Below are 72,089 nucleotides of genomic sequence, written 5' to 3'. Positions count from 1 at the left end.
ACTACTGAGTGTCACTAGACAAAGCATATCTTAGACGACTATTCACGTCAAGTCAGACTGCCTACAGCATCCATTCATATAACATGATTTTTAAAGCCAAGCTACAGATAATGTCTTAAGTACTTCATTCAAAATAATAAGATGATTTATAGCAATGTGTATACAATAATTACAACACAGGAACCATGTGATACACATTCCTACTTAATTTACAGTGATGGAAGATCACTTCATCCAGTTTGCTCCCATTTTGTAAATTCATATTACCATAGCAACAACAAGCCACAAGGAAATCTGACTAAGCATGTTTGTACTTTTCTGTTTGTTTCGATTACACATTAACTAAAATTTAACTGTCTATTAACTTAAAATGGTCCTGTAATTGGTCATGTTGTTACCTGCCTCAGGTGAACAAGTAACAAAACGAGAGGAGGAGAATGAGACATTTCGTGATCAAGGCGCTTTGGAATGTTCCGGAAGCGCTAATAGCTTAGTGAGAGTCTGACCTTTGACCCTGACGAGCCTGGGGGTTTGAAGATTTCCCTGACATCTGGGACCTGATGCTGTTTGTTTCTTTTTCGCAGGGTCTGTTGTAGGGTCTCCACGCGTCTCTCTACAGCGGCAGCCTGTGTCCGTGTGAGGGTGGACAGTAGGACCATGCTGTCTTCAGGGTCTGATGCTGATTCATCAAACAGTGTGGCCAGCCCCGCCTCTTTCAGCCACTCCTCTTCCTGTTCACCCTCTGTAGACAGGAAATAAGGTTAGAGAAGCACTTAGTTCCAAATAGTAACATTGTCTGTTTGCTATATGCTAAAGGCAGAATGTACTTCTGAGGGGATAACAATTTTGAAAACCGAGCAGGATTGGGGGGGGGGGGGGGTTTCACAGACGGTGGAGGTGATGTCAGAAGCAGCGCTGGTATCAATCAAATTCGTACATGACATGTGTCTCAAGAAATACACACCAGGAATGCCTTACAAACCAGCTTTTAAAATGTTCTGATGCATTATACATGTTTTTGTGTTGGTTTTCACCTGCTTGAAACATTATCCTGGCCTTCAAGCAATGAATTTTGAAAGAAACCTGAGGGTTCAGGTAGTAATTTCCAAAAAAAAATGTGAATAACTCTTCCGCACCTTTTTTTCTCTTCTTTGGTGAAAGAAACATGGTATCTGAGCCTTCTCAACTACTCTTAACACACAGCTATCTTAGCACTGACCAAACTCAACACACTCAGTTTTCACAAGTACGCTCTATATGGTATGATGACAGTGGAAGTGTGATCTGGGGCACGGATGCACGTGTCTACACTTTCATGCAACTTGTTCCTCTAGCTCCTCTCACGTTTCCGTCTCAGAGCTTCTCCTCCCCCAGTTACTCCCCCAGTCTCACTCCGAGGCCTCCTCTAAGGCTAAGAAAGGTAGAGGGGACTATATCAAATACACAAGGCTATACATAGTGACTACAGAACCAAACTGCCCTGTATGAAGAGCTCTACATGTGTGTGTGTGTGTGTGTGCGTGTGTGTGTTAGAGAGAGAAAGAGAGAGAGAGAGAGAGAGAGAGAGAGAGAGAGAGAGAGAGTCTGCATGTATGTGGATGCTTGTATACATGTGATATCTGATTGAAAAAAAAAGAGAGTGTTTGTGTTTATCCCTTTCCGCCAGGCGGACAATATCAGAATATAGAGCTTCACCCCTGACTGGGGAAGTCGCAGCTTTCGGTTCCTGTATGTATAAACAATGCTTGTTTGTATTAAGAGCTGTTTCCCATCTATGTGTCTTTTTATAGGTCTTTCCTGCAGGTGGACAGTATTGTCCTCAGTCACAAAAGACGGTGCAATAACATTGTGTTCATGGTACAGCGCAATGGGCAAAATGCTCTCTGTTAACTGAATTAAAAAGGTGGAGTTATCTGTCTCTTCGTGTCTTTGCACATCCCGTTACCCAGAGCGGTGCGGACAACGCGCGTTTAACCGATATGACACCTTATCTGTCCCTATTCCAAAAGGCCTCGGACCGATTTCAGGACGCCGATTCGACTGGGATGTTCTGATTGACAGCTCCTCTTTGAAAGAAAGCTGTTGGATAAGCGAAGAAGCTAGAGATGAGGAGAGGAGCTAAAGAGATGAGGGAAGGAGCCAGAGGAGAAATGAAACGGAAGTCCAAATAGCCAGGCTAAGGGCTAAAGGCTTTGTTAGTACCTAAAGGAGCGATAGCGCGCAGACAGAGTGAGCTAGAGACTAAACCAGAGGGTTAGCAGCGGAAAGAAGCGCTGACAGTGGGAGAGAGGAGAGCTTAAGGCAGAAAAAGACGTGCTGTGTTTCAGAGTGTGACAGTTGGATTCCAGTCTCTGAACCCAGCGTTCTCTCATTTCCCTCTCAGCCGTCTGAGATCAATCAACACCTGAGCTGTCCATTTAAGGCACCTCTCATTTCACATGTCTCTTATTATTTATGATTCATATACAATATAAATATACTATAACACCGAATAAACCGAATTCTAAACCTTAATTTAAAGGCAAAGTACTTTTTATGTTGTTTACATTTTGAAATCCCATGAAATATGTTTATCAACGTATAATGCATAATGACTAAGCCAAAAAAAAAAAAATACTTCACGTACTGTCTTAAAGGTGACTGGTAAACAACACTCCTTTGTTCAGCCTCTTGTGTGGTGATGAATAAGAACACTATCAGACAGGTTACACATGATTTGGATGCCCTTCTCTGGCTGTATATACATGGCTGTTTTTGTAAAATCTCTGACCTATATGTTTAAATATTAACAGTCATTGACAGCAGACTATCTTCCGTAATGCGGAAGTCTTTGACCATTATGGAAAAAGAATCTCATTGATGAAAAAAAAAACCGCAACATAAAAATCCTAGAGACCGACTGAAAAAACGAGATACAGGCAAAGCCCTAAATATGTGCAGTAATGATCCACCGTGGCAAAAAGAGTAAACTTCCCCTTTAAATGTAAATCTGGCCCTAAACATACAAAAGAAAAGCTCGCCAATCATTCATCTTTACGCCATTGTGTTTTTACTTAAAAACAACTCTACCAATCGATGTCTGATGCATTCCACCGGACATCACAGCTAAATCAAACCATCCAATCACCAGCTTGCATGACAGTGCAAATTGCGGATGAACTGTATGAAGCCAAGAAAAAAGGCCCGAGATTTGATGTGAGGTTGCGGTCTGGCTTGTTCAAATCTTTTCACACACACTCCCTCGTACACTTTTCATACGTGCCTCATACACTCCCAGTGTTTCTAGCGATGAGGAAACTAACACTGGAAACATTGAACATGTTGGTGAACAGAGTTAAATCAATATATATATGGTTAATGGTTAACATTCCATTTAGGATAGCCCCCAAACCTAAATCTTAAAAGAGACTTTAAGTCTAAATCTAATTATGGGAGTGTTCATACCATCAGCCACTTTCAGCTGCACCTCCTCCTGGGGCTCTGCGTCTCCCTCTGCACCTCCGCTGTGTTTGATGTTCTCGACCTCCGTCCAGTAGTCGTCCAGCGCCAGCTCGTCCAGGGAATCCTGGGAGCTGCAGCGGTTGTACGGTGGCACGGTCCCCGATGCATGTTTGGATTGGACCTGCGGGCTGTAGTGGCCCGTTCTGCGACTGCGCAGACAGAAAAAAAAAAACAGGGTCAAAGGTGAAGAGAATGATTCACAGATGTGGTCAGGAAAGAAGAAGATGAACAACAAAAAAGAAAAACTCTGCTGTGAGTCAGTCACCGTCACTTTGAGTCAGAGTCAAAAACCATGACGACGTGACGAATTCTGAACCTCCACGTAAATGAACTAAACAACACCAACACCAACACCATCAGAGGAACAGAAGAAGCTTCCGTCTTGGAAAAGAACCACTTTAGAAACAGCTTTACAGGAGTTAATTGTACATATTATGCGTGAGGAAACAGTACATGCTCACTGTAAAGACACATTCACCAAAACACACGCCACCGACGCACACACACACGCACACACCCACAGAAATAAGAACAACTTCTAATTACATGGGCCTCCGTAGTAGAGGTTTGGAATGTGTTTGAGGGTTTAATGAGTTCCAGTGAGTAAGCATTCCTTTTATTAGCACTGCGGCACAAAAGACTCATAGCATTATGCCTCACGACCCCTGCAGACAACTGACCTCAGAGATCAAGTCATAATATAAAAAAAAAAAAGGAAAAAAAAATTAAGTGGTTGTCTAAAAATAAATATGGCTTTGTTCTTATGGTTCTACGGAGCGGGGTTTAGCCTGCCTGGTTGTCCGGGGAGACGAGAGGTGCTGGTCGGCTTAAGGGAGATGACTTGCCTGCCTCTGCCTTCATTACCCTCCTGTCTGGAGACGATGGTAAATTCTGAGGAGGTAAAAATAAATCTAGAGACCTCAGCTATTTCCAAAGTCCCAAATTACTGTTGCTAATGCACCGCCAGTTACAGTAAACGCCATAACTGGAGGTCAAATCAGGCCAAGTCCACATGTTACAAGACTAACTGCTTCATTTTTAAGAAACTCTATGGTGCTACCCTGTATTTCAATAACAAATACAGCAGTGAACACTCAATGAACTGTTCATGAACTGTAAAATTAACTGTGCAATATAATTGTTTGTACTAATAGAGTAATTAATCTGCAATACTGCATGTAATAGACAGTTACTAAGAAACCGCTATCACAAAGGCTCAGAGACTGGAATGCATGAAAAGCAGAGAACAGAAAAAGACATGGAGTATATAGAGAGTAGTGTAGCTCTGAGCGTTTTTTTTTCTTTCTGTCGGTGCAGGGTTGCACAGCGGAGTTGTGGACAGAAACAAACAAGCTAAAACAAAGAGGTGACCATGGCTCACCTGCCAGGGGCAGAGGTGGGGGGTGGGGGGTCTGGAGAAGGAGAGGGGGGTAAACTGAGTCTGGTCTGAGCTCTGAGCCACAGGAAACACACGGGCAAGGGTATCAGTAACGGATGACATTTCCACCGCTACACACACACACACACACACACCTTTCGCACACTTACTGACTACACTGACTGTTCATTCAAACATCCTCAAACCGGAAAAACACACACACACACACACACACACACACACAAAATCTCACATGGGAATCAGTTCAAAGCAAAAGAAAAAAAATAAAAAATAAAGCAGCAATTGCTGTGGAGCAGATTTAGCAAGAACACCAAGAGGGCATTTTAATGTTCTCTTAGTGGTTTACAACAGCGGTTAACCACAAAGACCTGTCCTGATTTAAAAAAAAAAAAACACCTCACAGTATTTACACAAATCAGGAATCAGAAACTAAACAAAAATGTCTGATTAAACCACTTGTTTTTGGCGCAAGCATTATAAATGCAAACAAGCAAAGCAAAAGAGTTTCTGAGAGTCTGAGAGATGCTTTTTTTATTAACAGTCCACATGTAGCAGGTACACTATCAGCTTTGGCCTCTGTTATTTGCAAAGAGAGCAAAGCTTGAGAGTAGGAAAGTCACAGAAACCCAGGAGTGTACACAAAACCCAGTGTTTTCCCACTACCAGTCCCATTCAAACCTAAAGGTCAGATAGCTCACAGATTCCAAAAAAGACAAACCACTCGTACACAAGAGCGGAGGGAGAGACAAGCACGTACTTGTTTTTCTGTGTAACTTATTTTACATAGACACACAAGGAGGAGGAGAAGAGACAGAGAGGAGACGCATGAAGTTCGCTCGTGTCCGCATTCTTGGCTCTGTTCACGACTCGAGAAGACTCAAGCAAAGCGTAGCCAAGCTCTGACTGTATACCGAACCATAAAAACGACGGTTTCAAGTATTTGCCAGGAGTATTTTGCCTCCCAGCAAACTCCAAACATAAAATCACCTCAAGGAATTCTTTCGCTCCAACAACCAAAACTACAAATTAGGAATGACAATGCCTCACTGCGAACTGTGTCATGAGATGTGTCCAGATGTGAAATCTGTCTTTCAGTGGACGACTATATTGGCTGTGTTTACAGATAACATGTGGAAACAGATGTTCATGTTGTAAGTCAATGGAGATGACTCCAGAGACAGGACTTGTTTTGACCATGTTTGGGTAGATCTGTGACACTGTCAGAATTCTTTAGCTTAACTTTTAATCAGAAGATTCTGGAACAAAGCCGAGCTACTCTCTACAAGTCAGGACAGGCTGGGATGCCGTACATGGGGTACTGCTGGTGAATCTTTTGTAACGTTCAGTGATAATTCGGTGAGCAAACCTGAATTTAATTATCCAAATTCTTCGCCAAATTCAATTAAGACAGAAAAAGATAATAAATGTTTCCTTTGAAGAACTTTCCACAAGTCACTAATAATCTTTTCATAATCCCATCACAACATTACTTCAGCTATGTTTATAATGGAACATCATTTTCCAATACAAATAGCTAAGATCACAGTAAGTGTGTGCTCTGTCAATGGAAAAATGATAAAAACACCAGGTAGAGAGACACCACGATAACCAGTGTTGATTCTGTGTAGTGGGACGGAAGTTTACATTTACATGTGTGTTCTCCTAAAGACATGACAGAATGGTGAACAAGTGCACAATAACATCTGGTTTCAACATCTTCCTTTCACTGTCAAGTGTTGCTGTCAAAAAGATTAGGCTACCAACCAGAATGAAGTCATTTCAGTGGCGAACACAGAAATCCAAAACATTAGAAGCAAACCCCTCATTTTCACTCTAAAACCAATATGCGCTGACTGTGTCATTCTTTTTGTCACTCAGCCTATATGGCCTTTCAGATGTATTTAGTAAATAAAACTGAATGGGATTAAGCTCTCTGGCTTTAAAAAACCGTAAAAATGAGTGCCTGTGGATCTAACAAAATGTTGATAAAGCCGACATATCCATGTTTGTAATGTTCTGAAATCACTACTAAGACATGTAGGGAACTGTGACAACAATTATGACACCAACACAAAAACACACACACACACACATGCAGAAACACATACTCTGGGCATCAGCGTTTAAAGGAAACTCAGTGTTTACCATGTTGGTGGGAGTTAAATGTGCAACCTGTGCATACACTCTTGATGTGAGACCAAACACACCCATCCTCATAACACAGAGAACTTATTTGTTCCTGTGTACACAAGTCATATCATTATTTATGCATTACATGCAGAATACACATACACATAGAGAGAACAGCTAACAAACAGAAATGAGGCTGAGAGATGGGCTAAATTCGAGGCCAAAATATAAGTGAACTAAACTATGTCGCTTTAACACCCTTGTGTCAAACATATCAACTGAGTCAAAAAAAGAAACTGATGCATATCAGTTCACGTTACTTGTTATTTTGTCATGCCCCATTTTAAAAAAAATCTCGACAACCTAACCAGCTGTTAAATCCAGAGACAAACGACAAAAGCAAATGCCAGTCAACTGCAGCCAACTTGCAAACCGTGCAGTCCCTCAACTCACAGACTCGTACACTGGGCATTCAAAGAAACCATGGCGATACTGTTTCGACACTGACCGATCACAGGGGATTTTTAAACGCAGCTGGTACACGCAGCCACCTGCGCTCACACTGGACTCGGAAGACACGGGCGATACGGTGCTGCTACAGATGGTGGACTGTCTGAAGAGCGAAAAAACAGCATCCGATTTCAAAAGTCGGGACAACAGGCGATTCGACACTACTCTTTGTTGAAGGTCAAGCGAACGCTGGGGGAAACTCGATAGTTATTGCCGCGTGTTATTAGTAGGAAAACAACATCTGCATTAACATATTATACTGTCCCGTTTATCTGCTGGATGCAGGTAATTATATTAGAATATATGAAATGTTGACAAAGTAGTTTGCATTTCAAACTCCCTCCCTCTAGATACTTGCTAGTAGACTGACAATCTCTCTGTTTCATATGTGTTTTACTTGGATATATCGGTAAACAGTACAACTAGTAAACAATATGAATTTTTAAACAAAGTGACGATAGGCCAACAGACAAAAAATATGTAACTCGATCGTCTTTTTTTACGCCTGTGTCTTCATAGAGACCTTTGCACTTTAAACTACGACCTGCGTTCATAAACACTTTACAAAACGGTCTGGTAGATTCAAATAGATCGTCTCTCACCTCGGAACTGAGGAGTCAAGTTCGTCTACACTTCCGACTCTCGGACGCGGTGGTAATGCTTCGGGATTACAGTGGTACCCGGTCAAGACTACTCCCTTTGAATCCTGCTGTCGATTCATGCTGAGCGCTGCATAATTGGTGAAGTTCACTCTTAAATTCGGGTCGCTGTGAACAGCGGTTTCAGCTCTTCCCTAACAACGGGGAATAATTACCGCCAAGCAACTCCGCCCCGGGTTCGCTCATCCGCGTAATAAAGGGCGGAGTCAAAATTTCAAGCCACTATTAGGCTATGGTAATATTGGAAGTACGGTTTATCACATCTATTTTTATCTGCAGGCCGTCTCGGAAACACATAAAAAGAACATCACACTTCCCTGATATCTGTTATCTTTTAACCAGTCGCAGAACTTTACTGTTACTAAAGTTGATCAACATTATTTATTTTATTAGCAGATGTTTCGCGTTACCATTTAGTTAGTTAGTACACGCCTTACTTTGTACCAAAACGTGATTAATTAATTTAATTAATCCGATAGCTGACAGAAGCTTGATTCCGACGCGAACCTTTGACTAACCGCATATGTGATATCAGAAGTAACCTACTAGTATAGCCGTTGGAGCAGACCAATTAGGCCACAATTCTACGGTTTTATCCTCCCTATCAAACGAGGTGATAGGCTTGCTGCCCTGAAACTGCAAATAATGGTTTAAAATTCAGAATTTGGTTAGTGTAGCTTGGGTTTAGCTCAGACGAAAAAGACAATCCTTTGCATTTTGGGCTGACAGTGATACTGGGTCAAATAATTGGTTCTGTGATTAGGACGACTCCTAAGCATTTCACCTGAAAACATTTGCCGCTAGTTTGCCACGATATAGAGCCTCACCTAAGACTTAAACATGTTTCATAAAGTGAAAATCATTTTGAGCACTATCTGAAAATTTTATGTGAGTCGTAACCTCATCTGCTTGTTCTTTTCTGAGCTAAAAACAGTGTGTACATGTGAGAATGTAATTACCCCGACGGATCTCTTCCATTACCAAGGCCCCAGAAGGACACCTAATGCCTGCTATTAGCGTCCTGATTTAAAGGATCATTTCACGAAGAGGAGAAAAACATTTTAAAATACGATACATGGATGGAGAGCCGGCAAAACATGAGTTTGATTAGTAATGTGTTCTGTGTTTGACCTAAGCTGACTTGTGTTTAGTGAGACCATAACAAAACAAAAAAACCCATCTGGTTTCCTGTTTCACACAGGCAGTTATGAAGAGAACACTGGATGTTTGTTTTCAGTCAGCATTTTCTTGTTCTGTTTTATGTCTTATACCTTATATGTATAATTTCAAATACCTGGAAGGTCTTTTCAGGGACCGTATGAATAAGGATGATCAAGGAACCGACGGATTTCATAAAGTTATTGAAATTGGGGGCTGGCGTGTATATTTCGCGCATCATTTGGATACGCACTGATGCGAGCTCTCATTTTGAGACAGACATGTAATTTGATCGGTTGCCGCGTCAAGATCTGTGTATTAAATTTGTTTTTTCCATACTGCCACCTAGTGTTTTCAGTTAGGAATGACGACTGTCTGTCAAATGGGCAGGGTTCCTTTGTGTAGTATGAACCGTCATGCTACTGTGGAAAAACTGGGATATATTTTATCAAGACATCAAACCGAACAAGTAGCTGAATGATACTACATTAAAAATAATCAGCACAGCTCTCTGGTACACGGTGTCATCATTCATATGTTTCATTATTGGTACCAGAAGGAATAACATGACATCATTTTTTTTTTGGAAAACAATAACATAATACATTCAGGTGGAACACTGCAACAAGTTAAGGATTTTATTCTATTTCTGCATAAGGTAGCATTACATTAAATGCAATATGGGGCAGTTACTGAGAGAAAAAAAAAGATTTTTACAAAGATGGTTCTTATATTAGTTGTTTATTGTTGTTGAATATTGTTGTTGTTTGTTTTGAATATGCTACAACATGATAAGAATACAGTCTGTGACAATCAGGAAAATGAGCAGATGTGTATAAAATTGAGAATTACTATTAATTACAACCAATTAAGACTCTTAAAACATTTGTTTAACCCCACAAGCAGTACAGCACATCCTCAACACACAGACCTTTGTGAATTACTTTATCATTTGCGTACATTTATAATATTAATCCTGATGGTTAAACGTCAGTTCTGTCCATTCCTCTCTATGGGGCTGGTTCAGAGTTCTAGGATCAGAACAAATCCATTAGCATGCTGAAACACTAACCGCCAAGCAGGAGAATGAGGTGAAATGCAATCTGCACATGGCTAAAGGTGTCACTGTTTGACTTCCTGAGGAAGGCTTTGGAAAACACCCGAGCATGTTGCTTTGTCTGGGTTCATTCTGAGTTCACTAAAATCAATATAGAATTCTTTGGCTGTAGATTTTTTGAGGATGATATTTTTGTTCGTAAGCAGAGACTGTTTATGCCCGTTTTGAACATTTCAAGCGCCTGAGTAAAAACACAACAGCAGTTTGCAGCAAAAATTAAAAAAAAAAAAAAGAGCTTTACAAACATTCACACAGTCTGAGTGTCCTTTTAAAATCATAATTGCTATGCCATATAAATATATATATATATATATATATAAAAAGTAAATAAATAATCTACAGTCAAGGATAATAAACAAAATCCAACAGGAATTCTCCTTAACCATCAGATTATAAAAATCCCAAACCGTGTCCTCACGTGAGAATTTACTCCATTACACTGCTATGTGACGGCGCATCCGTGTTCCTGCTATTCCACACAAAGGTATGAATCACACATTCCATTCCTTACCTCAGCTGAAGACAATCAACCAGTTTGGTGACCATAATGTGATCTCTGAGGGTGGAAAGTGGATTGGACCTTTGTCTCTACCGGTGAAGATGAGAGGAGCTGAACATGTCTTTCTTTACCATGTTCTGGTGCAGCCTTATGGTTCAAACACACACCTCATGCCTTGAGCTGTCTAAACACGGTTCATCCTCACATGACCTGTGCCACCAGCCCCTCCTCTCTTGTCTTGGCCTCCACCCTCACATAATCTCATTTAAAGATTAATTAGATGGCTTCACCTGTGTTAACACTCTGACTGCAGCTTTATGTGCTAAAGAGACCTCCAAGAACACACCTTCACGCTTCTGTTTACATAATATATATATACATATATATATATATATGTGTGTGTGTGTGTGTGTGTGTGTGTATAATTATTTTTTTACACACACATTACTTTTATACATATTAATTTGCCATAGCTGTGTTATTATGTGTTGCATTCCACTATGAAGAATGACTTGTTCGTTGTGGAGTTATGCCATAAACCTCCCTAGTATGGTAGTTAGTCATTATCTTGCAGTTTTCAGTTGGTAATCTGAGAAGGATGATGTGTAATACATGCAACTCTTTTTTAATCCATGGTGACATTTACAAAAATGACAAAAACCTTCACATCACTCTCATAGCGGCAGACTGGATTTGTTACAGTCAACCATCACGACATGTTACAGTCAAAAACTCCAAGGCATGTTGGTGTGATGTAAGCTCACTCACAACATCCTTATGGGACTTTACTGAGGTTTTAATGATAATAATCTCACATTTTGATAAGTCTGAGAATCATATTTTCCTCCATTTTGAAATAGCTTTAGAGAATTTTTTTTTCTAGAAGAAGAATTTGTCATGGCACAAGTGATCTTGCTGGAAGGCCCATGTTTTATGGCCTGGGAACAGTACAGTGACCTTCGAGCAATATTCAGATAATCCAGACTATTAGAGTTAATACACAGCCGCACAGTTCAACAGCCTCCGCCTTCAAGATTCAAGTCATGCCAAATACACAGTTATATACAATATACAACTTGTAATGAAGTGTAAACCTGGTCCAACTCATAACACTGTGCAAAATAGAAGAGATAAGAATAAATTAGATAAAAATAAATCAAAATAAATAAATAAAATAGATAAGGAGGGAAAAAAGAAAAAAAAAGTACAATAAGAATAAAACTAGAAGGTATCGTGTGCAGGTAGTACCGAGTGCAAGAAAGTAACAGCCGCAGGTGTAACTACCATGCGCAGGTAGTAAAAGCAATCTCCATCTCTTGAGATGATGAATATTACATTCTCTAGTGTTAAAGACTTCTGAGCTTTGACCTTACTGAGAGGAAATAAATTGGTGATGTCACAAAAGAATCGGTGGGATCTTGCACGGCAGCCAATAGAATATTCAGCTTCACTGGAATCAGTGGAACTTCACACGGAAGGCAACACAATGCTGCACTTGGAAGCGACAGCTTTCAATGCCACGGTTATTTCTTTGACTCGTGCTCGGGGCCTCTTAGATTATTTGAAAGATTTTAATCCACTGGGGTTTTTTTTTTCTTCCTCTTCTTTTTTTTTATAATTTTTCCATAAGCCTGGAGCTCAACATGATGATTACATTCTGTTCAATCTTTGTCAGGGAAACTGCTGAGTTTTAAAAAGTGATATAGAATCTGTGGTACCTTAGAGTGGACGCGGCTCAATTATTTATTTATTTATTTATTTATTTATTTTTTATTTTTTTTTTTGACCGTGCATGTAACAAAACCAAAATTAAGAGAAGCAATGATGGCCTTCTGCAGTCATGATGGTTCTGAGTGGTCTTAATCCAAAAAGGATTAACCAATAACAGCTGTTTGGGATTAGCTGAAACCGCCACTAGGTCCCATCTGCGGCTCTTGGTCGGTCCTGTATAGTCAGAGCAAACAATGATATTTTTCTCAGGATTATGACTCAAAATAAAAGAACCTGAGTTTAGTGAGAAAAAAAGACAGAATCTAGCCTGGATGTGACCATAATCATAAATGATGATTAGTTAGACTTAAAGGAGATGGTCACACTTTTTTAGGATATTATGGAGTCATTCAATTATTAAATACACTTCACTTACATGTGGAGTCCCCAGTGCCTCAGATTTCTCTGACGTACTAAGACTTTTATTTTTGTAGTGTTTTACATACTCTGTAATGACTTTACACACAATAAAAAGACATTGAGATAGATATAAATGTGTATGTGTGTTTGTGTGTATGTATCTATCCATCTATCCATCTATCTATCTATCCATCTATCTATCTATCTACAGTGAGTATATATATGAATGTGTGTGTGTGTATATATATACACACACACACACACACACACACATATATACACATATATATATGTGTACAGAGAGAGAGAGAGATTTCCATTGGCACACTGATTGGATTTGAAAATGTAAACAATAAAATACCTCTGTAAATATTGGTCAACCTGAGTAACGCATTAGAAACAAAATCTCATCAAATATTTAATTACTAGATATGCATTGTGCTTGGCTTAGATATAGGTTTAGATTGGAGTCCAGCATCATGCTGTATAGATAGATAGATAGATAGATAGATAGATAGATAGATAGATAGATAGATAAAATTCATACATAATTTGATGCACTCTTCTTAAAATGGGTTCATATGTCAGCGAGGATAAGCTTACCCTTTAAGGCTTATTTCAGATTGACTGAGTGCAGCATATTTTAAATGCAATATTTAACAGGCCAGTTCCCTATTTGAACTGTCAGTAACATTTGTTTTGATACTGAATACAGCACCAGGGCCTAAGCCTCTTCTTACAGCATACAGAAACCAGGCTGTTCTCACATACTGGACAAATGCACAAACCATTAAGGAAAAAGCAAATGTATATAATGACAAATAAGTCTGACAGTGATATAAGTTTGAAGACTTCATTTCCTTTTTATTGTTTATCTTAAAAGGGACCTTTAATTTGAATTAAATTGCAACAAGCCAGAGTGAAATACTTGAAATGCTTATATTCTATTTGAAATGTATTTTATATTGCAGGTCTGTTTAGAAGATTGTCAAGCACAGAGACCAAAATGCTCTTGTTTGCAAGATTTTTATTACAATCAACACATATTCTTCAAACAAAGGTGAATTAGCATGTGAGCACCAAAAAAACCTGTGCTAAATTCAACTAAACATGATGTACAAAAAACCCAGAGTACAAAAAAAAATATAACTTTACATAAGGAGACTGTTAGAAGTTTTGAAGATCTGCAGGATGTACAAGGTTACTCCTGAAAAGACGATACGCCAAAAGTTGTCCTCCAAATATCATCATAACCAAGCCAGATCCTTGAAAAAAGTATTTTTTTAATAAAAAAAAAGAAATAATGAGTTGCCCCTCATAATTCATTGCTTTATCTAAATCCTTTTCACAATATTTAATCCTTTGCCGCAGTGATATTGAAATAGACATCATCCTTAAAATGTAGTTACTCACATCATCCAAAAAATGTGATGTAGTTAAGTGTACACAGTGCAAAATATGAATATTCTGCATTCAGCTGAGTACAGTGACTTGTTTATTTTATAGATGAATCATAGACTTCACCTGCTCTACACTGTGCCATTGTGATACATGGCATGTGATACAAAACTGATGACACAATATTTTTATTTACAAGAAAATAAATGGCAAGTGTATGACGTATATCAGTGAACGAGGCATTGCACTTTGACCTTTGCGCGTTAGAGACACAGGTACCTTTATGACTTCAACTGCTACAAGCTGATTCAAGAAAATTCCACAGCCCACATTAACTAGTTTCACCAGCCCCCCAGTCCTACAGTAGACAAGTCTGCGCAAGTCTGTCAGCCCTTTAGTATCTAACTAATCAATGGGGATTTGCATAGATAACATAGCAGCTTTCTGCTCTCTGTGTGCGCAAGGAGAATACAATACAGGAGAGCAATCCAACTGTAAGCAATAAATTGTTCAGCCTCAGAGGATTACCAAATAAAATATCTTATTCTCTAGGTATCATGTTCCAATAGTGTCTAGAAGTCAAGCCAAGAGGAAATATCTGCCTTGGTTCACTGCCTCTTTCCTTCCACACTGTCAGTTACCCCACTTGACTGTCCACACACACATGAATGACATAAGGCTAGCACGGACACAGTCATCATATCACCTGGCTCCAGATGACGAAAACAGAAACACTTTAGGCAAAGAGCATGGGTGTATGGGTGTGGCATGTTGAGTAAGCGTTAAAGTGAGCTTTGGTATATAGTGACTGATGTTTGCAAGGAGTGGTTAAAATTGTTGATATCGAAAATATCATCTGAGGCTCTATTTTTTCAGAGCCTCAGAATTGTAGTCTCATTGAGAAAAAAATCTTTTTTTTTTTTTAATAATAATAGAGACCAGGCCAGATCAAATTTGAAAACAATGATCAGATATTTTAGATTTTACATTTATCTTGACACTTACCTAGAGCGATCCACCAGTGTTCTGTAGATGGGAAATCAGCCATGACTGAAAAGAATCAGAGAAGGGATCAGCTCAAAACGTCTGTGTAAAAGCTCTAGCACCTCATACAAATTCATACATATTTACATATATGAATTTATATATAATCAGCAGATTCAAACATCAGTCAGCTGGTGCTAGTCTGGTAGTGGGGCTTTGTTTATCAACAAACTTTCTTTAAACGCTGCATTAGTCTGCAGGATTACATAACTCCCTTCAAATGATATCTCATCAGTTCTCTGATTGGATTAAAAGGGACGACGGCCTTTGTCCCTCTAATCTCATTCATTATTGGCTGAGAATGCTGCACTCAGTGGAAAAGAATTAATCTTTTCAAAAAAGACAGGAAACTCTTGAATCATCTTCAGTCATTGATACAGACCCAATTTGACTGTAAGCTAGGTCCAGACAACCTATCACCATTGAGAGGGCTTCAGTACAGCAACAATGGCTGTTATCCAACACAGAGGCCCTTTAAGCGTTGTTCTTTAGTCAGATGTGAGGGTTGATGTAACTGCAGCACAAGAAGTTTCCAGCTGACTAAAATTATTGGTCATATAGTCATTCAACTATCAAAGGAAGCAGAGAGAAATAGCAGTGACCTCTTAATGAATGGTTGGCCAAATCAGTTCTTTTTCAGTCGACAGAAATCTTGATACAATGCAGAGTCAAAGAACAAGAGAAAAAGTAGACAGCACTTTGAATTGTGTGAAATTGAGTGACTTTACAGGGGTGTCTTTTGAAACCGAACATGAGAACATTCTGTGATGGAAAAAAGTGTAGGTACAGTTCATTTTTAAATCGCTCAGTAGGAAAAAAATGAAATGGCATTTGTTTCGTGCATGGAAAGGACAATGAAAAGAAAAAAAGTGGAAACTGGTAGGAGAAATAACAACAAATCAGTCTATTTCAAAACCATTCCCTGAACTGAGTTGACAATTTCTTTGTCTTGGGGATTGAATAGAACAGCTTTCTCAACACGAGGTCCACGTCACATACCTATGCAATCACAAATTATTCATTTTAGGGGCCACAATTATTCAGAATGACTTAACAGTTATTCGTATCTATGTCAAAGGTCACAAACCTTTGGAGTAAACAAAAGGACCAAATGCCTTGATCAGGGGTGTGTCAGAACTGATGCATCATACATGGGGTTTAAACCCCAAGATCAGACTCTGGTTTCTAGGCCAATAACCTTCTCTCTACACCATGGTTTTGCTGTATGTTAACATTTACTCTCTGTGGAGTTGACTGTGTATGTAATGAGGAGAGAGGCTGCTGTGTGTTAATGTTGACTCTCTGTAGAGTCGACTGCATATGTGATGACGAGAGAGACTGCTGTATGTTAACGTTTACTCTCTGTGGAGTCAACTGTACAGGCTACAAGGAGAGAGGCTGGTGTGTGTTAATGTTGACTCTCTGTGGAGTTGACTGTGTAGGTAATGAGGAGAGTGGCTGCTGTATGTTAATGTTTACTCTCTGTGGAGTCGACTGTATAAGCTACGAGGAGAGAGGCTAGTGCATGTTAATGTTTACTCTCTGTGGATTTGACTGTGTATGTAATGAGGAGAGAGGCTGCTGTGTGTTAACGTTTACTCTCTGTGGAGTCGACTGTGTAGGTAATGAGGAGAGAGGCTGCTGTATGTTAATGTTTACTCTCTGTGGAGTCGACTGTGTATGTAATGAGGAGAGAGGCTGCTGTGTGTTAATGTTGACTCTCTGTGCAGTCGACTGCATAGGCTATGAGGAGAGAGGCTAGTGTATGTTAACGTTTACTCTCTGTGGAGTCGACTGTGTAGGTAATGAGGAGAAAGGCTGCTGTGTGTTAACGTTTACTCTCTGTGGAGTAAACAGTGTAGGTAATGAGGGGAGAGGCTGGTGTATGTTAATGTTTACTCTCTGTGGAGTCGACAGTGTAGATAATGAGGAGAGAGGCTGCTGTATGTTAACGTTTACTCTCTGTGGAGTAAACAGTGTAGGTAATGAGGGGAGAAGCTGACCTGCTATGGTCAGTCCAATGTGTAGCAGAGTCACAGTGATGGCGTAATCCCAGACCCACTCCTCCACGATCCAGGCAAAGATCAGTCCACCCAGAACGTATGTCACCTCCGTTGATATAACGCTGACTACGCAGGGAACACAGAAAAGACCTAAGTCAGGGTTTCAGTCGAATTTCAGAAGATTTTGGAAGTTGAGTACATGATAGAGATCAATGATACCACATAATCGCTGCGATCATCATCTTTATTATATCAATATGGTATAGAAAGGCGAAAGTGTACAATATGCAACTAAACCATTACAACCTTCATTCATTTGTCCCGAATCAAACTTACCTAGATACTTGGGACTTTGCCATGATGGTTGGGTTGTGTAATCAAAGGGAGCAAGCAAACTATCAACTTCTTCTACCCTAATGTAGGTAAATACATAAAAAAAAGCATGAGATGGAAACAATGCACATATGGTATTGTTTGCATGTTGAATGGTTGATGACTGAATTGAATTTTCCTCTTTAAAGAAGATGTACGTACAACTAGTCAGAGAAGAAGCATGAATAATCTATATATTATTAATACAAAAACACTAAAGGGCCCATTTTGTAAGGGAATTTAGCTTAAATGTTTACGGCAGAGTTCTCTTCTCTGCGGTACTGATCGAAATCTGAGGTGATTTTCTGTGAGTGTGTTTATAGGACGTTTTGTTCACTCGACAGGAAGTCAAAGTCAATTGTGCCCCACAACGTGTGAGGTCATCTCTATCACAGAGGAAGGAAGTTCTACTTCTGAGTAGAGTACCATGGAAAATCGTACCTGAGAATTCCAATGCACAGGCTAACCGCAATGTAATAGAGAGAGTAAAAACACACCATGCACATCAAGAGGTTCTGCAGGACAACCTGTCAATCAGAAATACGGCAGTATAGTTATTTCAGTACATGAAACACCGCAGCTGCTCAGTCTCTAGTTTTTAATGGAGTCATTCTCAGTCCATTAGCATACTATGAGAAAATCATGATACGTAGAAGGCATATTTTGTGTTGCAAAATGAGAGGAAGTGTCATCTGTTCCTTTCATATACAAGATGTCAGTTTCATTATTGGTCAATTTACAGCTCATGTACAGTTCAGACAGCAATAATGCTTGGTTTGTATATCACAATGATTCATGTATACAATCATAATTAATAATTGACTATGCCCTATATTTTTGACATAGGAAAGGGTAAATAATCATGTCATGAAACTAAGGCAAAATGTAGAAATTATGCATAATACAGATAGGCTACACAATTTTAAAGTATATTCTGTCAAATGTAAGTTTATTCTGAAAAGTCGGTGAACTCCACCTTTCCTTTTTACTGCTGTCTATGTTGTTACAAGGACTGCAAGCAATGGTGTCATAGCAAGATGCACTGCCATTAATAATATAAAGACCAGAGAGACCAATATCCTTCACTATTTCCGATTATATTTCAATTACTTCCAACAAATCACTTCATTGGATGTAGCTTTTACTGTTGAATTGGGTTGCAATAGTTGTACCAGACACCACCCTGAACACAGACACAAATACGTAAACAAGCTGAATCCTCGACACAGCTTGGTCAGGACCTGGTCACAAAGCTGCAGAAAACAAACAAGCAAAGCTACAAAAAAAACAAGATGGAAAAGCATAAGAGAAACGTACCCATGTGTCGTTAAGTTTGACATTGACTGGCAGCTGCCCATGTCGTTTAATCAGCGTGGTCCCGCAGCACCTGCAACAGTAGTCCAACAACATGAATGGCCAGAGATTTTTTTTTTTGATCAGCGCCAACCGACGCTACGCTACGCTAGCAGGTAGAGAAAACTCTGCCTTTGCGAGGGCTGGGCCTAATGAGATTAGGCCTACACACACACACACACACACACAATCTGGGCTGGATAAAGCCCTACCCCAAAGGTCTAGCCCACGCTGACTACCCACAGGATCTAAAAATTCCTCATTAAGATGGCTGGCTCATATATGTTTTTAATGGATCCAGAAGACAACATACCTCAATCAACTAGACTGTACCGATTCAGATATTAGATTGGTGCTAAAACATAAGCAGATGGTAAGGCAACTGGGAACTTTGCCAGATTTAAGTTAATTACATGCAAATAGGTTATGTAGTTTCATTGACAGAAGCTTCCTAAAATGTTAGATTGCAGTGGAATAGCCCAAAGCCCTGACCTTACTTCATGAAACCTATTGGCTATTGCTTTTAACAGCATGAATGCTGACAATGGGTAGGCCTTCAATGTACTCAGAAGCACAGGAGGGAGATTTGTGGAAACTTCTCTCTGATTGGTGACGTAATCTCGAGTCTATGCTTTAGGTAGCCAATAGGTGACGAGGGCTGTGAGAGACACAATTGGCTTAAAGTTAGTGCCGCGTCGTAATTAACCTCACTGGTGCAATAAAATGTTGGTCGAGCAAATCTGTGCTATTATGGAAACAGCCACAAAGTCAGAGCGAGCTTGCAACGTTAGCTTTCAAATGAGGATCAGTTTCTTATGGCTTAAAAATTGAGGGCCCCCGTAAGGTGCTGTGCGTTTTTGCCAAGGACCTTTGCCATCTGCCATGACCTGGATTACATCTGTCAATGCAAGTCAGCACAGGGAAGGAGGAAGGCTGGCGAGTCGTCAGGTCTTGGAAGTGTTCGCTGTTGTTACAAACATCATCCACCACACAATGTGATGTCCAATAAGGGGGGAGGTGACTTTAATTTTGCAGTCATGTGGCACAATGTCTATCAAGTATTTATTTATGACTAGTCATAAATTCACATGAATCAACAAGAAAGGATACATCAGAAAAGGGATCCTGATCTAGGCCCCAGGTTAAACATCAATCTTGCAGAAATTAACTTTTTTTTTTTTTTTTAAATAAGATAAATTTGTAAATGTAATAACATGGAATTCCTATCTACCTTTTCGCTCATCAAAAACATAATAGTGTGTGTATGTGTGCTGGACACCATAAAGCTCACAGATACTGATCAGTGGGGTAAATGATATGATGGTCACCAGAGGTATCAGTGTTACAGGGGATGCGCTTTTACAAATACTCCCATGTCATCAGCGTAATCAAATGTTCAGAGGATGGGTAGAAATAAAATAACAGAAGCACTGATCCAATTATAGGTCTAACAATGTATAGGAGATAATAAAGATGCAATGAAGTCATTTTTAGCCACTTTCCCACACTCTGGGGCTGTTGATAATCTGAAAACAAGCAAACATTGCTCCTGTACAACAATGTCTAGATGACTTACTGTAGCTCTGCAGTGGACAGGGAGAAGAAAAAAAAAAAGACCATAATATGACCTGGACAAACCCTTAGGGGTCTTCATTAGTGAAAAGTGGTGAGTGTAACTATCAGACTGCCAACATGAATATTGGGCAATCACAGAATTCTCTATCCATTCACGGATAGTCTGTATTTTTGGTGGGATAGCACATGAATAATGTACATGATTCAAACTGCATTTACTTTTCAGTCTGCTGTTTTGAGTAACTCTTTGGGCCCATCACTCTGTAACTTTTATGGTACTGACTTTTACAATGATAATGTTCCATGTCACAGGACAAGAACTTTTAACTAATGGCGTGGAAAAGACTTCACAGTGGCTAGCACAGATCTTTGACCTTAGCCCAAAAGAACATGTTGTGAATGATCAGGAATGCAAATTTAAGCCAAGGCCTGGGTGACCTTACTCAGTGCTAATCTGAATGGCGTCTCAAAATGTCGAGTGGAGAATAGTGGAGAGTGGAGAACAATTTTCTAGTCGGTTTTAGACACAATACCGAGGACAGTTGTAGATACACGAACATTGCGTATTCGTGTTAACTCATTTAAACATAGAAAATATTGTGACAACTCAGATTAGTGTAGTTGTTTGTGTCCAGGCCTAACGTGTTGGCTTGTTTAAATAGTTTCCTCTGCCAGTAGCATTTTTCATTTGACAACTTGATGAGATACATTCTAACACAAGGGAATACTTAAATCGTCGCTCCTACATGCAGTACGTGAGTTTACTAAACACTTATGAAGCGCGAGGCAACAAATAACCAACTACCGAACGGATTAAAATGCGAAGAGTTTTAACAACGCGAGGGGGGAAATATTTGTTAGCAATCATATGACTTATATGTATTTGTGCTGAACACACGACGAGCAACTATGCCGAGGCACTATGTAAACGTTTGTCAATCTCTCCTCACAACTGCTCTGCTTTATAGCAGACAGCGGATCTGATGAATGATATACCTGATAACCTATTTCCCCTCTTACCAAATTAAAGGGCTTACACGTGAGGCAGCAATACTTTAAGTTCGATGTGCTAACACAGCACACACATCTAATCTGTAAGTAAAAAAAGTGAATACTTCTGATAAATTTCGCGATTCCTTTGATTTCGGTAAGCTCTCGTGCGCATTAAGGATTGTATTTTTAGAAGCAGAATGGTTATCGGATTCTTATACAACCGGATACACAGTTGTGTCCTCGCGAAAAAGAACCTAATGACACGGACGAGTTTTTGGTTGTTTGAACACAAGACCTCTGCGACAACCACAAGTGTGACCCCAAAAAAATATTTTTGGAATTTGCCCAGCCAAAAGTTTCGTTAATGGCATCATGTGTCTAACTGAGGCTAGGGCAGCACTGCAAGCACTCGCTCTGCTTCTGCTCATGCGCACTGGAGGCTTGCCTGGTCAATTTGTCAGTACTCGTGGGAGAATTTGGGTAAGAAACAGACAAATTAAAACAATTGTGCTGTAGAATAATATTGTTTACGTATCAAATTATGGTTTATAGTAAAGCGTTATGTTTTATATTGTACTTTCGATAGAGGTTCATTGCGACTGAATTAGACTGAAACTTAGCAATAAAGTACAAAACGACTGGACGTGTCATCAATAATTTCAGCCAGGAAGAGGTTGAATGTAATAGCGCATGAAATGAATTACTCTCTTAAATTACAATAAAAGTAACGCCGAAAACGACCGCAGTCGATGACAAATATCTTACGTTACAATTATTGTTGCTTGCACGCGCGTTCTGAAAGGTATAATGCACTCTTTCAAGAATAATGCAAGCTTTAGTGCGATTCCTTCTTACGACTGGAAACGGGAGGAACTAGATACTAGTCAAGCGAGCGAGACAAAAAATATTCCAATCACCATTTTCTCCCAGTAAGCTTTCCTGACAGTTGAAATATTATTTTTGTTATAATGCAACGACTCTACGGGCCTGTGGGGGTGAATTATATAGAGTATATTCCACGCTCCGCCATTTTGGGAAACTGCCTTTAAAACATATTAAATAGTATGAGAGCAAAGAAAAGAGTTTATATCTAGCACAATGCATGATAGTATCAAATAAGACAGAATGCCCCTCAACATTTGTAACACCGCCTAGCAGTGCCACCACAAAGAAAAAAGGCACAGAACGCGTCGAACTGCATCATTTCACCTCAGTCGTAATAAAAAGTATCTCACTGATGGATCGTTATTAATATCAATAAAACGTAAAAACAAACCACGGAAAATCAGGTACGGGCAGAAACTGACGCGTTGATACTGTGTGCTAAGTCAAGGCGCTGATTGCCGATTTTTCGTCGCCTTTGACAAATAATAACCTAATTTTTCAATAAAACTATTCAGTCAGAGCGGTAAATTAATTTTGACATGTAATCCTTGTCATGTTCAGTGTTTTTATGCAGTTCCAGTGGGATTTCATTAGTGTATTTATATATTGAACTTACTTTTATATTTCAACCTGATTCACACATTCGCCGACTACCATGACGATATTTACATTAGATGTAACTGGGTGCATACCTCTACTTAATTTTATAGTAAACAAGCTAGATACGGTTAGGGTAGTAACCGTCATAAACATCACCAAGTCATTGAAATATTGATGTATAGGTTGTCTAAATTTGCGAAGTAACCAGTGTTGATTCAAAACGTAGCGATAATTCAAAAAATACGTGTGAATGTTTCGTCTCCATTTTTTTTGCTTAGTGGTTTCATTGTTGAATAGGGTCTTGAAAGTTTCCAGCGCAGTCGTTAATGCGTAGACAACTACGACCTCTAGTGGAATGAGGGCGCAAATGACATATTATATAGTTTAGTAGGCCTCACAAAACAGAATCGCAGCAATATTTAACTTGTTTGAGTTTTTGGGTAATCTGGTATTCGCCAAATGTAATCTACTTCAGTAGCAGTATATTTCTTATGCTCACTAAATGTACTTATCCTTACCATCGCTATTTTTGTTGACAATCATACTTCTGTAAACGTAACAAAGCCTTCCATATTCAAAATTTACAGAGAGTGATGTCATGGTCTTCTCACTAGAAAGCATAATAACCAAATAGCCATTGCTTGACAGGCAGTATTTCTCTTGGACAGGCTTAATAGGCTGCTTCCAATGATTCCTGCTCATCTCCTATTAATTTCTATGGTCATATGAAGTATTTGAGGCTGGTTTATTGTTATATGTCATTTATAAATGCGTGGAATCCGTGTCGCAAATTTCTTCTTTGCGAAAAGAGTTGGAATCACCGTGTGACGGCTTGAGTACAAAATAGGACAATTAAATGATCAGTTACTTATTGTATTTACACATTGTCAATTCTCTGTCTCTTGAATAGAAGCGTTACCGCACAAAGTGGGCCTTTTGTCCTATTTCAGGTTGTCCTATTTATGGTATGGAGGAGTCGGCTCCGAATGCAGTAGCTCCAGATTTTGATGTATACGGAGCCATGGATTGGAAGGATGGTGTTGGAACTCTGCCTGGGAGTGAGCTGAAGGTTTGTTGCACAGACGGTCACCCCACAGTCACATGCTAATTAGCCGCAGAGCTATGAAACTAAACTATTTCAACTATGTGGAAATAAACAAATAAATAAATAAACGAACGTAAGTGTATCAATATTATAATGTTCACCTATTTCAGACTGAGTCTTATCTATTTAAAATGCATCTCCCCCCCTTCCCCTTTTTGAGGCATGATTAGGACGTGAATCTGATAATCTGAATTCCTTGGTGCGATTTTGCTTTTACTGCGGCAATTACATTTTAATTCAGTGTTAAGAAGTGCCTTGTATGGGGAGCGTTGTCTGCTCACGGAGGAATACTTTGAGATACCAAACTATACATTTTAATAAAACGTGTGGTGCAGATGGCTTTGCAGTTCTGCTCAAGTGTTAAGCAGTTGGGAGAGATTGCATGTGCGAGACCGTGTGACCGTTTTTAACATTGTGCATCGGTTTGTGATGCTGTTTCTTTGTGTTGGTCAGTTCCGGGTGAATGAGTTTGGGGTCCTGGAGGTCATAACGGATGCGGCAGATGAGGAGGGTGTGAAGAAGGCTCATGCTACCACCACATGGGCAGTTCCAACTGCACAGGAAGGCAAGTGTTCCTGTTTACATCTATGACCTCAACCCTCGCGGGCTGCACGGCGCTCTTCCGTAGCATTCATTCCGTTAAACGGAGAACGTGCGGGATGCACAGTGACGTTAGCATGGTGTGTGCGTGCCCTTGCCTTTGTTTCGCTATAACGGGTTTAGTCATGCATTTAAATAAAGTCATTAGCTTATGGTGACATTGTAGCTATGTGCAAAAACCAATAACATGACCAATGATGGGTCCAACTGTTACCCTTGGTCTAGGATTTTAGACAGTTTATAAAGTAACCGCTGCTTAAGGCTAGAATACATTGGGAGCTTTATTTGCAGAAGTTTTGCTTTAAGCATGTTTTTTTTTCCTTGGACACAGAGCACAGAGCTAGAGGACAGACTCTGAGATGCTAATTTTGTTATTCTGATGTTTTTAAGTGCCCTTAAAGAAACTTTTTTTGTGTGTGTGTGATGGGTCATATTCTCTCTCTCTCTCTCTCTCTCTCTCCCCCTTGCTGTGTGTATGTGTGCGCGCGTGTGTGTGTGCCTGTGCTTTTGTTATGGTTTTGAAGGGAATGAACATCATCTCTCAGAAAGACAGGTTTTTGTTTGTTTGTTTTTACAGTCATTGTCATTTTCAAAGCTCCTGACTCTCCGGTGTGTTTGTTCATATTGCATATTAGATGAAGATAATGTATGAATTCTTCATTGGAAATGAAATAACTTTATGCCTGGATGGATGCAACTGATATGAAAAATCAAACTTTAGACTAAGCTCTCTCTCTCTCTCTCTCTCACTCTCTCTCTCTCAAACTCTGTGTTGTCCCTCTGTAGCCCAGTCGGAGGGTGTAACGGTGAAAGAGGACAGCTCTTGGGGCCAGCGCGGTTTGGTGTGTGTATGTTGTCAGAGGAAAGGCTCAGTGGTTGACTTTCTGCCAGACGGACAACACTGCAGTCAACGCTGTCTTCAGCAGGAACAGGAGTGAGTGGCACCACTTTAACCAGTGTGGAACGCAGATTCTGGATCAGTTTTGTGGAACCGGTTTTGAGTTCCAAGGATCAGATTTGTGAAAAATATTCATTATACAGCACATCGTTTTGGAGACAGGGGGATCAACATAACTAATATGGGATTACTCGAGCAAACATCAGTTCACATCATACAAATATAACTGGTATGGGGATAGTAGGCCCACTTTGGTTAGCTTGTCAGTCAGCGCAACCAAAGGAATGGTGTGAGTGTAGCAAGCAGTGGTTGTACTGTGACCGATACTGGGTTGGTTTGTTTGCCCACTTTGGTAACCATGACGTTTCTGGAACCAGCACTGGATTAGCAGGAGCAGTATAACCAGGATGGCTTCACAGTCAGCAGCATTCCCAATATAAAATTAGTGACACCAAGTATGAGGTCAGTATACCCAGTAAGGGTATAGTCATAGCAGCATGTTTTAGTAACACCAGTATGACCAGTCTGGACCGCTGTTTCACCAGTATGACTGTTGTAGTATATTTACATGTATTTCAACAGTCACCCCTGAAGTCATTGTTATTGCACAGATGACACATACATTTTTGCTGAATATCATTTGCTGAAAGGTGATGTTTGCAGTAGAGTTTTGATGAATTTTATTTCCTAATGTAATTTCCTCATTGTTATCATAGACAGACCCAGTCTGATCTATTGAGAACACACTTGACCTAATTGACAGGGAAGATGTGCAGATTTCATGCTTTTCACTCAACATCTGAGTGACTTCAGAAGGATTTTTATTCCTTAAAGGGCTCTTTGATGAGGAGATTTAAATGACCTGTGTATTTCTCAAAGAGATTTTTTTCTTTCACTGGGGACTTTGTGACAGATGAAAGACTAAAAATTGACATTACTCTGCAAAGCTGAATGTTTTGAATTCAGACTTTGATTTCTGAACCAAAAATCTTCTTATAGGAGGGCGTATGTCAAAGAATCGTGGCACGCTACTCATATAGAAATGATTCATTTGTTTCCCTAATGTACAGATTAATTTTAGTTCTTTTCAGTGTTTCCAAATGCTGGTCCTTACATAACTTGTCTAACCCGAAACAGTTTCTAAAACAGCATCTTTTTAACCACGGAGCATAATACAGATGCTTCAGAATCCCCACCCCCCACACTCCAGTTATTTCACTCTCTCATTCCCTCACTTTCTCTCTCTCTCTCTCTCAGTCTCTGCTAGCATCTGTGTTTTCATGACCGTTTGCACAGAGAAACATATCAATAATGGATCAGTGTGATAGGCTAAAGATCCAGAGATGCTAATGTGCCGCGCGGTAAGCTGAACCATCTGCAGCGTTGCCGTGGGGTTTTAGCCCTAGCGTGCGGACCGCATTGTCTCTGAGAAACGTCAACTGTCAAACGTTTGTCTAAGAGTGGCATTCCCCACAGAGAGAGAGAGAGAGAGAAAGAGAGAGAGCGAGCCCATACTGCTGTGGCTGTGTGCGGGAGAAAAGAGGAGGAAGTCAGCTGACTCTGGTTTCTGAATAAAGGCATAATAGTGTACAGCTCTGGTTCACTGCCATACCACAGCCCCTGTTGTATCAATTATACAATAACTTCTTCAAACATAGATAAGACATTCACGCAGAATGCAAAAACATGGAGGAGAAAGTAACCGGTTGATTTTTATTACGGTCACTGTTTTTCATTTTGATTAAAAAAAAAAATTATGTATTGTTTTGAATTCATGTTCAGCAAAAGTTATTAACATTTCTGGCGTGATATCTCAAAGTTGCACATTCTGCTGAACGATTACACTGTGGAGAAGGTTATTATTTTATTGTGTTGTAATAAGCCGTCTCTGCACTCAGAGAGATGACCCAGAGCAGGGAAAATTCCAGAAATAATGGAGAGGTTTCAGGGGTCAGCCGGAAAAGGTCACACCACCAGGAGAAAGCTGCTGAAGAGATGATTGACAGAACGGCGGACGCGGCGGAGGAAGACGATGAAGACTATGTGAGCATTGTGGTTTTTTTTCTGTTCGTTTGGGGTTTTTTTCCTCCCCGTCTATGGTTTATCATTACAGCTTGGGTCTCAGAGGTGTTTTGTGCTTATTATAGAAAATGGAGCATGTGCAGTACTGTGTACAACATGGAAAAAAAAAAACCAAAACAGTCAAACTGTGCCACTGTAAAGTATCGAAGTTCAGAGACTTTGTTTGCGCGCCGGTGCAACTCTTAGGAGACTCTAAAATGAGGGAAAGGACGGTGATGTTCAGGGATGTTAGTGTTGTTTTGTCTGAGCATTTAAACAAAGTCATGTTTAGGGAATCTGAATAAATGAAAAACCTCTGAAGACCTAAAGCTTCAGAATAGCCCAGTCATCAGTTAAAGATACAGTTATTCAAACAGAAAACACACGCTCAAGAGGAACAGGCAACAACTTGGATACCTAAGACTAGAACCGTGTCTGATGGCAGTTTTTTTTCAAACAGACATGTAAAAAAAGTAGCATCGTTACCTGTTCTATACGTATTTTTATTCCTTTTATCATAGGACCAAAATTGATTGAAATTGCTACGGGATTTTTTTTTTCTGTTTTCACCTCTCTTGTGTGAAAACATTTAAAACTGCTCCCACTAAATCTACATGAAATGTTTGGAGTTGTAACATCATTAATGACATTAGAAAGGAAGCTGCAGTAGCCAATAGAATGTTCAGTTTAGAATAGTGGAGCCCATCCCTTGCAGTGGTCTTTGGAGTAATAACTGTAACACATTACGCAACAGACTAGTTGATGTCTCACTTGTTGTTACGACCGATTTCCTGAAAGATATGTTGTAACATGTTAAAGTATGTTTCGTCTCATAGTAAAATGAGCAGATATAACTGACTCTCCCTGATAGTATCATAATCATTTTCTCTCCGTAATCCTGCTAATCTGTGATAATCCCCGGCGGTGGTCGACTTTCTGTTTGTGGTAAACAGGAAGAGAAAGACAACAGGAAGATGACGAGAGGAGGTCAGAGAGGACGGAGGAAACGGAGGGGGGATGCTGCGCTGCTGAGACAGAGTGAGTGAGAGATAGGGACTTGTGAGGGACACCTAAAAGATCGCACGCAGAGAGAGCATGCTTTCTGATCATTCCACTGATAACGGCTCTCGAGTTTTTCACTGAGAGACATGACCTCCGGTTGCTGATTCGAAACGCTGCCCTGGCGATAGATTGTCGAGTTCTTTACTTAAATTTTTAACCCCTTTTCATGTCGTTTGGAATCAAAAATTTGCTGCACTTTTGTAAGTGCGGGCGGGACACGAGTACTGCCTCTCCATCTGAGTGGACAAACGCTGGCGCTTTCGTCCTCTAAAATACAGAAATCCACGCGGCCGTTTCATTTCACCTGCGGCAGCCGTCTCCATGAGAATGCAGTGAGTGTGGAGGTTAATGCTGTTTCCATCAGATTCACTCTCCACCGTACATGTGACCCACTGACACTAGGAGTAGCCGAGATTCAATAATGCGAAGAGCAGCATGTTTGGCTGACTCCTACAACACAGCCAGTTTGTGCTCTTTGCAGCACCAGACCCAAGTATATATGGGCCTAGTTCATGCAATCCCAAGCAATGGTATGCAGTCAAATTTACCCAGAGAACTGTATACTTTATATTTTATATATTTATATATTATATTTTTACATTTCTGTCCTCTATTTATTGCACACGTATATATTTCCTTTTTATATATTTCTTTATATTATCTTATCTATTCCTTCTATCATCTACTCATACTTTACATTGTGCAGGTTGACCTGGCTCCGAGCCCAAGAATTTCAATACTGATAGTGATGTCCACATTGTTATCTAGTAAATGACAATAAAACTTGAAACTTGAAACTACTCAGACTAGCTGTGTGGTTTTTGGTTTGGTGAATTGAGTTCGTGAATTGGTCAGTAGCAGTCATATGTCGTGTTGGACCTTCACCAGTTGTCATCAGGTATTAGCCTTAAATTGGATAGGGATAAAATCCAATATGGGCACAGAACAGTACACGAGAGTACAACACCATCTAAAGCAGCACAAAAAGTAGTTCTTACCGTAGCCAGCAGACGCACTTTTAAAAGCAGGCGGTTGAACTGACTCGTTTGCAGTTCAGTTTGAATATGTTTTCATTTTTAAAGCTTGTAAAATGCTTTTTTCTGTTGTGTTGGGAATTTGTCTCTCTAGATGGGATAGAAAGATAAAATAGCACACCATCGCTCTTAAGAGAAAAAAAATTGAGTGTGATGAACAAAAGGAGAAGTGGAGCCTAGCACACAGATTCTCAAAACAACTGGTCACACAACAGTGTGTTGTGTAAGCGCATTACAGTACGCGTTTTCAACTGACCTTGTCGTTAATAGCGCAAAGATTCTCAGCACAGCTGTTCACAGTGGTTTGTGTTCACTTACTTGTATAAGCACACTGAAGACAGGGCACATGATACAGAAGAGGTTTTGATCAGACTAAAGAGCTTATCATGCCATCAGTCCCTGTCATATGATGCACCTGTTATGGAGACCTTGTCGGTCATGCAGGATGGTTTCACACGTTGTGTTCAACACATACACAGGATGACTGAGATGCACTGTGTCCAGGAGAGAAGGGACAGGGCACAGAGAGAGGGAGAGAGAGAGAGAGGTTGAATGTGTGTGTGAAAAGGTGTGAGTGAAAGCATGATATACCTAACCTAGACACGAACAGTCTGTAAGTGCACATATTAAAACAGCACGAAACAAAAACAGTCAATGTGTCGTAGCAAAAGCGCAGAATAATCTAACAGGAGAAACGCTCATCACCACAACAAACATCATCACAAATACAGGAATCCCAGGCCCCACTGAGCCCTTGTCAGTGTGATAGGCAGATTATGTGTGTTTGGTCAGTGTCGTAAATAATGAATTTGTGTGCATGTGTTGTTGTCTTTAAGTAAATGTTTTGTTTTGTTTTTTTCCTGTGCAGCGGTTCCATATGGAGGAAAGAAAAAGTCTTGGTGCTGGGCAACATATCTGGAACAGGAGAAAGCCATCGCTGCTCCCAATAAACTTTTTAAAGAGGTGAGAGAGAGGTGTGTGCGTGCGTGGCCGCCCTTCATGTCTTGTCCTTTTTGATAGTTAGCTTTTTCTGTGGTGATCAGCATCTGTTGAAGGAACATGCTAAATTCAACAAAAATTTTTTACAGTAGGAGACACAGACTTTTCTCTCTGCTTTGGTCTCTAAAGGGTTTTAACTTTTAAATACTCTTGACTCTACAGCCCTAGTTTCATGTCACCTAGAGTAACTCACATTCCACTGTCTGTTTACTTATTTATTTATGTATCTGTCTATGTACCTATCTCGGTAAATGTGAAGATATTCATGAGGCTATGTAAGTATTTCTGTGTGTTAAAATGTCCATAGAACAAAACGTGTTTATTAATGTGACATGCTGAAGGTGAGAAATTAGTTAACAGAAGACAGTGATTCAGACAAAGGAAAAGCATGTTTCAGTGATTTGAATGATGAACAGGCTCTATAACACGTAACACTGTTGGCATTTTGGAAAAGTTTTTTCATTTTACTTGAACAAAAGGTCCCACCAAAATACTTTTGCTCTTTCGGCAAAAATGTTAGCTAGCCGTGTGGCGCTGGTTTGATCAAAACCCTAATAAAACGGTTTACATTTCCTTTCATTCAGCATCAGTCACTCCCACAGAATAAGAATGGATTTCGAGTGGGGATGAAGCTGGAGGGCGTGGATCCTGAACACCCATCAATGTACTGTGTCCTCAGTGTTGCTGAGGTAAAGAAAAAAAAAAAAATAGACAAATCAAGATGTTTCAGTGCTGCAGATTTAATTGCATAGTCCAGCAGGTTTGACCTTTTATGCCTGTTCTGTTTCAAGCCTATGTCATAACTTTTCGATTCCAGTAACCTGGTAAGGAACACCAAATGAGAGATATTTATATAAAAAAAATATCCGATAACAGCATTCAGTGACTTTGCAAAAACTGTGAAGAGACAGGCAGCCAGCAGTGGCTTGTGGTGAATATAGCTTGATTCCTTATCTATTCTCAGGTTTCAGGCCACCGCATTAGACTACACTTTGACAAGTACTCAGATTGCTATGACTTCTGGGTAAATTCAAACTCTCCTGATATTCACCCTGTGGGGTGGTGTGAGAAAACAGGACATAAGCTACATCCTCCCAAAGGTGAGTGGCAATATATGTTGGCAATCAAACACCTAACTTAAATGTATAACTTTTATAAAAAAGTTTTGTTTTTTGTTTTACTTTGATAAAGTGAATGATGAAAATAAGATATTCAGGTGTGTTCACACCAGATTTACCCATCAAAAGCAAACATAGTTTAAGTTGTTTTCTGATTAAATCAATGCTAAACCAAGTAAACACTGTAATTTTAAGATGCAAAGAATTATGATAGATTACATCTTAGTTTCTTGATTATTAGATAGCATTTTGAACTTTTCTTTTGTTGTTTCTGATTCTGTCCTCGTTTTCTCTGCATGCCATTGATTGACATGTGCTTTGGGGCGGTACTGTCACAGTAAAAGCAGGAAATGTGTCACAGTAATAGTCCAGCGTAAACAGAAGAGGAAGTGTGGTTTGACTACTGAATATGATGCTTTGAAAGCACGTTCGGTTGTGTTTCTAAACATGCTCCAAACAGTTAACAAACATGCGTTTGTTTTACGCTTTAAAGGAAAAGGCTGCTTCAAGCATATTTGTGCACGAAGTGATATATGGGTCACTTCACATTAGTTCACATTTAACACACAGTATGTAATCAGCTTATAAAGAATATTTTGAAATATTTTGAAAATGCAATCAGTAAAATTTCTGGATATGGACTTAGAGAGAATGATGATATAATCCAATCACATGTTTGCATGTAATGTTACTTTTTGTGTGAATTTGACATGCTTTAAATACGAGCGCAGTGGATAGATCAAAAAATCTTTTGAACATTTGCCTGTACAGCCTGAAATTTTGTAGTCAATGTATCATAAAAAATATACATTAACTATAACACAACTACTGCTACAACAACAACTACTACTACTACTAATAATAACAATAATGTTTTTTTCTCTGCCCAGGTATGAAGGATGAGGAGTTTAGCTGGCCCTCCTACATAAAGATGAACAAAGCCCAGGCTGCACCCAAAGCCCTGTTTGAGAACCAGAATACAGTAAGTACAAGCCATAGACCTAAAAACCTTAGATGATGAACTGTGAATTTAGACAGGAGGACAGGACCTTCTCCTTGTTATAAACTCTGTGGCACAGGGTTTAAGAAGTAAAAGAGCAGCAGATTGTGAACTGTGAAGATGTGTGTGTGTTTTGTCTTTCTTGTTGCGTATGTCAAAGGGTAAACTTTAAATGTGTGGGGTTTTTTTCCAGCATTTTCTTTCAGTGGCTCCTGTATTTATTCAGTACAGCCCAGCCGGTGTATTGTACTTGTAAGCCACTAGATGGAGCCAGTAAGGCCTGTCAGTGCTCAACCTCTCAACGTGCTGCTCTACATGCTGTGCAGTTGTTTTACTACTGCAGAGAAAGGGATAAAACCTGAATGCTCAGACTGCACAAAGTTTATGTGTACATCTGTCTCTTTTAAGTATTCTGTCTGTAAATTCTCTCTCTCCACACATAGCCTATATTTAAAATTTGTGTCTCACTCTTATCTCCTGTGGGTGGTATTCTCCTCGAACTTGGGCCTCCTACCACAGGCCTGGTGCTGGGGGAGTTTGAGGATGCAGCGTGATATTTTTGCTGTTCCTAGGATTGTGCTCCTCTGGACAGAGACTGTTGTTGTTGATCGATGGAATGTATTGGAGCCACTCTTCCGCCTTAGGGGTCACAGCCCAAAGTGCTCCTATCACCAATGGGATTACCTTGCCCTGTGGGCTTAACTTGCTTTTCATTGTAATCATTCTCTCCTTCACTCTCCTTCCTCAATCCCCAGTATTCATCCAGCTGCTTGTATTCCTTTTTGATGTTACTGTCACTTAGAATTGCCACACTTATCACCTCTGCCGTTGTGTCCTTCTTATCTGTCATCACTGTATCTGGTTGGTTAGACATTACCTTTTTATCTGTCTGGACCTGGAAGTCCCAAAAGGCCTTGGCGGTGTTGTTTTCCACCACTTCCTGCGGTGCCCTGGACTTGGACTTGGGAGTGTCCGTCCTATATTCTCAGAAGGTGTTCCTATGTATTATCCTTGCCACTGGATTGTGTCTCTCAATGTATGCTGTTACTATCTGCATCTTGCAGCCAATTACGTCCTGGATTGTATCGGGGGCTTCTTTGTACAGTCTGCACTTTGGGTCTGCTTGCAATTGGTCTGGTGGTGCTCAGTGGTTGTTCTTGTGCTGCTATGATTAAGTGCCTCTGTGCTATCCTTCAGTCCTGGTTTCCAGCTATCAGTAAGATTTCCCCATGTCAGCCTCCTCTGTTGGTGGTACATTCCATTGGGGAGCTCATCTTGCTGTGGCACCTCCTCTGCATCCACATTATCTACATTCCCTATCGGTGTGAGGCTTTACCTGAGCAACTTACCTGTGAGGGCCATTGCTTGGATACACCTGTTGTTTCAAGCAGGGCTCCCACGCATCCTGGAAAACAGTTGACCAAATTTCTAGTCATGGAAAATACATGGAAAATGAAAGAAAAAGTAAAATGTCCTGGAAAATCTTGTGTTGTCCTGGAAAATTATCTCAACGTTCTCCTGTTTTCCTTTAGAAAGAACCACTAGGCTATCAATCAGAGCCCCCCAAACAATATTAAAACAGTGTTAAAACAAGGGAAGGAAAAAAAAAAAAAAAAAAAAACAGTGAGAGGGGATAGTAGTAATAGTAGTGACATGAAAACATCTAAAGGTTATGCCTGTTTGCTGAAATGTTTCTATAACACTTGTACTCTAATACTCTAATTACAGGAGTGAGTGACAGAATGTCAGGAAGACAGTGCAAGTTCAAGAATGAGTGGAAAGAAGACTGCCAGTTCAGGGACTGGGTAGGGGAAGTATCAGGAGATGTGCATAGGGCATGTTGCAAGTTTTGCAAGAAGTCTTTTGATGTTGGTAATCTGGGCACCTCAGCACTCGAGAGTCATGCATGAGGGCAAGGCCACGTCAGAGTTGCTGGACAATTAAACAGTGAGAGACGGATAACACATTTCATGAGGGTGACACCTTCAAAAGACACAGGAGAGGAAACTAGCTGTCCAACAAACCAAGAGCCACAAACAGCCACTGTAAGTGGCAGTCATGGAAGCACAGCATTACAAGTGTCCAGTACAAGAGAACAGGGAAAAAGCACAGGATTACAAGGCAGCTCAGTATTTTTTTTCAAGCCAAGCCATGCTTGAAGCAGAGATTCGCTGGGTAATCAAGATGGTCATGTCACACTAATCATTCATCTCCAGCTCTGATATAACAGTCATTGTTGGTCAGAAGTGCCCAGACAGTGAGACTGCCAAACGGTTTTCAAGTCGTGCAAAAAAATTGGCTTACCTTGTATATTTAGACTCGTGTCCATATTTCAAAGAGAAGCTGATCAAAGATATAAGAAAAGCGCAGTGCTATGTAGTGTCTTCTGATGAATGCCTAAATAAAGTGACGCAGAAAGAACAGATTGATGTTGTTGTGTGGTACAGGAGTGAACGTAAAGGGAACGTAGCTGTGCAATATTTTGATTCCGAGTTTATGGGACACACTCAAGCAGAGAAGCTTTAGGAGAAAATCAAGAGAACCCTTCTTGGTCCAGGATGTAATGGCTGAGCATGCAGTAGATGAAGCCTTGCCAAAAGACCTCATTCAACACTTCAAAGGAGCAAGGGTGAGGGATGTGCAGTACCTGGAGGATGAAAAGAAGAAAAAAGACCAACCTGTTAGTGAGAAGAAAAGAAAGGCCAAATTCAAAGCAAAACAGCAAAGAATAATGCAAAGCACTGAGTGGGCCTGTTACAATTATTTCATAATTGTTTAACCGCGATTTTTGACGTGATCACGGTTTCTTTGTTGAACTGCGGTAAAAGCATTTTTTTTTATGAGATCGGTCAAAGCATGGTCATATGCACAGCCTAAGATGCCGTGAATTTATATTTAATTTAGATTCCGTCTTCCCGTGATAACGTTTTATTTTTCTTTGTTTTCTCGCGATTTTGACTGTTTTCCCGTGATAACAAAATAATAGTCAACTGGCCTGTGCTTTGCTGTTTGTCGTTCAGTGTAAGCAATTGCAGGAGAAGGAGCAGGTACAAGTCAGCGGTCCAGGGCCGGCGCCCCTTCAGGTAAAATTGTTGCTCCCTCAGTTTTAACTGTAGCCTTAAGCTTGGGAGATAAAACGACAACGATGTGTACCGCTATACACACTTCATCAATACCAACAAGAAATCCGTTCGACTGAATGTTCGATAGTTTCACTTGTATGCATTAAATGCAAACCGCCAGGAAAGCACGTAACGAATACGCAAAGTTCGGCTGCATGGACAAACCCCAAGCGTATCCCGCCTTGATAATGGAGTGTACATAGAGTGACACGCGAACAGCCAATCTTTTAACAGGTGTATTGTTCAGTTGCACCATCGACATTTGTTGCTACCAACAGAAGCCGCGTGGAGATAGGAAATAAGTGCAGACGGTGCGGAAATAGTTGATAAAAGTAAGCTGGTTAAATTAAAATTTACAACGGAGTATAGGGGCCACACTGAGGTGTGATTGTTTTTGTCTGTGTGACATTGTAACTGCAACGGACTGGCGACCTGTCCAGGGTGTCTCCCCGCCTTTTGCCCAATGAGCGCTAGGGTAGGCTCCAGCACTTCAAGTCTAATTAGGATAGGTGATTATGAAAATGAATGAATGAGAATAAACGTATAACATTACGAGAATAAAGTCGTAATTTTACAAGAAAAAGTCATAATATTGAGAGAAGAAATTCGTAATTTAACGAGAAAATGCCGTCACTTTTGGTAACGTGTTACTTTGGAGGGGAAATGTCAGAAGAACAGTTTGCCGCCTGCTTTAAAATGCGGAAAATGAGGAAATCTTGTGAAGTTGTACTTTGGTATAGGTTTCACAAATAACAAAATACTTCATCTTTTGGCACATCAGCACCACATTATCATAAGCATCAGGACTTTGAAAAGATTGTGCAAGAAACGGTCTGTCTGTTCCGAAGAAAGAACCACACGGACTTGGAAGAAACTGCCTCTTTTGTTACGATTTTATTCTCATAAATTTTGATTTTTTGTAAAATTACGACTGTATTCCTGTAATATTACGACCCCTCTCTTGAAATATTATGACTGTTCTCATTAAATTACAACGTTTTTTCTCAATTACGACTACGACCATATTCTGGAAATCTCAGAATTTTTCCCCTCAGTGTGGCCCAATACACAATGCAAAATAAAGCGCTTAAATTCAGTCTCTTTTCTCCTGTAATCAATCAAAGTATGTCATTAAAAATGATCAGTAATTATCGATATGGACTGAAAGGGAACATTTTATCGTGATCATTTTTCCAGCTATATCGCCAAGCCCTAAGCCTAATCATAATGTACACGTTTGCTCCCTTGCAAATTTCAAATGCCCCCTCAGTCATTGCACACTGCAGCACTCTCTCTCTCAAACTTGTAGAAATGGACGAACCGTTCTATGCTGCACTGAGGGATACCCGAGGAGAACCTCGCTAGAGTGGTGCAGGACAAGGTAACAAGTTTTCTTGAGATTTCGAATCAATCATGTCGTTATCAATTATTTCGTGATAATGACACAGATAAGTCGAGATCTGGAGAAAACAAAGAAAAGTAACACGTTATCATGAGAAAATGGAGTCTAAATTACATGTAAATCCATAGCATCTTAGGTATGGATGTCACGATCAAGGTTTTTTTGCCCCCGATCCCGATCCGAGTCATTCAATAGTATTGAGTATCTGCCGATACCAAGTCCCGATCCCATACTTGTATTTTCCTGGGTAATACAGCTGCACAGTGCACATTTCAAGTACATTAAAGTTAGTGTATATGCTTGACAATTGAATGGCAAATTCATAAAGAAAGAAATTGCCTGCGGCCAAGCTGTTCCTTAACTTTTTTTGTTTAAATTATTTTTTTTTTTTATTTTACAAAACCTTCTTGTGAAGCCCCGGTAGAGCAGTGTCTGAAATGTAGTGTCGAGAGGGTAAGGCGGACTGCGGGAGTTATACCAGAACATATACGTAAGTGTTCGATTTTTATTCAATCTTACAATAATTCAAGTGGTTAAGTTGTCTAACTGTCCGTTACGTTGATACTTTTTCTGAAAGCCTTTTTTTCTGTATGCTCTCGTTATCAATCCTTAGCGTCAGTTAAGCGACTGTATTGCTCTCCGTGGTCGTTAGTTTAGGCTAACTCGCATACATCACATGCAGCTAGAGCGTTAGGTGTTTTAATTTTGAAATGATACCTTCGTTGTTTTTTGTAGCCTTGAGGATTAATGTCGTCGGAGTGCTGGCCTAGAAGTTAAAAGAAAACCCGTTCGCCTGGAACGTTCACCTCAATTTGCCGAATTTGAACGCACCTCTGTATTCTCTACCACACGGGCTGGTCATCCAAATCGATTAATTCAGTTACCCTCTCGGTAATCTTTTTTGCTTTGTCGCTGTCTCGAGGAAATTTCTCTCTCTCCTTTTAAAAGTGTATCCTCCAATGTGTGTTGCTTTTTTAGCAGCCTTTGCCTTTGTTACCTGAGTGGTAGTATCGAACATGTTTCCAATGCTCGCGTGCATCACGGAGCTCGACAGAACAGTGGCTATCCTATCAAAGTATGCCCAGCCCGCATTGATTTACAGTTGCGAAGTCAAGTCGGCTTTCGAATGTTAAAAATCCAAACAGAATTGGGCAGTTTCGTGAGACGCAGTGTTGTACCTTTGAGAAATGCCCATATCATTAAACTGGTTTTCACTGGAGTTTTCATTTGGTGACCCTGACCCTGTCCCGTTGGTCCTGTCAAAATGTGGGGAGTCTTGAAGCCAAACAGAGTTTAGCTACTCATAGGCTGTACATTTGTGTTATTACATTATTCGGGTCACATAACGGTGAAATAGCCAAAAGATGTATCCTGGGAATCATTCAAAACTTTAATTTGTTTGAAAGAGACAATTATATTGTTAATCGCAATTATTTCTGAGACAGTTAATTGTACAGCAACATTTGGAATTGTTACAGCTCCAGCATTGAGACGATGCAGAAAGAGGCAGACGAAATGGCAGTCAAGGCAGAGAAAAAACATTACTTCACATTACTATCAAAATCAAATGCCTGGCGCAAAACTCTTACAGAGAAAAGGGCTTACAGAGAAGAGCTGGCACCTCTAGCAAAAACTCTGGAAAACCTGCAAGAGAGTGTCAAGAGACTACACTAAGCTCAATGAGGAACATTTTTATTTGAATTTGACATTTGTTTTATTTTATGCTGACCACTTTTGCGGGATGAATATCCATGATACAGCAGTTATATTTTGAGTTACTTAAAAATGAGCGTTTGTGGCCAAGGACATGTTGATGTTATTCAGTTCTATTTAGGCCAATTTATGTTAGGCTGTACACTGATCTTCCTGATTATCATTTATTTATTTATTTATTTATTTGAGTAAGGCAGGTACCAGATACTTTTGCTGGCTCTGTATTTTCTACTGAGCCTAATTTTTATTTTTTAGAGAAAGAGACCGGGGGGAAAGTAAGAGAGAAAAGAGAAAGCTGAGGTGAGAGTTGCATGAACCATCGTTGTAACTTGGTTATACTAATAAAGCTGTAGATCTGCAGGTGTGTTTGCATTGTTCTATGATCACTTTGTCATCATTTCTAAGCATGTAAAAGATGATTTCAAAGATAAGTTATAGCCATAGACTGCACGTCTTTTAAATCAGACTTCCACAGAGAGGAACATATTAGTGTATGACGCAGTCCCTGTCTGCGATACCAGCTAGATCATCACTGAAAATATCCTGGAAAAGTCCTGGAAAATGATCTCAAGAAAAGAGTGGGAACCCTCTCAGGTCTCACTCTGGACAGTGGACTTGAGACTCTCTAGGCCCTTTCTCACTGCCTTGTGACTGATGCACAGCCTATAAATGTTGAACTTTTGATGGAGTGGTCTGAACATTGTGAGGAGTTTTTGGGTCATGATATTGGCAGCTTCCATTTCCTCTCTTGGCAAGCTTATTGTGCTGGCCAGGCATCTGCTGACTGACAGGATGTATGTTCTGATAGCTTTGATCTTGTTATTCCCAGTCAGCTGGCTCTTCAGGACCTTACTCTGTGGAGATAGATGTTGCCGTCTTTCCTGTTTCCACGTCATGGTTCCCATGTGATTGGAGAATCCTCAGATATTTGGAGCTGTCCTGCTAACATGTCTGTTAGGTGGCTTTGTGGTTGTTCAACTCCTCCTATCCTGATCATTTTCCCTCTTTTTAGTATCATCTCTAGTTTGAATAATGTCCCAACGTCCCAACTTGTTGTAGATTGTGATCAGGTAGATCACCGGGTCAGTGTCTCTTTCAGTCTTTGCATACAGCTCAGTATAATCCATATACAGGAGGTAGTTGATGATAGCTCCACTCTTAGTGAAGATCAGACCGAGGTGGTTCAAATCTACGCAGCATTGCAGTAGGGATAGTGCATCTCCCTGGTATTTACCACACTGGGTGGTCGCCTGGGCAACCGTCTTTGAGTTTGATTCTGGTATTGTTCTCCAGAGGCCCACTGAGTTCTTAATGAAGTTTCTTAGTGTCTTTTTGACTGTGTAAAGCGCTAGGCAGACAAGTATCTGCTTTGCTATGGCATTGAGTCCACAGTGCTCATTGAATCCAGGCAATGTTCAGGTTGGTCTGCACAGTTTTGGAGTCTTGATGGACAGCTCTGTCAACCAGTAGATGGTGTTTTGAAGCTCAGGTGTTGCTTTGAGGTAGTGTTCATGTACTCACATTTTCATTCAATTTGACTGCTATGATGTCTGACAGGAGCTTCCATGTTATGTAAAGGCTGGTGACTGGTCAGCAGTTGAATGGTGCTGGTCCCTTGACCCATACTGTCCGACCTTGCGTTAGCTGGTCAGAGTGGGAGCATGTTGCTAGCAGCTGGTTTATTTGTGTTGTTAGGCAGGTATGAAGACTTGTTAGTCTCTGTAGCCAATAGGACTGGATCACGTCACACCCTGGTGTTGCCTAGCTCGTCATGCCTTTGACCTGTTGTTGGACATCTGCTGTTGTGACGATGACTGGTTCCTGCTCTGGGAGATTGCCACACTCTATTCTCAGGTCTCTTAGTCACTGAGCACTGGTGCATATGGGCAGTCTTTGTCCCATATGCTCCTCCAATACAGTTCCAGTTCTGGCTCTTGTTGGTTCTGTGGTAGGTGTTTGATTGCTCAGCAACACAGAGTATGCCTTTGGATTGTTCTTTGGAGAAGAGGGCTTTTTTTCTTTTGGCCTCTGCTTCTCTCATGGATCTCTGGTGTCTGACTGCCAACACTGTTAGCTTTTTCTGATTTGCATATTGTGTTTTGTAGCCTAGCATCTCTGTCATCACTGCTGCTTAGGCCTATATTTATAGTTTGTCGCTTTCAGTTATGTTGGTGGTTGGGATTAGCGCTGTCAAAATTGGCCAAAAATGACGTTCAATCATTCCTTCTTAAAAAGCACATAGGTTCCAACGATTCGACTATCTATTTTTGCGCACTATGTAGGATACGGATACAGTACCTTGGCTCCAATTCTTGACAGAACTCTCTGAAGCCCGTCCCATCATCCGTACTGATAGGCTTCATGTCCTTGCATATGAACGAAGTAAGTTTCGTAAGCTTCGTGCAAGCCTCTTGTCGTGCTGCAGACAGCGAGCTTGCGGCAGGCAGAGTAAAATATGAGTTGAGATGTAGCTGTCTGGGGAGAGTTCCGGACATCAGGCAATGCTCATCTAGGTGCATATTTTCGTGATGTGCCCTCAGGTTGCTAGTGCTGGAATGGTAGGCCAACTGTTGCTTACATAGCTTGCGTACAACTTTATCTCGAGGTTCCACAATTTTTCCTCCTACTCACCAAAATCCGAGGTATTTCCAAACGGGGCTTTTTAGATTGCTCGGAGTGCAAATCACTCTCTCAGTTAGGTTGTGAACTCTCTGCCATCATTACCATAAGGTTGTTGTTGAATTATTCGCTCGTTTCAGCATGACCTACATCTCATTTTCGATCAAAGAAAGCTTTTTTTGTTTTGTTTTGTTTTGTTTTGTTTTTTTACAATTCGATTATATAATCGAATTTAGAATATTCGTCAACAGCAGTAGTTAGGATTGTGCATACTTATGCATTCATTTCTGCTAGCATACTGTCTGGTATTTGTTTTCCACCAAGTCCAGGAATCCTAGTTCAGTGGCTGATTTAAGCTGTGAAAGGGGCCTTCTTTTGATGATGTTTGAGTGCTGGACAACTGGCTATTTCTGTCTGAGTGTTAATGATGGTTGTATTCCTATTATATGTAATTAGAAATTACAAACCTGTGTAAAAAAAAGTTTAAAAAGTGGAGCATAGACGAGTAACGAAAAGACAAAACATAATTTTCTGGTTTTCTGCACTTAAGTAGAGGCAATATTCTGCTAAAGACAATATTTGCTTCTCATCATTATATATTAGTATTTTAAACAATGCTTTTATTTGTTAAAACAACTATTGGTGAGAAGAGGACTTGGAAAAAAAAGTGTGTTTTTGTGTGTGTGTTTGTGTGTGTGTGTGTGTGTGTGTGCCTGCACGCATGTGTTTTTGTCACAGACTGTGACCCCTCTGGGTTTCCGCATCGGAATGAAGTTGGAGGCTGTGGATAAGAAGAACCCCTCATTCATCTGTGTTGCCACGGTGACTGACATGGTCGACAGCCGGTTTCTAGTGCACTTTGACAACTGGGATGAGAGCTATGACTATTGGTATTGTCCAACTAAAAGTTGCCTGTAGTATTTTTCATGTTCTTTCTAATGTCTGGTGAAAATATCATACACTTTGCTTACAGTTCTCTGAGGTCAAACACTTCATTGTGTGTGTGTGTGTGTGTATGTGTGCATGGAGGGATAGTCTAAAAGACAAGCAGATAGATAGATAGATAGATATCAGCAGCTTTGTCCATGTTTTGATTGTCATCTTCTTTCTCAGTACCTGACTCTAGATGGTGCTATAGAATCACTTCAATTAATTGTGAAATTGTTTTAAAAGAAACAGAGCAAATCTAACATACTGTGAGCAGTCACTGAGAGATGAGTCAGGATCCATTAATATCGTTATTATATGGTTAAATTAAGTTATCATCAGAGCCTCTTTATGTAAAACACTCTCCAGTCATACTTCAGCTGAACTCTCCTCTTCTCTCGATTGCTCTAGCTGTAAGCTTTGGTATGTGGGTCAATCGTGTTGTTCTCTGCCTAAACTGAAGTGTGTGTGTGTGTGTGAATAAGTGTGTAAGTGTGTTTATATCTTTGTGTGTGTGTTTGTATTTGTGCTGTGCTCTGGCAGCAGTGTGTGTGTGTGTGAGAAAGAGAGAGAGAGAGAGAGTGTATGTATATGTGTGCGTTTGTGTGTGTGTGTGAGAGAGAGAGAGAGTGTGTGTGTGAGAGAGAGAGGGAAAGACAGAGAAGGAGAGTGTATATGTGTGTGTGGGGTGTGTGTGTGTTTGCAGTGTGTGGTGTTTAAAGAGCTCTGGCTGAAGTGTGTTTGCATGTTGTGTAGCGTGAGGGCTCCACTGACCTCACTCTGAGCTATGAGTGCTCAGTCTGATCTGAGTGTTGGGCTGAATTATGAATACTCATCAATAAATGAAGAGCGGGGCACTACCTTAGAGAGCAACAACACCCCCACTACACTCTCTCTCTCTCTCTCTCTCTCTCTCTCTCTCTGCCACTTTCTTGAGCTTTCACTCTTTCTCAATTCATCCTCTTTTTACATTTCTCTCACTCAATTTTCTCGTCCTTCTGTCTTTTTCTCACTTCACTTCACTTCCCCTCTCTCTCTCGTTCCCTCTCTGTCTCTCTCTCTCTCTCCCTCTCTCTCTCCCTCTCTCTTTTTCTTCTTTCACTGTGTATCTGGCGGGTTCAGATCATACAGTCTGAAACAGGTGTATGCCCTGAGCAAGAGAGAGAGAGAGCACAATGGAAACTGTCCTGTTTCCTGATTGATCAAACCGCTCCCCTCACTAGTGTAAGCGTCTGCCTGGCGTCTTCTTTACATAAGCCACCTGCCCATCAAACCCACATCCAGACAACCCACCATGGTAACCGCTATTCAGCAAAAAATCCTCGCCTAAACTCACCACGGCCTACAGAAAAAGTTAAAGTAAAAATGGGTCGTCTAACGCAAAATATTCACTGTAGCTTTTCAGTGACTCTGTGTTAGTCTTATAGAGTGAACCGTGTTTGGTTCACTGGCAGTGGGTTTAGTTTGACATGGCTGGGTTGGCGCTCCTGGCAGTAGATTTGACTTTTAAATGGTATTCACTCATAAACAGCTGCCCAGTTGTGAATGGTCAGTGAACATGTTGACTGCCCATCTGAGGCGGTTTATCCCAGCCCCAACAGGACGCGATTTATCCAGGCGTTTGTTTTATAACACACTGCATTACCAAGCCTACATGTGTAATCGGTTAGAAACACAATGCCTGAATCCAGAATCTCTCTTTCCTGTTTTACTCTTACACAGCTTAAATTCCTTTAGGCCAGTGTCACTTAATCTCTCTCACTCTCTCTCTCTCTCTCTCTCTCTCTCTCTTTCTCTCTCTCCTCTCTCTCTCTCCTCTCTCTTTCTCTTTCTCTCTCTCTCTCTTTCTCTCTCTCCTCTCTCTCTCTCCTCTCTCTCTCTCTTTCTCTCTCTCTCTCATCTCTCTCACTCACTCTCACTCCCCCCCCTTTTCACATTCCTCTCTCTCTCTTTTATTCTCTCTCTTCCCCCTCCCCCCTCTCTCACGCTCTCTCCCGCTCTCCCCTGTTTCTCGTAGCATGTTTATGCTCTAATCCAGCACCAACATGCCTGTCCAGTAGACAAATCGTCTGATCGTCAGAGCTCTTGGCTAGATCCACAGCTGAAAAAGCATGATTTTTAGGCAAGATGAATCACTAGTTATTATCCCCGGGTCAAGTGCAGTGAAGACTGTAAAATGGGCATGTTGCTAGCAAGTGAAGAGTCTGTAACAAAGACCGTTGACTAGCTTGGCGTAAATTACAAATTTTTGCATAGGGTAGACTCAATAAATTGAACCATCTGCAAATGATACAAATGTAGCAGTGTATTACAGTTAACCTAGTTTATAACTGCTGTACTGTAGATATTTTTTAACGTTACATGTTCTGTTTATGTAGGTGTGATGCTACTAGCCCATACATCCATCCGATTGGTTGGTGTCAGGAGAATGGCAAGACCCTGACCACGCCTCCAGGTGATGATGTCACCATTAGATTCTCATAATAAATTTGAAATTTTGCCAGAGTGGCTCAGTTTTTCCACACAGATAAACATTCCATATGGTTCAAGCGAGCATCAAAAGCATTTTAATTTGATGCAGGATACCAGATATGGACAGGGTACTGGACTGAATTCAAACTACAAACATGATTCCTACAACATTTTGTCTTATTAGACACAGATTTTTGGAGCCAGAAAAAAAAGCCGGAGAGGAATCAAATCACCGCCACTGAAAGATAATGATACACATACGTGTAGGCAAACACACACACACACACACATACAATAAGACTGAATTCTCCTCATTTTTTTCTCCAGGCTACCCTGATGCAAAGAACTTCTCCTGGCAGAAGTATCTAGAAGAAACCAACTCCTCACCAGCACCTGCCAGAGCATTTAAAGTGGTGAGGCCATTAGTGTCTCAGCCTGTTTGACATTCTCCAGAACATTCTGCTGCAAACCGAGCTGTGTTTCTGACAAGTCATGGTCTTTCTCTTCACCTCCACCCTGTGCCCTCCTACAAACACACACACACACACACACACACACACACACACACACACAGAAACCTCCTCACAGTTTCCAGGTGAATATGAAGCTTGAGGCGGTTGATAAGAGGAATCCCATGCTGATCAGAGTTGCCACAGTGGCTGATACAGATGACCACAGGATTCAGGTCAGACCATGTGTGTGTGTGTGTGTGTGTGTGTGTGTGTGTGTGTGTGTGTGTGTGTGTGTGTGTGTGTGCGCGTGTGTGCGCGTGTGTGCGCGCGCGCGCATACACGCTCAGAATAATGATGTCAGAGAATTTTTAGGCATCATATGTATCATTAAGTGCCTGTATGGTATCGTTATTTTTTTCTGGGGTTTTTTTGTTTGTTTTGCTTTTTTATTTTACATTCAAAACAGCTCACACAATATTCTACAATTTCCAGTCTTCCCCCCAGTTCCTATTTCATCTCTGTTTATAGGAAATGTGTTCTCATTGTACTTCAGGATTGTAATATTTGATTTATTGTGGCCTTTTCTTAGCTTTTTATATGAGTGGAGAATGGACTATAGCAGTGCAGCCACTGATTGGCTGTAGATTGTGCTACTTATTATGATGTCAGAAGCAGATATGGCCATATCTGCGAGGCTATTGGCTGTGATCCTGTGAGAGGTTTATCAGTTGTGTTCACCTTGCCTTTTCATTCCCTTCAGCTGCGAGGCACATTTGTCATCTGTAAGCTGCATCTCTCCTTTGAATCTTTTATGTTTGCTTTCTCCGGGGACCTGAGATATGGCAATGATGTTGATACTGACAGTACAGCAGGTTGAGTGTGTGTGTGTGTGTGTGTGTGTGTGTGTATGAGTGAGAGTGTGCCTGCATTCATTTATGTGTTTGTATAAATCTATAAATGTGTGTGTGTGTGTGTTTGTTCATGCGTGTCAATTTGTTTAGGAGACTTGGGGAAAACAGACATACATATCAAATAAAATAGAGAACTGTATCAGTCCTTCTCACTATCCTCTGCTTTTAATGTCATAAGAAATCGCCTGCCACATAAATAAGTAAATAAATCAATAAGGTTCGATTTGCAGGCAGAGTGTGTTAGCTTCACTCACTTACACAGAGTGCTTTGTTAGAAGAGGACAGATAACTGGACATTTCCTACTGGGTAAAAAAGAAGTGAAAAGGGGTGTGTGTATATAAATAAACATACTTGTTACATCAGGTGCACTGTTCCAGACAGTGTGTTGTGGAAGAAGAATGACATTAGCACCATGGTGTTGAGTGTGTGTGTGTGTGTGTGAGTGAGTGAGTGAGTGAGTGAGTGAGTGAGTGAGTGTGTGAGTGTGTGAGTGAGTGAGTGTGTGTGTGTGTGTGTGTGTGTGTGTCTTCTTTGCTGTGGGTGCAGGTGTTCCTCTCCAGGGGGCAGCATTGATTAAGGTCATTAGAGAAAGCGTCACTTCTCCCTCTTCATCTCTCCCCTGTCGCAATACTTCTAATGGGTTTGTCAATCTCTGTCAGCACTGATCTTCCATGACATCCTCTTTTATGAATCCATCCATCCATCTGTTCATCCCCTCCTCCTTGTCCTTTCTTTCTCCTCACGGTAATCCCCCCATTAGCGTTCACCTTGGAGATTTGTCCTGTACCCCTCTCTCCTCCACCCCTCTCTCAGTATTACTGCATTAAGAGTGTTTACTCTATCACATCCACTCTCTCTCTCAGAATGGTCCCTCAGCTTGTCATGTATAGCACATCATGTGTAATCACACACACATATACATATATACACACATACATGCATATACACACATGCACATATATACACACAGACACACGTGTATATAAACACACACACACACTTGCATACATAAACACATGCATACACACACACACACACACACGCACGCACATACACACATATACACACAAACACATGCATATACAGACATGCACACACACATGCCCCCCCCCCCCCCCCCCACACACACACACCCACACCCACACCACGTGCACATACGCACATAAACACACATGCACACATATGCACATACACAAACGCACACACACACAAATAAAATGCATACACATGTATACAAACACACACTCTTACACTCACACACTCCACCAATCATGTCCTTCACTGTGATACATGTACCAGCTGTCCCATACACAACACTGTCTGCTCCCCTATCCACTGTCTCGCATCCGCCGGTGCGTATAACTGTGAAAGCATTTCCAAACGGCCAGAGTTTGGCTGTCATACATTTGCATCTTTACGTGGATGTGTAAATACTCTACCATCATCTGTGCCTTCTTCTCCAGCTGTTTAGGGTAGTTTTAACAACATCCATTGGGTTCTGCGATTTCGGGCGTTCTTTTGATCAGTGTTGAGTGTCTTTGGAGTCTCTGTGGTTTGATCAAGCTCAGTGTTTACAGTCTAGACGAGTTTATATCTGAGAGTGTAATCACAGTCTATTGGTGTGAAAACACCCACTGCAACGACGGTGTCAGCCGTCAGCCCAGTCAGAGCCCTCCGTCTGAGAGGCAAGTCTCACGTCCCATAACTCCCTGCTCTCCTCGCCTCCTTTGATGACTCCTCATAAAGAACAAAGGCAGAGGAAGATTGTGAGGGGAGAGAGAGAGAGACATAGAGAGGGAGAGGAGGAGGGAGAAGGGGGGGGGGGAGGAGATGGGGGAGTGAGACAAACAGTGAAATAGGAAAACAGACAAAAGGAAAGATGGGTATTAAAAGAACATAACGAGTTTGGGTGAAAAGAGAACGGTGAAAGAAAGAGGTAGAGAAAATGGTGGGGTAGGGGAGACAGAGAGAGAAAAGAAAGAGAGAAAGAGCCAGATGAGATGGCTATTGAGTATGTCTAACACACACACACACACACACACACACAGAATCGGAGCGGACTGTCCCATCTGGGCGGGCACATCAATACTCGTGATGTCACTTTTAACATTGTGTTTGACAGAGGGTGTGTGAGATTGTGAAGTTCCCACCGAGCCCGTGTCTGTGTGCCAGTCAGTCTGAATCTTAGCTCTCAGACCTGATTTATGCTCCTTTTTTAAATCAAAGCCCAGCTAAATGGCCATTTCAAAGAAACAAAGCACTTAGCTAATCAGTGGAGATGAAATCGCAGGGCTTTTTATCTACTAAATAGCATTGGCCGGCTTAAAACGCAGCCAGGGTTGGCCTGATTGATGACTGGGTTCTCTTCATTCTATGTTATGAAGGATTCCCAGTACGAGACCTGCAGAGCACACCCTGATGTATACTTCACAGAGCTGTTTTAGATCCAATTTTAAAGTCATTTTCTAACCTTATGTTAGAGACCATCTCAAATCAGTGCTCATTAAGCGGCAGCCCTGTTTATCAGATTTTGGACAATGTTTTTTCATAGAGGATGTGCAGTAAAATGAACTAAACATAAAAAAATTGCAGATTTTTCAGGGAGACTTTCCAAAAGATCTGTGGGTTTTTCTTATGCAGGTGATGGATTTTATCATTTAACGTTTGTATTGTTCTGGTCGTTGTTGTTGTCTCTGTTGCATGTGTGAGAATAACAGACCTTTTTTTTTTTCATTTCTTTTCTCTGGTTCAGATCCATTTTGACGGCTGGCCGGATGAGTATGATTACTGGGTGGACACGGACAGTCCGGATATCCACCCCGCTGGATGGTGCGCCAAAACAGGACACCCTTTGCAACCGCCTATCAGTGAGTGGATCCAAATTTCACATGACACTTCTCTCTCTCTTTCCCTCGCTCTCTAAACACAGACACACACACCCAGTCACCAGTCACTATCTCCCTATCAGTGAAAGGATATGTTAACACTTGTCTGCTCTCTCTGTAAACACGCACAGGCACACGCACACACACACACACACACACACAATGTCAAGCACAAATACATAGATACAGAATCAACAGTCTGCACCTTCTATCACTCATCTCAGCTCATCTCATCTCATCACATTCCTCCCTCCCTCTCTCTCTCTCTCTCTCTCTCTCTCTCTCTCTGCCCCCCCCTCTCTCTCTCTCTCAGACACACGCTCACTCTCACTCTCTCTGTTTTTAAACACTGAATTCTCTCTCTCTAAATACCTAGTCACACAGACAGAAACAACCCACAGTCTACCTCTCTCATAGCCCTGATTACATACATTCAGTAACTGGGTGGCTGTCTGTGGCTGTGGTGTGGACTGTGGAGGGAGATGGAGACAGAGCAGGTTGTAGTGAAAGGGTAGAAGACTTAAAGAAAGCTGTTTTAGCCATCCAGACTTCACACTAGTCAATATCCTCAACTTACCCCGACAAAAATGAACTTCTCTGTCTTCTGCTTCGGTTCCTGCTAATTTTTCTCTCCGTAATGGTGTCCATGGTAACAGGCCTTGACTGTGTCTCTAAAACAGAGAGAGAGAGAAGGAAAGAGAGAAAGAAAGAATGAGAAAGAGCTCCTGTCCAACATGTTGTACCCCACTGGTTGACCACACTGAGGAAACTGTTTCCATTGTTGTATTTAAAAGATATGACGTGAATGTCAGCTGTCACACAAATTTCTATTCTATTCTATTCTATTCTATTCTATTCTATTCTATTCTATTCTGTTGCATTCTGCTCTGTTTTATCCTAGTCTCTGTTGCGTTGTTGTTCTTTATTTTAATGTATTCTACACTGATTTGTTCTTATGTAATCTGTTTGTTCTTCAGTGTGATATACAAATTAATATCACCCCTACGCGTACTTTCCATTTTTTTCTGTAGTATTTTCTGTTCCTCTGGCTTTTAGAAAAATCTTCACGTCTGCTCTCTGATCACAGCAGGCGTGTTATGTGAGTGAAACGTGTGCGCTCGTGTGAGTGTGTTGCTGTATGCGTGTAGTCACAGCAGATATTGGGATGTTCTGATGGTCAGATGAGTGTCTTCTGTGTCCCGTCTCAGATCCTCAGGAGGTGTTTGAGTCGTCAGAGCAGACAGGCTGTCCCACGCCGGGGTGTAAAGGAGTGGGCCACATTAAAGGGGCACGGTACTCTGGCCACCACAGGTACGTCATGGCCCCTCCCCTGGATGGCCACTCCCACAACATAACCGTCTCTCAAAGCTACCGCCTTAATCACGCCTAACGCTCCACCCAAATCCCACCATCTTCCAATCCAGTCTCTTTAACACCGTAACTCCTCCCTCTGATCAGTTCTGCAGCAGTCCTCCACAGATTACTCCTGTATTTTCTGATGACAGTTTCAAGACCATCAAGAGTGTTGCAGATGAATGTTCTGGAAACCAACCTCTTGATTACCAGATTGCCATTCGTAAAAGAAGCAGAATGTGTTTTGCAAACCGTGTAATAATAATACCAAAATATCATTAGAAAGTTTCTGTTGTATGGTTGGTCACCTGAATTAACCTCCTTTTTTTTGGGTTTGGTGGGTGGGTGGGTGCGTTGATAGCTAGATGTCGGTCTTTCTCATTCCCAACAACCTCTACTTCCGGCCGATGTGCACCGAAACATTTTTAAATATTTATAATGCCTTTAAAATGAGTTATGCTCTTGAACTTTGCTGAGAGTCTGAAAACTGCCTTTTTTTCAAAATATAATAGACAAATCTGCAAATGGATGAATTCCCAGCTGAGGACTTTGGCCAGATAATGGACACGTGTTGAAAGATTGAGAGAGAGGGAGAGAGAGAGAGATTATTATTAAAATCTGCAGTGAAGCCAACCTGCAGGAGCCTGTTAAAGCAGAGAGCAGTTAGAGTGCTGATCACCTGAGAGTGACAGCACAAATGGGGCATGTTGCAACGCCGCTTTCACCGAACAGACCTTTTGTTCGTTTTTGTTTAGAATCATGGAATATTGAATAGAGTGAAAAGGAGAGAGAGAGATAGTCAGAAAGAGAAAGCAGAGAGAGTGAAAGAAGAGTGTCTGTGGATAGATATAATACCACCATACCCTCATTATGCCAAAAATGTATGACAGAGGTCAGAAAGGAAAGAGAGAGAGAGAAAGAGAGAGAGAAAGAGAGCAATGTTTCGATCAGCCTCATCCCTATCTGTGAGTGACAGGGGGGCTTATTCTCACTGTGCCTATTTATATGCTAATATATTTGTTTATGGAAACATCCATCTGTTTTTTTTCCACCCCTGTATTAACATTTCTCATGGAAAAACACATATGTTGCTTTAGGCCAGCTCAATGAGATTTCCCCTTTGGCTGTTCTCTTAATATGAGCAAAATTAAAAAAAAAAAAAAAAAAAAAAAAAGCAAACAAGCAAACAAGGAGCAGAGTAAACACAGATGTCAACACTTCTTTGACATCTCTGAAGCCAAGCTAGCATAATATGTTTCACCCATCTTGAACAAGAAATAACGGTAATAATGTTGCTTGGTTGTGTAAATGATATTTTGAGAGAGAGAGCAGGACTGATGAAGGCTTTTTTTCTTTCCATATTTCACAGCACAATTCTTTCCATTAACACGTCAATATGAAACCTCCATCAGCCGTGGAGAATATCTGAAAGCTGTTGTTTTGAACCAAAATGAAAGAGAGAAACAGTCTGTTGAGAAATTAAATCTTTGGATTGTTATCATTGAAAGCCCTGGGTTACGTTTTGGTTGATGGGCTTAACTCAGGTGGAGGGAAGCTTTAAAAAGCAAACAAACAAACAAAAAAAAAATCAAATTGGTTGTTTTGTTTTGTTATGTCGCTCATTTCAGCAGGTGATTGCGGAGCAGAATGGCCGTTGTAAATGGAGCTGTAATTGTTTATGTTGTTTTGATCCTCAGTGCCGTGGGGTGCCCGTATTCGGACATAAACATCAACCGAGGCTCCGTTCTGCCCGACAGACTGAGTGGCGAGATGCCAGGCACGGGAGCGGGCAGGCCGAGAAAAACAGAACCAAGTCAAGAGGTGCCCGCACCCAACTCAGAGTAAGATCTGCACTCAGTCAACTCAACATGGTGCCTTCTGTTTGTACGAAAAAGATGTCCAAAACTCCTGTTTACCCAGGCAAGGGAGCACTGTGAAAAAAGACATCAGAATAGATCCAGTCTCTGGTCCAGTCATTTTGTGCAGTGTTAGATTCCAAATGTAATCATTGAAATGGAGGTGGAGTGGTGGTGTGATTGCCCATTGACAATAAACTCGGTTGTAAAAGAAACGTGTTTATCAACTCAGGCAGACCTGGCTTTCGGTTGAATTCAGGTTTCCGACATCAAAAAAACAAATTCAACATTACTTGGAAACAGGTTCATAGCATAGCATTATTCAGTAATGTTTAGTTTTTTTAAACTCCTTTAAAGAGGCCAAAGTTCAATACCACTCCATTAATATTAACTCCTTACTCTATATCCACTGCTTTACTGACTCAATAGATGGGCTGCCTGGACTTTCAGTTTCCTCTGTGTGCTTCGATTATGGATGTGCTAGAGCAGAACTTTTCAAAGTCAATTATTTTTCCCTTTCAATTTCCCAGCATGCCTGTCAGCTCCAACCACACTCACACAGCCACTGTGAGCACCCCGGGAGGCGTGACGGAGTCAGTGGCGAAGAAACCTCCGGGCACAGAGACCAAAAGGAGGTCAGTGCTCCTTCAACACTCAATAATCTGTTATTAGCTTGTCAGCGAACGCTAGCACTAATGCGTGACTGATGCTCCTTGTTTGCTTATTAATGCCTGCTGATTTTGAACCGTGGAGAGCGAATCGCCGTGGACGAATCGAGGTTCGACTCGTAATGCCTACCACCTGGCCTCAGCTGGGTGTGTGCTCTGTTATCAGTGTTCTGATGGGAAAGACTGGTCCCTTGCTCAGGGGGGTTTGGTAACGGTGGCTTTGTGAAGATTGGATGTGTTGTGAGCTCTGGAGTTGGTGCTAGACTCTTTTGTCTGTGGTCTTTTCACACAAGTTTACTTTCTCAAACCCAACAGTCACACACACCTCCACTGTTCTCCAGACAGCATTCCAAATGAAACGGTGACTCAAAGCAGTCATTAGGGAACGGTGTTAATGAGGAAGGAGTTTTAATATGTTCTTATCACACAGCGTAATGATCAAAGGCAGTAAGAATTTAGTCCGTCACACAGAATTTCTATGCTTGGCTCTAGAATGGTAACAGCCTGATTTGAGAACTGTGGGCTACACTGTCTCTGACAAGACAAGTCAGATAAAAAAGATAAAAAACATTAATATGCAATGAGAGATAATGTTCTCTTTCTGCTTGAGTTTTTACGGTATTATTCACACTTCGCGCCGTCGTCTGGCACTTCCATGTCATTTATATAGAGCATCCTCTTGAGTCTTTTAATACCCACAGTCTCAGAAAGAGTTTAGAATTCTGCTCAGCCGTGGATCCAGAGACCTCATGCTGTGCAGCCTTTTATGTCATACAAAACCAAGAAAGGCATCTCTAGATAACTGTTAATCATCTGACACAACATCACCAACGCTTTTTTTATGTTACAGTATGATGTTGGATAAACAAAACAGCTCAGACAGTTTGATTTGTAGTAAGTCACTGATATTGCTCAAGAGAGTATTGGAATGTATATAATTCTGAGGCAAAATCTTCAGAGATTGTTTACAGTTAACCAGTCATTCTAGAACCTGTTAATCATTCTAGAATTTCACAGTTGTTCGTGAATCTCTAGATTGTTCTAGAATGTTCGGGTCTCAATGTCGTGCAATGCCCTGAGCATTCTGAAACCGTAACCCTGTATGGAATTTCTTAGATGACCCTTGGAATTTTACCTCAATATAAGCCTCATTCCTCGCCTTTGAATTGTTGAAGTGTGTTTTGCTTGGAAGCGATGATGTCCTCTTTGCTCAGTGCCAGGTGTGGCTGGAAAGAGGCTGCTCAGCTGAGTTGGCCATTATATTTATCAGTGACAGATAGTTTCCATGCACTATTTATCTTACGGCTTTTTACTGTAATTGTTGTTGTTATTGTTGTTGCTTTCGTCAGGGTGGGGAGACCCTGTAAACAGCGCAAAGTTGAGGAGGTGGTCCAGGAAGAGGAGGTGGAGAACGAGTTGTCCTCTGTCATGGATACTAAAGGTACAATCAACATTCCCCATCAAATTGGAAAAACTTTCACTGCAGTAAAATTTGCAGATTAAATAGAACGTGGTCAATTGCCACTCAGAGATGAATTCCGGACAGATCTTTGTAGGGCTGTTGTTTTTCTCATCCAGCAGTAAATTAACCGGTAGCTTTACCTTTCCCTAGCATCGTTTGTTGAGACATCTCCTTTTTTGTTGTTGCTGTTGTTCATTTAGACTATTGAATGAGCGCCTCTCGTGTCCTGCCGGCTGAAATGTGAATTATTGTTTTAAAAAACGTGTTACACGACTCATCATGGTCCCAGGGCCCGGTCCCCTCTCTTTCCCTCCGTCTCTCATTCTCCTGTCTCGGATTACGGTTCAGTGTGCCGGTGTGACGTCTTTTTCTTTTGTCTTTTTATGGCCCAGACCATGTCACACAAGCTTTCAAATGCTCCATCCTTTCATCTGAGAATTTTACATACCCTTAATAGTCACACAGAAACCATTCTGATCGTTATGACGACATAAGGGTTTTGTCTTCCTCCAGGAATGACTCACTCAGTCTCCGCTCTCTCTCTCTCCCCCTCTCTCTCTCTTTCTCATTCTCTTTCTCCCTCTCTCTTTCTCTCTCTCTCATTCCTCCCCCACTCCTGGGCGGCACTGAGTCCTTTGTGTCCCTTCGTCAGAACATCCAACACTTGCTCTCTTTGAGTTTTCGTTAGTGTTCTCTCCTCAGAGAGAGCAAGTGAGAGAGAAGGAAACCGAGAGGGAAAGAGAGAGAGAGAGAGAGAGAGAGAGAGAAACAGAGAGAAAGAAAGAGCGAAGATTCTAATGAAGCTGAGATAGCCAGCACAGAGAATAAATAGCACAATATCAGCTCAGTATGTGGTCCTTCTATCAGACAGCTTAACCTGCTTTAAACCCAGTGCTGGCGTCTGTCTTTCATAAGCCCTGCGCATTGGCACGGAAACTATCCGCTAGCTGCTTAATTATCAAATTAAAAAAGAAACTCTTCCCCTGTCCTCTGGCTCTCATGACAAACTTGAGTTTGGTCCCCTAATGACTACACATAGAGTCCAACTGTTCTGTTTTGGAAGACATGAAGAAGCTTTGATGACAGTATAATCAGAACTAAAGCACAGAGCTCCTAACTAGCTTTGTATAAGAATTGTGACCAGTGACTTGGAAACATAGGCAAGGTATGGAGCACTTCGACACTAATGTAGACATCTGGTTATCCAGACCCGTGATTGGTTTATCTCCTTATTTCCATCCCTCATACACTCAGCACTGCTGGCATAGAGACAGAGACAGAAGATTAAAGAAAATTACCATTACACACAGGAAATGATGTAAATGTACCATACCTTCCAGTGGGCTACCTTATGGACCAGAACTGAGAGCTCCATTTGTTTTTTGTTTTTACTTTAGTTCATTTTGGTTCATGAATGAACACAACGCATGTATTTAGACTCTCCGAAAAACATCTTAATGATCCTTTTAACGTGTTTTTTTTTTAAAGATGTTGAATCTGAATGCATTTGAATATTTAATATGTAATTTACATATAATGCAGTTGATCAAATCAGAGCGTATGCTACCTTCCTCTGACGTTTTCAGACGTCCTTAATGACATGTTTTGTTTCTCAGACTTTACAGCGGACGACTAATACTAAAAATGGTGATGGTTAGTTTCGGGAACCATTTTGGGTTCAGTAACAGATAACCCTGAAAGTATTTAAAGAGAGAGACAGAGAGAGAGAGAGACAGAGAGAGAAAGAGAGAGAGAGAGACAGAGAGACAGAGAGAGAGAGATTGAAGCTCAAAAAATAAAAGGATTGAGTTATTGTCCCATCCTCCAGCTGTGAGCTGGGTAGCTTGTTGAGGGAAGTGCTGTGTCAGAGAGCTAATGTTGTGAAACATCACTATAGCTCTGCAATAAACATAACTCAAAACCCACACACTCTTAGTCATCTGGGCAGCACAGGAACCCACAGAAACCCTGCTCTTTGAAATATAATGGTCTGTGCCTTGGATCTCATACAAAAAAAAAAAAAAATCCAAGATTTGGTTTTAATCATTTGTATATTGGTTTAGTCTCTCTCTTTGCCTAATAATTTCACTCCATGCTTAAGAAGGGCATTGTTTTTCTTTTTTTTATTGTTCTGAGTGTCTGTTCTCTTCATTAGTATTGATCATAGCAATGCAGTCAATAATCAGTGATCAATGACTGACAAGGATTAGTAATGTCTTATACTATTCTAATTTTTATTTTAGAAATATCAGCAATAAAAAAAAACCATATTGATGATAAAGCACTCATTATTTTCAGTTGACAGGCAAAGTTTCAGACTTTATGAGAAATTGATTTCATCTGCGTCTGTCTGACCCTCGGGTTTTTAGTTCCTTATTTTCCAACAGTCACAACCTACACTTTCATCAGATTCTTTTAATCACGCATGAGTTTGAACTTTGCCATAACACTTTGGCTTTTTTTTTTAAACCTGCTTTATCCAAGCAGCTGGAAATGTCAGAATTTATTAGCACTTAAAGGGTGAAAGAACAGTCCAACGTGGGTTTTTTTTTTTTTAATCTATATTTAAACCTCCGTGAAGCCCTGTATGCAGTTTATTGACTGATAATGGAGTTTGCTTTTACGTGTGGATTAACAAGTTTATTCAGTATGCTTTTACCAAAGAAAGCCTCATAAACAAGCTAATATCACCATACTTTCCATGGCCTGGAGAATAGTAGTGTTTAGTTTAAAACTTTCACTGTTTTTTCTTTTAAATGTTTTGATTGAAACAGCAGGGTTTTCCATTTTAAAAAGAGTTTGGCATACACGTCACTGTTCTCCAATGCTCGCCCCGATCTATCCACAAGTGCCACTCTCACTTTTCCTTACTTGGTCTTTCTCAAAGTCGTTCCGTCCTGATTCTAGCATTTCCTGATGACCGGTTGAGCCCTGGAAATGTTTGTGTGTGTGTGTGTGTGTGTCTTTTTGCGTGTGGCAACAACAGATCCGCTGTGACCGGTAATACGTGTCCTTCTCCTCTTCCCAAACCCCCCCCTCCATCCCCCTCCAGAGCTCAGCCTTCAGCAAGCCCTTCATCAATCAGTGTTCATGCCATGCTCAGCTCCATCTCCCAGCACGCCCCACTGCTGGGACCAGCACAGTAAGCTTCTGCCGCCCGTCGCTGGGATTACCGCCAGTAAAGTGGCGGGATGGAGCGTGGAAGAGGTACGTCAAGACTTCCGCAACTTCGTTTCTCCACCCTCTATGAATGAGAGGGGGTCAGGGCTTCAGCAGGCGGATTCACAGTGAAACGCACAGACCAAAACGCTTTACTCATCCACATATTTCAGTATGAAACAATTACTTGGGCACAGGCTGATGACTAAGCAGTTTGACCTGTTAGCCATCTACAGAAGTTGATTTCTCATCTCTGTGGGGGTTTGGTGGATTTTTGAGATGCACTGAATATTTTATTGAGGATATTTTGTAGTGAATGCCTCTTCATCATACAAATTGAAAAAAGTCCATTGATTTTTCTTCTTGTGACTCCCAGTTAATCCAATCAGCTTTCAGCTAATCAAAAAGGTCAGGAGATGACCCGATATGAAATTTGATTTGAACTTTAGTCTTGTGGCTCTAATTCAAGCGAGATGTGAGGAATCTTGCCCTCAGGGTAGAGGTCTAATAAAAGTGTCTGAGGAGGTATTTCTCATGATGTCACACAGGTCACAGAGTTCATCCAGAGACTTCCGGGCTGCAAGGAACAAGTACGAACGTTCAGAGATGAGGTAAGTCAGTCTTATCAGGGGTTTGTATGGAGTTAGAATGTGGTAAAAAAAAGAAGCAGCTAAAGTAATGTACAGGTGGCACTGGAGAAGTGTATTCCTCAACACATACCACTGCGAGCCACAGCCATGCTAAATCCAAAGGCATTATTCCAACCAAACTGAAGAGGAAAATGGAGAAAATGATAAAGGCAGTGAATGTATCCAACACTAGCATGAAGACCCACGCCAGCTCATCCATTCTACCAGCTGTAAGGGTCCCTGACCCCGGGGCATCCCTACTGTTCCCCTGGCCGCTGGACGACGGGAGGGCGAGTGGCAGTCTGATGGATCTAATATCTGAGTGTTTTAATACTTCAGTCCCAACTACAATAAACGTGAAAGGAGCAATTAAGAGTGAGCAGCTGAGGTGTAACAAGTTCAATACATTTACAAAGCTGAAACACCTTTACAAATTACACAAATACTACAAATTACAAGACTGAATTTTTTTCCCCCATAACAGTCAGTGTTTGCACCATGAATATAAACATCAGATAGTGCGCAAAGCTTATCAGATTATCTATCGTATAGTTATAAATCACTCCTGTATGTGTAAGCATATAAGTCAACACAGTTACTCTACCACTCAAATGCAAGTGTTTATATCAGGAAAGCAGACAAGTTTGAGTTTGATCTGATGTTTGTGTACAAACTACGAATCCAAGTAGAGGGAAAAAGAACCAACATTTCCCCTGAAACAGCACGCTGTCATGAAGATTCATCCCATAGTCTTAATCAAAGTGTGTACGCCATCAAGAAATCAAATATTGGACAAAGCCATCCGAATCTCTGAGTGCTTTGCTTGTGAATATTAATGATATTATGAATATTAATTTGATACCGACAAGTGATTCACAGGCAGGGATATTTCACAAAGTGGCATTACGCATCAAAAGGAAGAGAACCTGTTTCACAGTTCTCGGTTGAATGCTAAACAGCTTTGGGAATTTGAGATTTAAATAATTCTATTGAAACTTTTTTTCCGTGCTGTGACTCAGTGTCCTCGGAATCCCATAGCAACGGAGCAAGTGAAAATCTCCGGGGTTTATCTCTGTACCTGTCCCCTGTTAAAGGTCTTTCTACAAGACTCCTAAGAGCTCTGACTCTCAGTGCTGACCTTTAGAGGAAAGGGAATTCTTATCCTTCCATACATGTGGGCTGAGCGAACGTTTTAGCAGTGTTACATAGTATTAATGACCCTGAGTGTCAGAAATGAAGCCAGAGGACTTTTTTTGTTCTCGTATTAGACACACACACACACACACACACACACACACAGTGCTGAGGCTGAAAATGGACAGGCTGGGAACTGATTGTGTGCTGTAAGACCTAAAGGTCAGGTTATTGGCTGTGTTAGATCCATTATCTCAGGGTGGTCTGTGGAACTGTGCCAGCATGTAACATAGTTTTTAAATAATCTCTCTAAACCCACTGCTGTGTACCATATACCATTTTAAATGATCTCTCTAAACCCACTGCTGTCAGTCATATACCATTTCCATTTCAAATAATCTCTCTAAACCCACCGCTGTCTGTCATATACCATTTCAAATAATCTCTCTAAACCCACTGCTGTGTACCATATACCATTTTAAATAATCTCTCTAAACCCACTGCTGTCAGGCATATACCATTTCCATTTCAAATAATCTCTCTAAACCCACCGCTGTCTGTCATATACCATTTCAAATAATCTCTCTAAACCCACTGCTGTGTACCATATACCATTTTAAATAATCTCTCTAAACCCACTGCTGTGTACCATATACCATTTTAAATGATCTCTCTAAACCCACTGCTGTCAGTCATATACCATTTCCATTTCAAATAATCTCTCTAAACCCACCGCTGTCTGTCATATACCATTTCAAATAATCTCTCTAAACCCACTGCTGTGTACCATATACTATTTTGAATAATCTCTCTAAACCCACTGCTGTGTACCATATACCATTTTAAATAATCTTTCTAAACCCACTGCTGTCAGTCATATACCATTTCCATTTCAAATAATCTCTCTAAACCCACCGATGTCTGTCATATACCATTTCAAATAATCTCTCTAAATCCACTGTTGTCTGTCATATACCATTTTAAATAATCTCTCTAAACCCACTGCTGTGTCGTATACCATTTTAAATAATCTCTTTAAACCCACTGCTGTCTGTCATATACCATTTTAAATAATCTTTCTAAACCCACTGCTGTGTCGTATACCATTTTAAATAATCTCTCTAAACCCACTGCTGTCTGTCATATACCATTTTAAATAATCTCTCTAAACCCATCGCTGTGTCGTATACCATTTAAACTCACTCAGCTCTGCATTTTAGTCTACATCGTTTACATGTCATTTGTTCATTTTTAATGTTTTAATAGGCTCCCAGAGGGCATTATAAGACTTATTATATACAAGAATAACATTTTGACTCTGTACATGGAGTAAACATAATCCCTGTTTATTTACACATGAACTACATAAATTGCTGTTATTGAAGAACTTTGTGCGAACACATTAATACATAACAAGTGAGTGTGAAACACTTGTGTAAATGAACATCACAGGATTATGGTCAGGGTTATAGTTAGGGTTAGGGTCATGGTTAAGGTTGGGGTAAGGGTTAGGGTCATGGTTAAGGTTCGGTTTATAGGCCCCGTAAAAGCTTAAGATGTTTTCAACCTTTCCCTGTGGTCAAGCAATAATCTAATCTGAGAGGAAAGCCTATGTTTTTGACTTTCTTTCTGAAATAGGTGGAAAAACATCTTTTCTGCCCCCCCCCCCCCCCCCCCCCCCAAAAGTCAGTACATAATCTTACAGTATGTGACCTCCCTGTTTACGTTGGTGTTGAACACTGACCTGCAGTGTTTCTACATCCACGTGCTTAAGGGAGAAATATACCTAAGTAACTTTATTTCTTCAGTTACTTAGTTCTCCATTCAGTTTGAACCACAAAGAGGGCTTTGTGTGTGTGTGTGTGTGTGTGTGTGTGTGTGTGTGTGTGTGTGTCAGACTGAACTGGTGAACAGTCATCTGAAGTGGAACTCTATGACAAGTGTTAGTTTTGGTGGCTTGTTAGAGGTGGACCTCGTTTGAGGCCAGAGATGAGTCAACCTTCAATCTCCTTCTTCTTAATGAGGCTTGATACCATCAGATAAAAAAAGAAAAAAGTTTCTTGGAAATGCTTTGAAGCTGTTTCAGATTTGCCTCTGACCGCACAGAACTTTCTTCAGCCCACGTTCGGTTTAAGCGATTAACACAATGATTAATGATTACACGCCAGTTACTGTAGAAAATCCTATTCAAGAAAAGCTTATATAAACCATTCAAACCCAAGATTTCATTTTATTTTTTTTCTGTATATTTGTTTCCTATTGAAAAGGTTAATTAGATGCATTTAATTCAGATATAATTGGATTCAGTCCTAAGTAATTTAATGGTGAAATAGCATGAAATGTAGGAAAAAAGAGGCTTTTTAGCATGTTTGAATCTGAATTAACACATCACGTACTCTCTCTCTCTCTTTCTTTCTTTCTTTCTTTCTTTCTTTCTTTCTCTAGCAAATAGATGGGGAGGCATTTCTTCTGTTGACCCAGATGGACCTGGTGAAGATCCTCAGTATTAAACTGGGCCCAGCCTTAAAGATCTACAACTCTATATTAATGTTTAAAACAGCAGAGAACTCCGCCTGTAACGAACTTTGACCTGAGCCACGTTCAGGGGGGCTTGGAGAAGGGGATGCTCCCCCACCCCGCCCCCTCTTAAAGAGCTATTGCAAGTGTTCCTAGAAAAAGAATTACAAAGCACAATGAAGAACTGTTCTCCAAAAAAAAGACAAATATCTTATTTAATGCAAGCAGGAGATGCACATCTGAATTTTTTGGACGATGTGCATATGAATAATGTTATAAAAAAAAAATAATAATAATGCTTTTCTGAGGTTCAGATGTGACACACACTCAGCTGAATGTTCATCCCATTAACACTTAGAGGATTCCAGATCTGACCGTCTACACATATACGCATTCTAATCAGGGTATCAGGTAAGATAAGACGCAGAATCTCTGTTTTATCTCCAAACAACAAAAAAAAACTGGAAAACAAAAAACAAAAACAAGCATAGAAATACAGAGTCCATCCTCTGCTCTTCATCCTTCAGAATCCTGTATCTTACTGAATAATCATTGGTGTATCAGTCACAGATCTGGTATACTTTAAAACCCATTGCGCTAATACATTCGGCCCTGTTTTGTCAGATGTCCCTTAGTGTGCATTGGGAAATGACCTGAAATAGTGCATGGTAACCACTTGGTAGGTACAAACTATTATATTGCACTTGCAGATTTCGCATAATTTAACAACAAAACATTGTTATACCTAATATAGAGAAAGGGGTTGTCATTGCGTTACAGTGACAGTACGACGCTGTGTTTACAGTATGTAATTGCAATGTCAGCACACAGTAATTAGGACAGTTTTATACGAAGTAACTCTAGTACCAGCAGAAACCGGGCCTGTAGAGATTCCCCCAAACAGATAGAAAGAAGAATGAATAGATTTATGAGGGAGTGGGTTGGGTAGCAAAAGAAAAGGATGAATAGATTCATGAGAAATTGATAAAAAGCTTTTTTCTCTCCTCATACAGTGAAAGGGAGAAAGAAACAGAGATGCCTTTTGCCGTTTTTTTTTTTTTTAAAGTCGTGAGCAGAGGGTTCGTAACGCTTCGATACAGGGTGAATTATGTCGAATATGATCTTAATCTCAACAGTTTTCATGGTGTCTGTGTTTGTTGCCATATTTGCAAACAAACTGGATTATTTTTGTTTTGTTTTATTTTTTATCTTTTTATTTTTTATCTGGATTGTCCTTGCTACAAACAATTTTATAACATGCTCTGGCCTCATAAGGTCTCCTCGAGGCATAAAGAAAAAAAAAAAGTGGTGAAGAATTTGGTGATTTTCCAGAAAGAGTGAATTAGGGAACATTGTGTGAGATTTATGTGTTTTGTTCTCAGTTAACAGGTGTGCTATTAAACACTTTTGGAAATGCAATCTTTTTTTAACAGGTACCAACTAAATTCCCAAAACATGTGAAGTATTTATCAAAAATATCTTCCAGACCTTAGGATATGTATTATAATATGCTCCTTTTTTCAACTTCGCATCTGATTAGCTGAAGTGTGAAGAGAACAGATGGTTTAATATTCTGTAACTGAATTTGTTCTGTTCTGACATTTATTTATTTATTTAAATATTTGCTCCATACAATTTTTCATGAGTGAGAGAGAGAGAGAAAGAGAGAGTATTGTACATCTGCTCTGATGTGTGAATGCGGACGACTTGCTATGGCTTGCGTGAATTAAAAAAAAAAAAATCTGTATTGATCTATCGAAAAATAAACACTAGACTAAGAGTGGATGACAGCTCAACCATCGTCGCATGACTGCTGTACTGGTATGTCACCGTGTCTTTACTTTTTTTGTGTCAATTATATAATTACTGTTTACTTATTTACTAAATTTTCTTCTGTTGTTATTTATATTTCAGATGGGTCATATAGCAGTGACAGAGACTAGCTTCGGTCAGAATTTAGAATTAGAACTGGAATTTATCAGGTGGTGTACTGGCATTCATTTAGCATTAAGAATTCATATCCAAAATGGTTCAACATCCTGTGTTTGACTCAGGAGAGCTCATGAAAGATCCGGGCTACTGCTCGGCGAGAGGCGATGTTTAGAGTTATCACCCAGTCGTGAATTCTACGGCAGGAAACTCCAGATCTGATAAGACTCAGCTCCAGTCTAAGTCCCTCTGTGACCGCTTTTGAATCCACAAGTCAAAATGGAAAGTTTATGTTGGATACAGACTCAGGCGAATTTGTCTGTAAAATTATTTTCATAGTTCAGGGTTTTGGGCGACGGTTAGGGTTTTAATTGAGGCAGTCCCAGGAGAACCAAGCCCTGACAGGGCAAGTCTAGACACGTAGACGAGATCCTGGACTGCGCAGTATACCCTATGGAACACTGCTTTCGTAAAACAGGACAGATTTGTTTTGATTCAGTCAGGTCAAAATATGTGTTCTATTCTAGAACACAATTCACAGATGTGAAATTCTCATACTTATTTTTATATGCACAAAGGATGAGAACAAATTTAAAAAAAAAAAAAACAGAACTAGACTTTGCATGTAATTGAAGCATTACACTGTTACAGCTTATTCAAAACAAATAAGCAAATATGTTTTAAAAAAATATATAAGCACAGATATCATATAAATACCACAGAGTGAGGTTTGGCTCAAGCTACTAAACTACTGAACGTGGGAAAAATGAAATGTGAATGAAACAGATAGCTATTAAGGTAAGATTCCAGGCCTGGGACATGTGAATGTTATGGTTCAAAGCAAGTTCAGAAGTTCCTCTCTCCACAGTAATTGCGTAGAGATAGAAATTTGAGAAATGTTGTAAAAAGACAACAGTTCACTTAATTGGGGTGTCGTATTTTCATGGACACAAGAAAAACCACAGCTCCCATAAAAATAAAATCCGTTAAAAAAAAACCCCTTTTGTTGTAATTCAGACTTGTAGCCCCGCTGAGACTCAGTAGCTCACCTGTTGGGTAAATAACTATAAGTGTGAATATGCCTATAAAATCAATATCAGACATAATGAATAAAGTGAAAACACTTCACACAGTAGGTCAGAAAATGCTGAGGAGCAACGCTAGCCCCATGTAAATCACTGTGTGGATCGAGTTCGAGTTCCTCCCCTTGCCACAGTTACACGGCAACAAGCATCAACATTGCCATGACAACCACCATGTCTCTGCTCAAGGGTATGTGTATGTGTATGCGTATTAAGTGGCAGCCAGAGCATGTGAGCTTGTCTGAGTGTTTGTACATTTGCTGTAGTTTTCATTTGCTCTGGCTTTAGTGTGCTTTCCCTTTGTCGTTTTATTTTTTAATTTTTTCATTTTATTTATTTATTTATTTATTGTGCAGCATACCACGTGAAAAATAAACTTCAAGGACTGAAATTAGGACACAGAACAGTAAACCAGGATGAAAGGATATATTGCCCAAGGTTGAAAAATGATACCATGACATCTAGAGGCTCAAGAACATATTTGAAATGCTGCACTAGACTTGAACTTTGGCAGATTTGTGGCTCATGTATTTATTTCAACATTCCTTGTAACTTTATATCAGAATAAAAGACAACACACCTAAATCAATCATTTAACTGTAGTATACGTATTCAGAATACAGATAAATTCTGTGGACCCTCTAAACACAAGTACAAACAAAACCACAAGGTAGCTCAAGATGTGTAAACATTTAAAGAAAAATTTGTCTTTGCTTTCTTGTTTTGACAGAAAAGGAGAATCATTCTGTGTACAGTTATCCACTCTTCTGTTGTTTATATATATATATATATATATAGTAAAGTTACAGCTTCAACGATATAAATAGCACTCTCCAGATATGTGTGTTTCAAGTAGCTGTTCTTCCAAGGTTCTGAAAAGGACATTTTAGCTGATGGGTCACTATCGGTATGGAAAGAATGACTTCTGAGTTTCATGATTAGAAGCAGCCAAGTTTCCACAGCGGAATGTCAGTTGGAGCTGGAGATGTTTTTAGGAAGAGAAGTCCCAACTCCACCCCAGGAGACAAGCGTGGACATCTGCTAAGAGTGGAAGTGACGGTTTTTGGAGACGGTTCCAGTGATCTGTCTCACCAGCAATCAAAGCAAAACTGCTATGTTGTACACGGAGTCTTCATAATGAGATGTAGTAACACACACTCATCTGTTCTTGTCTTTCACTTTTTGACCAAGAAGAATTAGAAAAAGAAGATGAAGTTATGCCACGGCAAACATTTCGTAACTTGTATAGCATTACAGCTTTCTCTGCGGAGTAACCCTTTCTGAGAAATAGGCTTGTGTAACTGAATCCAGACCTGTATTGCTGGCTGTTATGTATTTCTCTCTGACATTTGGCGTGACTGGTGCTATTGCTCTTGTAATGAGCTACAGATCGTTATTTCTGTCGTACGAGCACTAACATCTCGATTTGTGGGTTGTTTTTTTTTTTTTCCACTCTGATAATTACATGTTGATCAGAGTGTATAACAGCTTGCTTGTGTTTTTTTTTTTTTTTTGTATTCTGTTCTCAATTACGATGTATGGTTAGAACTATCAGAAAAAACAATCTCTAGAGAATTTCAGCTAACATTTACCGACAAATGAAGTCTGAGCGTTGCACACTACTGGCGCTAACCAGCATCTGTTCAGCACTGACAAATCTGATCTCTGTAGTACTGATTTAGGACTCTTTTTATCTGCTATCTATCTACTATTTATCTACTATCTATCTCTATCAGCTACTGTAAGAACACTTTCTCCAATACATGGAGGAAAGTCACTGTCAGAATAAGGATGATTTTAAGGGGTTGTATGAACTGATTTTCCTAGTGAAGAGTTCAGCTGATCACAGATCAGTTGTCACCTTTCAGAATCCTTATGAATAGTCAATTGAGAGGAGCTGATCTCAGACCAGCACTCTTAGTCTGAAATGCTAATACATAAGTGGCAATTAGACGAGGGGAAAGGTGTTGTGCCCCTTTCTCCTCACCGCCTAAAGAGATTTTCTTATGCTAATCACGGCTCTAATTTAGTTCAATTCATCGTAATAACGTTAGATTATAGAGTCATTTAAGACCGTCTTTTATTTTTAGTCACTATACCGACTTCTTTTCCAGTACTTTTAGAATTTAAAAAAGTTTTCCAGTACGTTTAAAATTTAAGACAGTTTGATCCTAACAGTGTATGGTTCTATCCAGTGACCTTGAGAAATGATGAAACTGTGATGAAAGACTACTTTTCTACACAGCCTTCCTGAACGCTAGGAAACTGACTGGTTTGACTCTCCTACACGATAAGGAAAGTTAATGAAGAGGTGAAAGCTATATTTAGTTCCTCAGCGATGGGAGAGTATTGCACCCACACTGCATTTATCCAGACATTTCCTTTTTTTTTTACCACAAACTGCCGAAGGGTTCATGTTTTCATCCCTCTTCATAATAACCAATATTCTCTCCATCTCTTTAGGAGTAAAGGACCACGTTTGAGGCAGATTATCTCTGTTTTCCATAAGGAGGTTCAGAAGTCAGAACTCTTTGTTTGCTCTGGAGGTTAAAAGTATTCTGGAGCCTTTTGAACTCCAAAACGCCATGTGCTTCACGCCAATTTGCAGCCGGTTGAATATACTGGCAGGTTGTTTTTTGGGGTTTTTTTGCTGCTATTTTGTGAGGGCTCTGAATGTGCCGTGTCACAAGATAAGACAGCGACGAGACAGAGGGAAAGTTTCAATGGTAGAGAGCTGACTGAGGTTCTAAACCTTTTTGTAGTTTTTTTTTTTTTTTAAGTGTTGCTTTTAAAGAACTAGAATATAACAGACTGGTAGATGCTTTAAATCGTATTCCTATATAGAAAAGCAGACTTCAGAGAAACATCATTCATATTATTCCGCAATTCATGGCTGCTTTATGCACATATATATCACTGAACACAGCAGTGAGACCCACAGTGGTGTTCGCTATTTTAGTGTCTCTGAATGTGAAGCTTTAATATGGGGTGGATGAGTGTACATGAGAGAATGACATTAGACCAAGTCAAAAAGGATCTCTCTCTGCTACAACCAGCAGATTGGGATTACATTTACACCTTTCTCATCATTTCCCCATTACTGTTCACTTCCTTCATGGAAACACACGCACGCACACATGCACACACAGGGGAGGGTATGAGGAGGGAGGTGGATTTGTGTGTGTGTGTGAGAGAGAGAGAGAGAGAGAGAGAGAGAGAGAGAGAGAGATGCTTCCTCTGTGTGTAGATATTTATATCTTCCATACACACAGCTGGAGGAATCTGTGACTGGTAGAGTTCATAAGTGAATTGAATCAAGCTGAGCTGTGTCTAGTTATTTTGAGTGATGACTTAAAATAAAGTTGTTAAATGCTGGAAGAACGGTTGAAGGGCAATAAATTACACGGAATCTTGTCCAAAGAAAATCAACGCGCGAGTAAAATGTCAGTCAAACGCTGTCTGCGTCACTCCCGCGGTTAAAAATAAGAAAAAAGGAAAAAAAAACCCCACGGAGTTCTAATACAGAGGGTACATAGAATTTATGGCTGACCTACAATGCAGCATCATTTAGCTGATTTTCACTGTTGACTGACAACTACAGAAACTGACATCTGAGTCCCAGTCTAATAACTTCATTAAACCAGCTCCATTCTCATCTGGGGTTTGTGTCGGAAACTTGCAAGTCGAACCGCTAGTCCAATAAAGAAAGACCAAAATAATCCCAACGCCGAAACCCCTTAGAAAGGCAAGATGCCAGTCACAGGCATGAGAAAGTATGAACTCCACTAACGAGGAATTGAGGGGCGGGAAAACAATATTTTGGGGACTAACCTACTTCTTAGAGTAAGAAACAAACATGACAAAGTTAGAAGCGCATATTCGAATTTCAATGATTCGTCATTAACGAGAATAAGAAGGCTTTTCTGTTGGTGTAAAAACCTCGTTTGGAGCCTAGAACAGAGGGATTTAGAGGGAGAGAGAAAAAACATTATTTTCTTTGTTCTTCCTGTGGTTTTTTTTTAAGCTTCGTTAAATAAGCTCTGCATAGCATAAACACAGGAAATGACAGAGGTTCAAACATCTGCAATCTTTTAGATAAGGATTTTTGGAAGGTTAACCGTTTCGTTGCCATGGCTACAAAACTGTCCATTATGCGTCTTGCTTTGTCTTGAGACCTCATATTGTGCCAAAGGTCTAACAAATTAAAATGCGAGAAAATGACGGCATTTCATAACCTCAGAAATGTAGCATTCACATCTGTAAGCATAAGGCTAAAACCAGGTGGATGTTCATGCAAAATGCTTTCGGCAACTTTACAGTAGAGTGCACTTTAATCCATATTTATGTTTGTGTTATTTAGAATTGGCGGTTTCGACTTGTTGTGTAGGCTGACAATGCGTCAAAAATTTTTTCATCCGTTTAGTACTTTCAAGATATTTACATTTCAGAATTGAAATTCACTACTTTCGTCTACCAAATGTCTTTTTCATTAACGGATTCAAATTAGTGGAGGTTATTAAGAGAAATTTCACATTCGTGTCATTTTACGCGACTAAATTTTGTAAATCGGCTTTTCAAATGTGATTCTTATTTACCCCCCTCCCGCACCCCTCCCTTCATTCCATTGTGCGTCACTAATAGTGAGGCGTCACGTGGGAGTACAAAGCGACAGCTCGCGCTCCAGTTGCCAGAGTCGCTTTGCGCCGGATGAGCGTGGAATCTTACGTATTGCTGCTATCTCGAATGGAGTTCTTCATTCTGTCGTTCTCTGAAAAGGAATGGAATGGTGTGCGTTATTACTTTGAAGAAAGGAGGCAATATTAAATCTGTTTCAAGTTCTGCCAAAAATGACTTAAATGTAGATTATTTTTTCCTAACTTTTTCTGGGCGCTACTTTCACCGGAGACATCCAATGAGATGGTGACAAACTGCGATGCTCTCTTAATCTATTGGGTGTATTTCAGCTCCCACTTTCTTCCTTTTAGAACGACCGAAGATCTCACTTTTTGAGCAAACTCTATGAAGTTGTCCGTCCTTAATATTTTGGATTACTTTTCTGTCGAACAGTTACTGAGAACTTGTAAACGAGCGACGCCCTCACAACGCCGTTACACCGCTTTCATCCATGGTTAGACTCGCGCGCTTAGGCGCGCATCTCTGAAATGGAAGGACACGAAGGATGTTCGCTGCTTTGGAAGTTTACTCACTGTACATCAGCAACACGCACTTCTCTCCAAATGGATTACACATTAGCAAGGCAACGCTCCCCAGCACATTTAAAATTGCGCTAGGTAATGGCCAAATAACACGAACCGACCCCAGATGTTCTCTCTTTTGACAGGTGAGAATGCCTTACGCACACTGATCGCTTAATCATGTTGCCTACATAATTATGACACTAAGGCAATAAAAACAACCCTTTTTCATCCACACAAACTTTGGTTTTATGTTTCTTCTCCACGCAATTTTTAGTTATTTTATTCCGTTTCTCCCTGCTTTTAAATATATTTACGTCGGACAAATCATTTGATTTGTTCATACATTTACATAGAGGTAGCCTACCCATTCTCGATTTCATATGTAAACATGAGTTTGAAGAGGAATCTCCCCAGGATTCTCAGAATTACATCTATTATGTAAGGACTGCTCTGCAAATCGCCCAGTGTGAGGGTAGTGGCTAATGAGATAACTCTTTGAAATGCTTTAGAGTGCATATGATCGAGTCTCTGGGTTCAGCGCACACATTGCATCTGCCGCCCACACAGTGATAACGTGCATGCTTGTTTCCAGTAATTAGAGAAACATTTCCCCCCTCTCTCTCTCCAAGGCTATGGCCTCTGAGCGTTCCTTTTCGAGCTCACTGTGCATGTGTGTGTGTGTGTGTGTGTGTTATGTTGTGTTCTTAGTGTGTGTGTGTATATGAGAGAGAGAGAGAGAGAGAGAGAGAGAGAGAGAGAACAACAGATGCACTGCGGGTTGTAATATTATGTTCAACTGTTCAAACAATAAAAGTACAAATTCTCTCTCTCTCTCTCTCTCTCTCTCTCTCTGTTTCTCACCTGCTCTCTTACCACATCATTTCCACTTTCAGCATATTAATCAATGCATTAACAAAGAGGTACATTTGAGCCCAGCGTTCCAGAGCCCATATACATTACGTATGAATCACTACTGTGATCAAATACCCAGTTAATATTTGAACTAGTCTGTTTTCATCTCGCCAGAGGGAATCATACATGGTTAACGAAATGTTTTACAGAGATGAACATGCAGAGGACATAGTTCTGAATTATCTGTGGTATTTAATCCTAATTTTCACTGACTGGTCTAATTGGAAGTAGTCAGACCTCCTACATTAAGCAAATTGGGATCAGTATTTCCCGAGTAATAATGACAACATCCAAGAAGTGCACATTCTGCCCTGTGTGCCTTGTGGAGTCAATATGTGTATTTTTTAAGGCATTTTGATTGTTAAATACATTTTGAGTCAAAAGTATTTATTTAATGCTTTTTTCATTTTGTTTGCTTGTTGTTTTGTTTACTGTGTGTTTACTGTAAAGTAATGTTTTAGTGAGTTTTGTGTGAACAAGCTC

General features: G+C 40.4%; 3 protein-coding genes across 3 annotated transcripts in view; 1 reads left to right on the top strand and 2 right to left on the bottom strand.

Moving 5' to 3' along the window:
• The window catches only part of arhgap18 (Rho GTPase activating protein 18), a 17,849-nt gene extending 9,551 nt beyond the window's left edge, over positions 1–8,298 (bottom strand). The window contains exons 1-3 of the mRNA XM_030782624.1: positions 8,143–8,298; positions 3,445–3,650; positions 507–742 (exon numbers count right to left, since the gene is read on the bottom strand). Coding sequence (XP_030638484.1) covers positions 507–742; positions 3,445–3,650; positions 8,143–8,261 — 561 coding nt within the window. The 5' untranslated portion in view covers positions 8,262–8,298. The remainder of the gene's footprint in view (positions 1–506; positions 743–3,444; positions 3,651–8,142) is intronic.
• Positions 8,299–14,270: 5,972 nt separating this feature from the next.
• tmem244 (transmembrane protein 244) lies at positions 14,271–19,330 on the bottom strand. Its single transcript, XM_030783392.1, has 6 exons — positions 19,238–19,330; positions 18,362–18,447; positions 17,885–17,961; positions 17,549–17,674; positions 15,507–15,551; positions 14,271–14,368 (listed from the first exon to the last, which is right to left on the bottom strand). The coding sequence occupies exons 1-6, from the start codon at positions 19,328–19,330 to the stop codon at positions 14,271–14,273; spliced, it is 525 nt and encodes a 174-aa protein (XP_030639252.1).
• A 4,963-nt stretch (positions 19,331–24,293) lies between these two features.
• On the top strand, positions 24,294–62,557 carry l3mbtl3 (L3MBTL histone methyl-lysine binding protein 3). Its single transcript, XM_030782902.1, has 21 exons — positions 24,294–24,395; positions 24,885–24,996; positions 25,818–25,965; positions 27,828–27,972; positions 28,944–29,028; positions 30,955–31,049; positions 31,670–31,774; positions 32,050–32,185; positions 33,094–33,185; positions 42,798–42,949; positions 45,365–45,441; positions 45,786–45,871; positions 46,033–46,143; positions 49,575–49,689; positions 50,916–51,018; positions 52,758–52,901; positions 53,447–53,551; positions 54,934–55,025; positions 58,099–58,253; positions 58,754–58,816; positions 62,414–62,557. The coding sequence occupies exons 1-21, from the start codon at positions 24,294–24,296 to the stop codon at positions 62,555–62,557; spliced, it is 2,367 nt and encodes a 788-aa protein (XP_030638762.1).
• The last annotated feature ends 9,532 nt before the right edge of the window (positions 62,558–72,089 follow it).

The sequence above is a fragment of the Chanos chanos genome, chromosome 8, assembly GCF_902362185.1.
Source record: "Chanos chanos chromosome 8, fChaCha1.1, whole genome shotgun sequence".
NCBI classification, from domain to species: Eukaryota; Metazoa; Chordata; class Actinopteri; order Gonorynchiformes; family Chanidae; genus Chanos; species Chanos chanos.
This window is presented reverse-complemented; position numbering and strand designations above follow the sequence as displayed.

Bases quoted from the DNA above. Each gene is read 5' to 3' on its own strand.
- tmem244 (XM_030783392.1), bottom strand. From the start codon at position 19,330: ATGTTGTTGGACTACTGTTGCAGGTGCTGCGGGACCACGCTGATTAAA. The intron at 18,448-19,237 runs GTACGTTTCTCT...TCTGATTGACAG, and splicing joins TCAAACTTAACGACACATGG to GTTGTCCTGCAGAACCTCTT. The intron at 14,369-15,506 runs GTAAGTGTCAAG...ACTTTTTTCAAG, and splicing joins ACACTGGTGGATCGCTCTAG to GATCTGGCTTGGTTATGATG.
- l3mbtl3 (XM_030782902.1), top strand. From the start codon at position 24,294: ATGGAGGAGTCGGCTCCGAATGCAGTAGCTCCAGATTTTGATGTATAC. The intron at 25,966-27,827 runs GTGAGTGGCACC...CTCTGCACTCAG, and splicing joins TGTCTTCAGCAGGAACAGGA to AGAGATGACCCAGAGCAGGG. The intron at 53,552-54,933 runs GTCAGTGCTCCT...TGCTTTCGTCAG, and splicing joins GGCACAGAGACCAAAAGGAG to GGTGGGGAGACCCTGTAAAC.